Source organism: Ascaphus truei, chromosome 16, assembly GCF_040206685.1.
Source record: "Ascaphus truei isolate aAscTru1 chromosome 16, aAscTru1.hap1, whole genome shotgun sequence".
NCBI classification, from domain to species: domain Eukaryota; kingdom Metazoa; phylum Chordata; class Amphibia; order Anura; family Ascaphidae; genus Ascaphus; species Ascaphus truei.
The window spans coordinates 47,289,286-47,361,374 of NC_134498.1; the positions used below are offsets into that span (position 1 = coordinate 47,289,286).

General features: G+C 47.7%; 1 protein-coding gene across 3 annotated transcripts; it reads right to left on the reverse strand.

Annotated features, from left to right (window-relative positions):
* Positions 1-17,393: 17,393 nt before the first annotated feature.
* On the reverse strand, positions 17,394-57,352 carry CHRDL1 (chordin like 1). 3 transcript variants are annotated; one of them, XM_075573465.1, is made up of 10 exons: positions 57,135-57,349; positions 40,640-40,740; positions 34,208-34,320; positions 30,121-30,214; positions 25,954-26,021; positions 25,140-25,311; positions 23,612-23,806; positions 20,006-20,173; positions 19,562-19,651; positions 17,394-18,330 (listed from the first exon to the last, which is right to left on the reverse strand). In XM_075573465.1, the coding sequence occupies exons 2-10, from the start codon at positions 40,713-40,715 to the stop codon at positions 18,200-18,202; spliced, it is 1,107 nt and encodes a 368-aa protein (XP_075429580.1). In that variant the 5' UTR covers positions 40,716-40,740; positions 57,135-57,349; the 3' UTR covers positions 17,394-18,199. The 3 variants fall into 3 exon arrangements, with proteins under 3 accessions (XP_075429580.1, XP_075429582.1, XP_075429581.1); XM_075573467.1 differs by lacking the exon at positions 23,612-23,806 and having other exon boundaries at positions 57,135-57,352; XM_075573466.1 differs by lacking the exons at positions 34,208-34,320; positions 40,640-40,740; positions 57,135-57,349 and adding an exon at positions 31,076-31,330.
* Positions 57,353-72,089: the final 14,737 nt, after the last annotated feature.

Here is a 72,089-nt window from a genome sequence, read left to right on the forward strand (position 1 = left end):
TTGATCCTGTGTCTATTGACATCTGCATAGTGCAAGTGTCACATAGCAGTGCTCAAACAGGTTGTATAGTGTAGTGACAGAAGGCGTGAGTTGGAAAGTGACTTTATATGGCATAGAATATATCTAATAAGCGCAATCAACATATCTTAAAAATAATGCCATTCATAAAGGTAAACGATCATATAAGCCCACATCCGCCATTCAAGTACAAAAATGTCCAACAGACACGATACAAAGCTTCCGATCCTCCTGCTGGAATGATGTCACTACATCATATGCCCAACGCGTTTCCCTCCAGAACGGAGCTTCGTCAGGGGAGGATGAGTCATTGTGTCTATTGGACATTTTTGTACTTAAAATGTGCTTCTTGTTAGAGATTGGTTGCTAATAGCAACTTTTTCTCTATTTTTGAAAATACATTTCAATTCAGCACATAGGTTGCACCCAGTGCCACTCTAGGCATCAGGGCTAAAATCATATTTACAATACTCATTGCACCTAATAATTAGTGAGCGGTATATTCTCTTCTGCATATTATTTGGATAAATCATCAGAAATACAATAAAACACAAAATACAGAAATATACACACTTACTGGGGTCTGGGGTATGAGATCTAGCCTTTCCTTGTTGCAGGGTTCCCGCTTGCAAGGGCTTACCCTGATCGGAACCTTGTTCCGGACGTCCTGGACCGAGATTCAGCAGAAAACCTAGACCCGATAGTCCTGGAACTGTTTTTGGCAAGGAATCCTGACCGTGACCGCTACATTCTAACATGAGAACTTGGTCCTCACGCCTGATGTAGTCTCTGCCGGGCAGACTTTCCTGGCTTCAAAACGAAGACGGTTGTTCTGCTATTTGGAACAGAGCAACTTTGAAAAGCCGCCCTCGCGTCATCGACTCAAGCCACAAAATCGTCTGGTTCCCTGACTGGGGCTTCTCCTTACATACCCTCCGCTGAGCTATGTTCAGCATGGAGGAAGGAGGAGCGACCAATCAGAGCGTGGGAATTCCTCCCCGCCAGCCAATAGCAATAGGGGCTCGTCTCTTGGCTGACGTCAGAGGAGGAGGCGTGCCAAGCTGGCTCGAAAAGCCATGTGAGCGGGAGATAGGATTTAGCCAATGGGAGAAGCGCCTAGGAGCTGTATCTCCCCCGGCTAACTAATTGCCACCCGCTGGGCAGGCTCCACCAAGTCTGGCAGATACAAAAGATGTCCCCACAGGGTGTCCTTTGTTCTCCGGACTTGGCAATTTGCCCTTCCTTGCCCACCAAACGGTCTTCTCACTTCTGGACATCCTCTCCTCTTTGAACTACGGACTCTATACAGACATGCCGGCGTCTATGCTGATACCCTGGCTGACTGTATAGAGTCTTATAGCAAATGTCTAAAACATTATAAAGTGCACTTTAATAAAGTATACACATTGGGGAACCTTATACTTATAAGGGAAATGGATTTGGGATATTTGGGCTCGAAATACAGGAGTCTGGGGGGCACTGGGTTGCCCCGGTGTAATTCACCCCACGTACCGGCAAATCATGCCTGCTCACCGGGGAGAATTAAAGGGCTACTGGTAACTTCGGGCCCCGAACTCCTGCAAACAAAATAATTGTATTTCGACCTAAATATCCCCCCTAAAACTGACACACAAGAAATCTCTCAGCTAGGGCCAAGGGAACATGAAAACAGAAAAAAGCAGGGGTCACTTTATTTTCACCATTTATTATCCCTGGTCCCTGGCTTATGGAGCTACCAGGGACCTCACGGTTTCAGGGGTAACTAGAGGGCTTGACCTTTATTATGTAGCCTGGTTACCCCCTACCGTCACAGTACTGAGGGTATCCCCCGAGCTCCAGTAGATGTGGCCGGAGCAATCTGGCTGGGTCCCTAGTTGGGGATAAATATGACATATTTATCTGTTGTTATCAATAAAAGCGGTGGTCATTCATTTCTCCCAAACATTTATATGGGGTGGTTATTGGGAATGGGAGAGGGCTCCAGATCGAGGCATGGGTGTCATGAGGATTGAAGCATTCATTGTACACCCTGTAGCAGATGTGACCCAAATGGAGTTGGGTGTCTCTACATGGCCAGTGACGTTTCAAAGCCACTTGACCAGCTTCTCAGCTTCATTAACATTCCCCGCGGAGCGTCCTCCTGGAACACGGCTGGTGGGTCACTTTCCAGAGGTCTCCTTTAAGTCTTTATTGAAAGGTTTCTTTCACTTCCTCAGAAAATTGGACCACAGACAAAACGAACACAAGGGAATTATTATTATTGAGCTTTTTTTGGAGGAGCCTTTCAAATGCACATTAGGTCGTTTTCTTTGACTCGATTCCCTAGGGTGTCTAAAAATGCCGGGATTGGAAGTGGAAACGGAGACACAATGAAGCCTGTTACTCTCCTAGTTTGGAAGTTCTGTGTAACTGAGGAAGCTGGGTAAAAATAAATACTTAAGCCCAGGTGTGGCCAACTCCAGTCCTCAAGGGCCACCAACAGGTCCAGTTTTAAGGATATCCCTGCTTCAGCACAGGTGGCTCAGTCGAAGAAGCAGGGATATCTGAAAACCCAGATCTGCTGGTGGCCCTTGAAGACTGGAGTTGGCCAGTCAAAGATTGAGCCACTGATTGAGCCACCTGTGCTGAAGCAGGGATATCCTTCAAACCTGACCCGTGGCCCTTGAGGACTGGAGTTGGCCACTCCTGCTTTAGACATTTCCCTGTTATCCAATGATTACAAGATAAAATACTTAAGATTGTAAGCTCCTCGGGCGACTGCCTCTCCATTTGCCTTACATTGTCATTTACCATTACACTTACCCCCATTGCATGTCATTTATCTACCTTGTATTGTAATGTGGTAAAGCGCTGTGTACATGGGAGGCGCTAGAGAAATAAAATCATACATACATACAAATAGATTATGGTCTGTATTTACTAATCAGTGCTAATTGATAACGCAACCTTCATCTAAATGGGCTATAAAGGTGTCTTACTACTTAGCGGCACTAAGTAAATCCAGCCCTAAATTCACGGCCTACTTTTTAAAATCCCCTTTGCTGCTGGATGTTTCTGCGATGGTGATAAGTCCCGGTGGCACGCCCTTAAAGAATCATTTTGAGAAAAGCACAGGAAATTATAAACCCCGTGTATTTTTCTCTTTAGCACTTAGAAAATATTGGCCAAAGGTATGCAATTATTTTTAAGTGCTTAAAACCGTGGTTTTGTAACTTTACACATTTCTTGCCGAATTTGCAAGAACATCATTCTATCATATATAGCACTGTGGGAGCTGGCAGCAGGCGTTAAAATAATATTCTAATAATATTTTCTGACTTCTTGAACTTAAACATTTTTTTATTCCAGGTGTTTTGTAAAAACAGAAATATCCTGGAGGTAATTTGGCATTCAGAAAATAAGCTAATTCCCCACCTGGGATATATATAGTGTGTGTGTGTGTGTGTGTGTGTGTGTATGTGTATATATATATATATATATCAAAAATAAATACTCTATACCGTTCTGTGACTAACGAAATGCTTTTATCTGTGCGAACTTTCGGGATACATTGATCTCTTCTTCGGGCGGTGGTACAATCGATAAGGCAAGAAAGGTTTTACTTTGAAACAGTCTGGAATGTTATCTGTGGTTATCTTTTGAGAAGTGTGGATCCGCATGGAACCTCGCGGAGCGCGTCTTTCCCTTCCCCGCTTATCGCGTCTGGCGATCTCTCCAGTGACATCACAGCTCATGCACATTTTGAATGTAAGGATGAAAGTCCAGGAGATCTGCCGATCCAGCAGCCAAGCAGTCCCGGGCAATCAGTACACCCTACGCGTTTCACGAGTGATCCTACTTCATCAGGGGTACAGTAGTGTTTATGGTATAACAGTATTGATAAAAAAAATAGCAATGAACGCTCTGATACCTTATGATCCTTAACAGAAGGATCACTATATACATACACATAACACTCCCCATTAAACGCTGTGCGGGTGTATGTCAGCCCTGAGTATCAAGGCCTGTGTGATGGGGAAGACAGTTGGAGCTCTTGTTTGTGTATTATTGTAGCAGGCCTGTACTTTTGCAAAACGCGTCGGTACCCCTTTATACTGCTTCCATTGAGGATCGCCTCTGACAGTGCAAGTTCCTCCTGCTGCCCTGACTTGGATGTCCCACTGGACCTGCTCATGATGATAACTGCTCTCCCTCCAGCCAGCGTACGCTCACACAGGTGGAATGCGTAGACTGGCCCCAGGTCTCCAACAGACAGTCTTGAGATCTCTCAGGTGCCCCTTAGCTGCAATAGGAAACTACAACTCCCACGGTACAGGAGGATGTGACTTTTGATGGACAGGGCCTCAGCCAATGAGATTGGGCTAACAAAGGAGGATCTAAGAGTCCCTTGTAGGACACGCAGGGGCAGAGCTGCACAAGCCTGAAGGACTTCAGGTTTGATAGAGTGTGACCCAGTATGTGTCCCGCAGAGACGGAGCGGGCATTGACTGGAGGGAGAACATCAGATTGTGCAGGGAGGCCAAACAGATTGTGCAGGGAGGCCCAGCAGAACCCACAGGGAGGCCCAGCAGAAGCCGCAGGGAGGCCCAGCAGAACCCCCAGGGAGGCCCAGCAGAACCCGCAGGGAGGCCCAGCAGATCATCAGAGGGAAGCAGCATTGAGGAGCGAGCTCTGTCAGAGTGAAGCAGCATGGAGGAGCGAGCCCCATCGGAGGGAAGCAGCATGGAGGAGCGAGCCCCATCAGAGGGAAGCAGCATGGAGGAGCGAGCCCCATCGGAGGGAAGCAGCATGGAGGAGCGAGCCCCATCGGAGGGAAGAAGAATGGAGGAGCGAGCCCCATCGGAGGGAAGCAGCATGGAGGAGCGAGCCCCATCGGAGGGAAGCAGCATGGAGGAGCGAGCCCCATCGGAGGGAAGCAGCATGGAGGAGCGAGCCCCATCGGAGGGAAGAAGAATGGAGGAGCGAGCCCCATCGGAGGGAAGAAGAATGGAGGAGCGAGCCCCATCGGAGGGAAGCAGCATGGAGGAGCGAGCCCCATCGGAGGGAAGCAGAATGGAGGAGCGAGCCCCATCGGAGGGAAGAAGAATGGAGGAGCGAGCACCGTCGGAGGGAAGCAGCATGGAGGAGCGAGCACCGTCGGAGGGAAGCAGCATGGAGGAGCGAGCCCCATCGGAGGGAAGCAGAATGGAGGAGCGAGCACCGTCGGAGGGAAGCAGCATGGAGGAGCGAGCACCGTCGGAGGGAAGCAGCATGGAGGAGCGAGCCCTGTCGGAGGGAAGCAGCATGGAGGAGCGAGCACCGTCGGAGGGAAGCAGCATGGAGGAGCGAGCCCCATCGGAGGGAAGCAGCATGGAGGAGCGAGCACCGTCGGAGGGAAGCAGCATGGAGGAGCGAGCACCGTCGGAGGGAAGCAGCATGGAGGAGCGAGCACCGTCGGAGGGAAGCAGCATGGAGGAGCGAGCACCGTCGGAGGGAAGCAGCATGGAGGAGCGAGCCCCATCGGAGGGAAGCAGAATGGAGGAGCGAGCCCCGTCGGAGGGAAGCAGCATGGAGGAGCGAGCACCGTCGGAGGGAAGCAGCATGGAGGAGCGAGCACCGTCGGAGGGAAGCAGCATGGAGGAGCGAGCACCGTCGGAGGGAAGCAGCATGGAGGAGCGAGCACCGTCGGAGGGAAGCAGCATGGAGGAGCGAGCACCGTCGGAGGGAAGCAGCATGGAGGAGCGAGCACCGTCGGAGGGAAGCAGCATGGAGGAGCGAGCACCGTCGGAGGGAAGCAGCATGGAGGAGCGAGCACCGTCGGAGGGAAGCAGCATGGAGGAGCGAGCCCCATCGGAGGGAAGCAGAATGGAGGAGCGAGCCCCATCGGAGGGAAGCAGAATGGAGGAGCGAGCCCCATCGGAGGGAAGCAGAATGGAGGAGCGAGCACCGTCGGAGGGAAGCAGCATGGAGGAGCGAGCACCGTCGGAGGGAAGCAGCATGGAGGAGCGAGCACCGTCGGAGGGAAGCAGCATGGAGGAGCGAGCACCGTCGGAGGGAAGCAGCATGGAGGAGCGAGCCCCATCGGAGGGAAGCAGAATGGAGGAGCGAGCACCGTCGGAGGGAAGCAGAATGGAGGAGCGAGCCCCATCGGAGGGACGCAGAATGGAGGAGCGAGCCCCGTCGGAGGGAAGCAGCATGGAGGAGCGAGCACCGTCGGAGGGAACCCTCAACGCTTGCAGCTAAAAGTGGCACCAACGAGCTTTTTTGCGAAGTACAGGCCTGCTACACTTATTTGCATTAACGAGCTCCAACGGTGTCTCCGGCACCAGCACACAGGCCCGGATAACCAGGATCGGGCGGCCGCAGCCTCACACACTGAGATACACCCCCATAGTGTTTATGGGGAATATTATGTTGATGTGTTATAATATATATGTAGTGATCCTTAATTAAGGGTCAAAAGGTACCTAAGGTTTGTCTATACTTGCTATATATAAAACCAGTTATATTACAAACAGCATTGTAGTTTGTCTCCCAATGTCTGACCCACAGCTACGTGTGTCATTGAGGGCTCAGGACCCCACCTCACCAACAGGAATCAGTCTGGGGGAAAGATAAAGAGGGGTTACATCTCTATATGTCTGTATACCTATCTGTATATCTATATTCTCCAATAGCTTTTACATAACTGAGAAACATTGCTTTAAATAATATACTTTTCCGATCCTTCAATCAATCTTTTTGTTACTGTGGATCCCATTGATGTCATAGTCCCGGCCTGTAATGTAACCGTGACATGTAGCAAGATGCACACCTGTAGAGTGAAATAGCTTGGGGGTGTTAATAGTGTATCTCACATATCTTACACACATCTTACACACATCTTACACATACTGTATCTTACACACATCTTACACATATCTTACACATACTGTATCTTACACACATCTTACACATACTGTATCTTACACACATCTTACACATACTGTATCTTACACATACTGTATCTTACACACATCTTACACATACTGTATCTTACACATATCTTACACATACTGTATCTTACACATACTGTATCTTACACATACTGTATCTTACACATATCTTACACATACTGTATCTTACACATATCTTACACATACTGTATCTTACACATATCTTACACATACTGTATCTTACACATACTGTATCTTACACATATCTTACACATACTGTATCTTACACATACTGTATCTTACACACATCTTACACATACTGTATCTTACACATATCTTACACATACTGTATCTTACACATACTGTATCTTACACATACTGTATCTTACACATATCTTACACATACTGTATCTTACACATATCTTACACATACTGTATCTTACACATATCTTACACATACTGTATCTTACACATACTGTATCTTACACATATCTTACACATACTGTATCTTACACATACTGTATCTTACACATACTGTATCTTACACACATCTTACACATACTGTATCTTACACATATCTTACACATACTGTATCTTACACATATCTTACACATACTGTATCTTACACATATCTTACACATACTGTATCTTACACATACTGTATCTTACACATATCTTACACATACTGTATCTTACACATACTGTATCTTACACATACTGTATCTTACACACATCTTACACATACTGTATCTTACACACATCTTACACACATCTTACACATACTGTATCTTACACATATCTTACACATACTGTATCTTACACATACTGTATCTTACACATACTGTATCTTACACATATCTTACACATACTGTATCTTACACATACTGTATCTTACACATACTGTATCTTACACACATCTTACACATACTGTATCTTACACACATCTTACACACATCTTACACATACTGTATCTTACACACATCTTACACATACTGTATCTTACACACATCTTACACATACTGTATCTTACCCATATCTTACACATACTGTATCTTACACACATCTTACACTGCTTAGAGACAAACCTGAGCTCACTTCCAGAAACTCTGTGAGGCATTTGACTCTTTCCCCATAAGAGCTGGGACCCGCTGCACTCGGCGGTGCGGGCGGCCGCGCGAGCGTTCCCCACCAGCAGGGGAATCCTCCCTAGCCGGTCCCAGTCCCCCCTCGCTGACGGCTCACTACGCACTGTGACGCGTCAGCCGGCAGGGGATTCAAGAAAATTGTGATCCCGAGCGGTGACGAGTCACGTGGTGCGCTGATGAGCCAATCAGCGGCGGGGGCGGGAGCTGTCATCAGGCAGCTTCCTACTCAAGGTAGAGAGAGTGTGTGTGTGTGTGTTGTGGCAGAAGGGGGAGGGAGCTGCTTACCTTACAGCAACCCGCAGCAGCTCCCTCCTGCAGCCCGAGCCCGTGGAGGGAGGGAGGGGGGGGGGGGGGGAGTAGCAGGTCCCTCTTCTCAAGCCATGCCCCCCCCATCCCACTCCCGCCCCCTACAGACCGCATATAGCGGTCTGTGTCTGTCAGCGCCCCGCCTGTCTGCAGTGCAGGCGCGCTGACTGGGGGAGCGGGGCCTGAGCCTAAGAAATCGGTGACATTATCCCTATAACATTCTTATAAATCCCCCAAGTCTCACATTAACTAATTCCCTGTCTTCCGAATATTCAGTGAATGTCAGTGTGCCAGGCAGGGGAGCCCAACTTCAGTCCTCAAGGGCCACCAACTGGTCAGTTTTTCAGAAGACTGAGCCACTGATTCAGCCACCTGTGCTGAAGCAGAGACTGATTGATCCACCTGTGCTGAAGCAGGGACTGATTGAGCCATCTGCGCTGAGTCAGGGATATCCTGAAAACCTGACCTGTTGGTAGCCTTTGAGGACTGGAGTTGACTACCCCATGTGATAGGGGGTCTCATGACATTTGGGGAACTTCATGAGATTCCGACCGTATTTAGCTCTGGACACAATGGCAGGGAAGGGGTTAACATCCATTAAAAAAAAAACCCGTGCGCCACATTCTTGGCAAATGATAGGACCGGTTTAATATGAGAAGCGGCACCTTCTGGACGCCGGAGACCTTTTCATCTCTGGTATGTTTAAATTTCATTTAATGAACAGCGCCAAACCTCGTAAAAAACAGAATGAAAAAATAAGCCCTGTTTAATAGGCAAGGCTTTCGAAAGCGTGGAAATGTGGCATTTCGGAGTCTGTCCCCGTAACGGGATACAGCGCTGCTGGAACAGCGGCCATTATCACGTCCCCTGCTCACCTTGCTGTTTCACGGGGGCGCGATCCATAAAGATAAAACACATTCTCTCTGCGCCTAAGTGGAAACGCAACAACTCGATATTACTGGGTTTGCATGGGACATTAAGAGTCATATTCACAAGTGATGCTATGCTGTGAGATGTGCCCTGGCTCTGGGAGAAGACGTATATTATAGCACTGCTTAATGCCTCTTCCACAATCATTTCCTTCCATTTAAATTGGATTTTGCTCATTCTTGTTGTAAAAAAAAAAAACAAATAGTATTTCCAAGGAAATATTCTAAATACTGTATTGGTGTCAGCATTTAATAGTTGATGTTGCTCTGCTTCTAGGAAGCAAGTCTGGCCCCTGAATGCTCCAACTCAGGACCAGTGCACTCAGCTCGTCAGTCTATTTAACATTATGTTAATCCTAACCCCTATGCACTAAAGCAAATAACCTAATGTGAACCCATGTGCGGTTGTTTTCTTCTACCCGTGCACATGCAAAAGAGGTGAGAGAGAAGACGGGGAGAGAAGCACCTGCTCAAAAAGAAGCACAGGGGTGATATATGCTAATAGTGGTCATTTAAATATACTTTCCATATCCCATAGGCCTCTCCTGCAGGGCCGCCCACAGGTTTCCTGGGGTACAGGACTAGAGTTTTGACCAGGACCCCCTCCTTTACCCCTGGTCTCGGCGGCCTTGCGAGCCCTCCCCTTTCTGTATTTCTCTTCCTCCTCTCTCTTCCTCACTCTCTCCTCTCACTCTCCCCCCTCCGCTATCACTCAATTACCCCCTCTCACTCAATCCCCCCCCCTCATACTCATTTCACCCCCCTCCGCTGGCCACACACACACTACCCTCTAATACCACCCCCGCACAATAATTACCCCCCATCAATATACACATACAATACCCGAAATACAAAACACCACTACCCCCTTCAGATTATCACTACTCCACCAGATACAATTATCCTTGACCTCCGGCCGCCGGCTCTCTCCAGCCGTTGCCTGCCTCTTCCCCTAGTCGGACCTGCCTCTGTTTCCCGCTGTACATGCCGGGAGCCGAGCCAGATTTCCGAGCGCACACCACGCCCGACACTCACTGGGAAGAGGCAGGCAACAGCGGGGAGAGCCAGGCCTGAAACATTAATAAAAGGGGAGACGATATACACTTTTACCCGACTGTTCTGTTTGATTTGGGAGCATCGGACAGGGACCTGTCACCCTTATACACAGCCCGATTCATTAGCTGGTTATTATGAGGTCTTAATGACTTCCAGGCTGTAACCAGGATGGAGACCAGTAGCAGCTGAGACTCTTCTTATCCTGTTCTGCCAATACGTACATATTGGGAAACCCAATGCTCATTACAAACAGAAGAAATGCAACACATATTGTGCAGTAAGGTGAACGTCCCACGTGCAAACCCTCATGCTAAAACAGACCCCCATTTTAGGAAAGGAAGAACCCCCACTGAAAACAATGCATTTCTTATTGTGTAAACATTGTGCGGAATTCTGCATGAGACACAATTTGCTGCAATACCTTCAAACTGAGGCTTTACACCGGGTCACATGTAGGGGAACCAGATTTTCAAAAGTAGAAACTGGGAGACATTAAAAAAGGATTTATAAAACACTCTCCCTCATTATCTCTCCCTCCCCTCACCCTCCATACTCTCTCCCCCCCCCCATTCTCTCTCTCTATCCGCCCTCCCATTTCTCTCTCCCCCTCCCATTTTTTTCTCCCCCTCCCATTTTTTTCTCCCCCTCCCATTTCTTTCTCCCCCTTCCATTTCTTTCTCCCCCTCACATTTCTCTCTCCCTCTCACATAATCTCTCTTTCGCCCCCTCATTCTCTCCCCCATTCGCACTCCACCCCCCATTTTCTCTCACCCCATCACTCTCTTTCTCTCCCCCCATTCTCTATTTCTCCCCATCTCTCTCTCCCCCCAACATTCTCTATCACCCCTCCACCATTCTCTCTCTACACCCCCCAACCATTATCTCTCTCCATCCCCCCCACCATTCTCTCTCCACACCCCCATTCTCTCTATCCAACCTCTCCATCCCCCCCCCATTCTCTCCATCTCCACTCCACATCATTCTCCCCCCACCCACCCCCATTCTCTCCATCTCCCCTCCACATCATTCTGCCCCCACCCCTATTCTCTCCATTTCCCCACCCTTCTCCGCTACCTCCATCCAAACAGAGAAAGCTGAAGACCGGGGCATTTGAACGAATTTGAGAAAATTGTCAGAACACCGGAACATTTAATGAAAATCGGGACTGTCCCGGGACATCTTGTCACCCGAGTATGTATGTATGTATGTATGTATGTATGTCTTTATTTGTATAGCGCCATAAAATGTACATAGCGCTTCACAGTAGTTATACATGTCATATAAATAACAAATATAAATAACAGATCATGGGAATAAGTGCTTCAGACATACTGTAAAAGTAACATTAAGGAAGGAGTCCCTGCTCCGAGGAGCTTACAATCTAATTGGTAGGTAGGGAGAACGTACAGAGACAGTAGGAGGGAATACTAGTAAGTGCGTCTGCAGGGGGCCAAGCTTTGTGTCATGTGTCCATGATTATCCAGTGCTACTCATATGCTTCTTTAAGCAGATGTGTCTTAAGGTGGGTCTTAAAGGTGGATAGCGAGGGGGCTAGTCGGGTATTGAGGGGAAGGGCATTCCAGAGGTGTGGGGCAGAAAGTGAGAAAGGTTTAAGGCGGGAGAGAGCTTTAGATACAAAGGGGGTAGTAAGAAGACTTCCTTGAGAAGAACGCAAGAGTCGTGATGGTGCATAGCGAGAAATTAGGGCTGAGATGTAATGAGGGGCAGAAGAATGTAAAGCTTTAAAAGTGAGCAGTAGAATTGAGTGTGAGATACGCGATTTAATCGGAAGCCAGGAGAGGGATTTCAGCAGGGGAGACGGTGAGACAGATTTAGGAAAGAGTAGAGTGATTCTGGCAGCAGTGTTTAGGATAGATTGTAGGGGAGACAGGTGAGAGGTAGGAAGGCCGGACAGCAGGAGGTTGCAGTAATCGAGACGTGAGAGAATGAGGGTCTGAGTCAGAGTTTTAGCAGTTGAGTACACTGGCGACACACTTTATCGCAGTGCGGCCAGATCCGCAAGCCGGGAGATTTCCCGGCTTGCTAGTGGCCGCCCCTCGGCGTGCCGCGCGTCATAGACGCGCGGTCACGCGTCTTCGGGAGCCTGCGCCCCCTGCACGCGCGTCCAGGGCTCCCCGAGGGAGCCCTGGTGTCCCGCGATCTGCGGGACGGCGGCAGGGGGTTCCGGGGGACCCGGCGGACCCGGCAGCGGGAGGGAGAGCGCCCCGATCGGAGGGCGCTCTTCCGCTGCTTCGGCGCGCGCCCGTCACACTCGGGCGCGCGCCAGGCTACTGCTGCGGCACAGAACGGGCAAATGCTCGAATAAACTGTGCCGCAGCAGTAACAGAGGAAAGGGCGTATCTTTGTGATATTGCGGAGGAAAAAGCGACAAGTTTTAGAAACGTTTTGAATGTGAGAGGAGAATGATAGAGAGGAATCAAGTGTGACCCCTAGGCAGCGTGCTTGGGCTACTGGGTGAATGATCGTATTTCCAATAGCAATGTGGAAGGATGTAGTAGGGCCAGGTTTGGGAGGTAGTATAAGGAGCTCTGTTTTTGCCATGTTAAGTTTCAGTCGGCGGATGGCCATCCAGGATGATATTCCAGAGAGGCATTCAGAAACTTTGGTCTGTATAGCAGGTGTAAGGTCAGGGGTTGAAAGGTAAATTTGTGTGTCGTCAGCATAGAGGTGATATTTAAACCCAAAAGATGTGATTAGGTCACCTAGAGAGAGTGTGTAGAGAGAAAAGAGAAGGGGTCCCAGGACAGAACCTGGGTCATATGTGAAAGGTGATGCCCCTCTTTCCAGCACCAACGTCTCCAGTTTAGCAGCATTAGTGCCCAATGAAATAGATTGTGTGACTGTAAGGTGGGGAGAACACCTAGAAAGAAACAATAGTACCTTTAATAACAATATAGAAGCAACATATTTATATATATTTTCTGCTGAATTCCTGCATCGCAGCCGACATTACTGGAGGATATGTTTGTGCAGCCTCATACCCTGCAGGATCCTGGACGGGTCACTTCATCGTCCCATGCTCGCTCTACCTACCTGGAACTGGATTACTGTAATAGCGCTGCTTCCCTGTACTAATTTCTCTCCCCAGTCTCTGCCAAGTTGCCACCCCAGAGGTGGCTGCATGACTGCCTCTGGAGTTTAATTGCGAAGGCGTTCCATCCATGAAAGCTCTCGTCATTATTCCATCTGCTCGCACATCAAAGCCGGGGGGACGGGGGGGGGGGCTTCCTTATGTAACACCGCACTGCCCAGTCTCATTTACAGATCTGACACATGCATAGCATCGCCGGTCAGCGGTGCTGTGAAGTGGACACAACTTAGCAATGGGCAGCACCGTTCCTGGCCAAGAGCTCATTACGAGTCCCGTCCCTTGTGAACATCGCGCACGTGACATTCACAGATCGCTTCAGATGAGCAGCCCTCTTTTTGCTGCGCTCGGCTGATGCTTTCAGCCTGAAGAATCCGCGTCTGCTCAAAGGGGCCAGCTGCTACATGAAGGGATCGGGTTTAAGAACAGCTCTCATGGGCCGTGAAACCTTAATGATCGGACCGTTCCTTGCAACATTTCGGGAAACTCTGCCAGCTCTGAACCCTGTCGAGCATTTCAATAGAGGGGCCTTTGTTCCTGTTACCAGCCGGAATAATGAAGCCGAAAATGCTGCGTTGGCTGCACGCATCATTAAAGTGGGAGCTTGTAATTACACGGAAGGCGCAGGAGGGGGCGCTACTTTAACACAGGAATGTTACCACGGCCTGCCAAGCTTCTGCCCTCTATTTCAGGGGGGCTCAACTCCAGCCATCAAGACATCTCCCTCCCTCCCTCCCCCCCCCACCAACAGGTCAGGTTTTAAGGATAGCCCAACTTCAGCACAGGTGGCTCAATCAGTGGCACAGTCTTCGACTGCATCACCTGTGCTGAAGCAGGGATATCCTGAACCTGACCTGTCGGGGGGTTTTGAGGGCTGGAGTTGAGCCCCCCTGCTCTATTTCATTGGGTTTACAAATTAACAGCATTGTCAGCATGCGCTAAAATCACTAACACTGCGGGTGACGCGCGCTAGCCGATTAGTCCAGAGGTGCGCAAACTTTTCTTGCTGCGCCTCCCCTGCCTGCTCTCCTCCGTTTTTTGCGTCACCCCCCCCCCCCCCCTTACCTCGGTGCGCCGTCAAATGAAGCCGTTGGGTCGTGTCACGTGACCCGTGACGTATTTTGATGTCACGTTACCATAACAATCGTGCCATCATTTGACGCCGCGTTGCCATGGTCACGCATCCTGAAACCGTCTGAACCTCGGTAAGTAGAGGTTGCAGAGGCCTCGCGCGGTCCCCCGGCATTTCATTTAAATGCCTTGGGGAAGAATGCGGGACTTCTGCAACCGCCTGCACCCCCCCAAAAAATTCTGCGCCCCCCAGTTTGCGCCTCGCTGCTCTAGTTGATACCTTTCCTGCTGGAGTAGCCGGCAATGCGTTATCTCTCTCGATTTATCCGGAGGGCATGGGCGTAGCTATAGCCCTGGCAAAGCTTGGAGGCCCGCGCTCTTGGGAGCCCGCTCTCCCCCCTCCCCCCCTCCTGTCGGCGGCCCATCTCGCTCTTCAGATAGAGACAGGCGGGGGTAGATAGTATGCGGCGGCCCCCGGCATTAAGCAGAGGATAAGTCGGCAGAGGAATGCGCAGGTGTTACAGAGGCCGAGCGGGATGGTTGTGAGGAGCGCGCGCTAGCAACAGACACTGGAAGTAAAGACTTCCGGGTCAGTACCGCCAGAGCGCGCTCCTCCCCAGCCGTCCCGCTCTGCCTCTGTAACACCTGCGCATTCCTCTGCCGACTTATCCTCTGCTTAATGCCGGGGGCCGCCGCATACTATCTACCCCCGCCTGTCTCTATTACCACCTACATGTAGGCATGAGGAGGAGGAGGAGGGGGAGAGATGATGATGAGGGGGAGTGAGGGTGATGATAATGATGAGGGGGAAAGATGGTGATGATGAGGGGGAGTGAGGGTGATGATAATGATGAGGGGGAAAGATGGTGATGATGAGGGGGAGTGAGGGTGATGATAATGATGAGGGGGAAAGATGGTGATGATGAGGGGGAGTGAGGGTGATGATGAGGTGGAGAGATGGTGATGATGAGGGGGATAGATGGTGATGATGAGGGGGAGAGATGGTGATGGGGCTGATGATGATGAGTGGGAGAGATGGTGATGGGGCTGATGATGATGAGGGTGGTGGTGGTGGTGATGATGATGATGATGAGGAGGAGAACTGGTGAGGATGATGAGGGGGAGAGCTGATGATGAGGAGGGGGAGTGATGGGGAGGGGGAGAGATAATGATGAGGAGGGATGATGAGAGATGATGAGGAGGAGAGATGATTATGATGGGGAGGGCGAGAGATGATGAGGTGGAGGGGGAGAGATGATGATGAGGAGGAGAGATGATGATGATGATGAAAAGAGATGATGAGGGGGAGAGATAATGAGGATGAGGGGGGGAGATGATAAGGAGGGCGAGAGATGATGAGGTGGAGGGGGAGAGATGATGAGGAGGAAAGATGATGAGGGGGAGAGATAATGAGGATGCGGGGGAGAGATGAGGAGGAGGGGGAGAGATGAGGAGGAGGGGAGAGATGAGGAGGAGGGGGAGAGATGAGGAGGGGGAGAGATGAGGAGGAGGGGGAGAGATGAGGAGGAGGGGGAGAGATGAGGAGGGGGAGAGATGAGGAGGAGGGGGAGAGATGAGGAGGAGGGGAGAGATGATTATGATGGGGAGGGGGAGAGATGAGGGGGAGAGATAAGGAGGAGGGGGGAGGATTATGCTGAGGAGGGGAGAGATGATTATGATGGGGAGGGGGAGAGATAAGGAGGAGGGGGAGATAAGGAGGAGGAGGGGGAGAGGATTATGCTGAGGAGGGTAGAGATGATTATGATGGGGAGGGGGAGAGGTGATTATGATGGGAAGGGGGAGAGATGATTATGATGGGGAGGGGGAGAGATGAGGAGGAGGGATGATGAGAGGATCAGGTAGAGAGAACGACTTTTAAGATGCAAGAGATAAGGAAAACATTTATTTTCTTAGTGTACTGGGGATTTAACCTTTAAATAACTACAATTAATCAGCTATGTAACAATTAAGCAGCACAGCGAGTTCATTTGAATACGTATAGTATAATTTATCCCGTTTTGGAGTAACCAGTTAATTTAACATTTTTTACAGCTTATACGGGGGGAAGATTTGGGAATTCAGAATCAAGAAGGCTATTTACTGAAGCAGGGATATCCTTAAAGCCTGTCCTGTTTGGGGTTCTGGAGGACTGAAGTTGGGAATCACGGATCTATTGTACCAAAGCGACAGATCAGCAATTGGCAATACAGAACCAGGACTGGATCACTATCACACGGCTGACTTGGAGCATGTTGGAAGATATGAGCATACAATGGTGATTCACTCACTGTAAAAGCATTTCAATTGTCTCTTGTACCCACGGATCTCTGTTAAACCAGACGCATACGCTACCTGTTCTACTGGACATTGTTAATGTGAGGTACTGTATGTGGTATGACAGTATTAATAATATGAGCCAGGAATTAGGCAGGATTGAACGTTACGTTAACGCAGCATGGCAGGTAACACTGTAACTGATCTACGTCCTGTGAGCCATCTAAATGTGTCAACGTAAGTTTCAGAAGTTTGTCATTCGAACACAGAACTTTGCTGCCATAGCAATTAATTTTTCCATCACGTCCCCTGCAACACCCCTTTCTCCCCCCCCCCCTAATCTCTCTCCCTACCTACTCCCCCCCCCTCCCTACTCTCCCCCCACCTCTCGCCCACTTCTCAAAAATGAAAGTCAGACTCACAGAGGGTTTGGCAAAGTGGCTGCTGTCCACCAATGTGAATTGTAGTAATTCGTCGCCTTAATGCCTTTGGTGTCGGAGGAACCTGCAACATATTCATCCTCGGGTAATTACGGGGTTAAATTTGGAAATAAACCATTTCATAATCCAGCTAAACAAGCACTAGGAAGGACAGAAATCCTTTACTCTCCCAACATACTGTACAAAGTGGATTGTTTCAAGTTTAGCGACATAACTTACAAAGCTGCTTTCGTGCATGCACAAGGTGTCCACCGATCACAAACACAATATCGCACAACTTATCAATCAGGCAGGCATTGCAGCTATACACACACACACTAACACAGATCTATATAAACACACATGCATATATATATATACAGTGGTCGACAAATCACCAAAAAATCTGGTCGCCGAACAAAAAAATCTACTCGCCACCTAGTACCACACGTGTGCTGCTTGGGCCAATAGGAGCTCGCCACGATGTTAAATCCACTCGCCCGGGGCGTGCAGATGTATAGGTTTGTCGAACACTGTATATATATATATATATATATATATATATATATATATATATATATATATATATATATATATATATATATACACACACCACACACAAACTGTATTCTCTACATTTTAGGCCTTCTGTTCTTTTACTAAGTTATGCTTATTCCATTAATAATAACTTTCCAAATAAACATTTTTTTCTCATAAAGAAGAAACCTGTGTTTTTTTTTCTGAATTTTTGCCAGCGCTGAAAGGCATAAGAGGAAGCGTCTAACTTCCCGCGGACCCTACACACTGGGCTCAGCCAGCAGCTCTCCGCAGCACACAATGCTTGGGACTGCATTCTGGGTTCGGCGACGCTGTTGACTTAAGCAGAATCAGCCACCAGTCCGGCTACAAGTCCAATGTCTTTAGGCGGCATCTGGTTTTCTCTTCAGTCCGCCTGCTCTCAACAATGACTCTTTTCAGGCCTGTCCAGGTACAGAACCTTCACCAAGTCTTCTAGTTCAGTCCGGCAGACTCGCGTTTCGCACATGTGGCTGATCTGGGATTCTCCCTCGCTGAAGATTTTCCACTGGCCTGCAGACAAAAAGAAGGTGACAGTTTATTCGCACCTTTGCTGCCAGAGATGGTTCTGTGATGGAAACCAATAAGACACAGGCTCTCCTGGCAGCCGGGGCATGATACAATTGTTACAATGACCTGTTCTAAAAGCGCCAAGCAACCTGCTTCAGCACAGGTGGCTCATTCAGTGGCTCAGTCAAAATGACTGAGCTTCCTGTGCTGAAGCAGGGATATCCTTAAAACCTGACCTGTTAGTGGTCCTTAAGGACTGGAGTAGGCTACTCCTGGGCTTTCCCGGGGTACAGGACTATAGTTTTTATACACATACTATATCAGGACAGGCTGACACTGAATTTAAACCCAAGGTCCCCTGGGGCTGAACCACGCGTGACCGCGTTACCCCACCGTTAAGTCAAACCTTAAAACTCACTATAATCGCAGCCTTTGATTGTAAGCTCTCCGGAGCAGGGATTTCCTTTCCTATTGTCTGATTTTGCTTGTTGAACTTATTGTGTTATAATTCCCTGTACTGTATCTATATAACTACAGTATATACAAATATATTTTGGGACAGTACATGGAGCTTTCAAATGAACTATTCATCCCAAGGACAGTACAAAGGACTCAGGGCCATCCCTTAGGGTTGGAGGAAAGGAGATTTCACCAGCAACAAAGGAAAGGGTTTTTTTTTTTACAGTAAGGGCAGTTACAGTGTGGAATTCATTACCCATGGAGACTGTGATGGCAGATACAATAGATTTGTTCAAAAAAGGTTGGACATCTTTTTAGAAAGGAAAGGTACACAGGGATATATATACAGTACCTAATAAGTAAACCTGGGAAGAATGTTGATCCAGGGAGTAATCTGATTGCCAATTCTTGGAGTCAGGAAGGAATTTATATTTCTCCTTAATGTTAAAAATATATATATATATTTTTTTTTTAAAGCGAATGAATTGCTCGTTTAATGTCAATGTTTCGATTTTGGGTAAAACATTAAAAAAAAAAAAAAAGAAGAAAAAGCAGTCCTAATAACTCCAGCTCTCACCGCACAACCCCCACGCCTTCTGGAGGCAGCCATTTTTAAAGTGGAATCCATGAATCTCGAAGCATAAAAATGCAAATAAAGAATGCCAGAAGAATGCATGAAAAGCTGCATAACACAAAAGTAAGACGAGAACCTCCTTACCGTCCGGCACTGCCAGGGGAGCCGTCAGCGGTGTTATCGTTACACCGATATACTCACTTGGGGTGGTCCGTGTTATCTGCCTGAATTCTTGTTGCTCTTCAAATTCTTCCCTGGACATTTTCTCCGTGTAAAACTGACGCAGAACACCTACGGTAGTATGAAGGACAAAGGTTTGTTGTGTTTAGAACAGGGGGGTGGCTAACTCCAGTTCTCAAGTGCTACCAACAAGTCAAGTTTTCATGATATCCCTGCTTCAGCACAGGTGGCTCAAACAGTCCCTGCTTCAGCACAGGTGACTCAATCAAAGGCTCAGTCGAGTGAGCCTCTGATTGAGCCACCTGTGCTGAAGCAGGGACTGTTTGAGCCACCTGTGCTGAAACAGGGATATCCTGAAAACCTGACCCTTTAGGACTGGAGTTGGCCACCCCTGGTTTAGAAGAACAAGTGTTTGATTTGCGTCACGTTTAGCGGGCCCACACGTGGACCTGACACGCTTCGTACCGTTCTGACTTATCCACACGTGGATTTCCGCCAGGGGACGTCCCTCCGTCACCACGGCTATTTTCCTGACCGTCTCTCCTTCCCCCAGTAATACAGATTCATACACGGGGAAGGTCTCTTCTCCGCATACGTTACCTCGGTCTCCAGAATTAGGATCAGCGATCTCCTCTGAGGCAAGAGATACAAAAAGTGCCTTTTACACCAAGCTCTGGGTGATGATAACGTTTACAAAAGAGGAAATACAAGCAGCTTAAAAAAATAACCATACTTTTTTTGTTTTAATATATGCCGCCTTTGATAACCTTTATTGAAAACTAAATACCTAAGCTGACGATCAATTGGTTCTCCCGTGATCAAACAGCAAAATCCTGCTTCCCAGGGTTCACTAAATGGCTGCCTTTCAGATTCAAATCAATCCGTCAGTCAGTGTAACTCAGCAGCTACAATGTATTCTTGTATTACCAAGGTAACATTATCTATTGCAGATTGCAGCTCAAACTGCTGGGAATATTGGCAACAAATGATCACAAACAGGAAAGTGTAACAAAGATCTTGCACTGCTGGAGGTGTGCTAACCCAGCGGTGCGCAAACTGGGGGACGTGAGATTTTATTTTGGGGGGGGGGGGGGGGGGCGCTCGGGCGGTTGCAAAGGTCCCGAAGGGGAGACTTAAATTTTTTTTTAAATAAAAGGGATATGGCAAATTTGGAATTGTGAGAACTAAAAAGTGACCATGAGTGACCTTGATGTGTCTGAGGAAAATCCCCTTCCCATGCAGGTGTCCGATTATATTCTTCAACTTCATACACCGTTTATCAGCGGCGGAATAGCAGAAATTCATATCTTTAAGCTACTGTGCCCCAACGTCTTGCAGCAAAACTTTACATTATGAAATATCAAAAGACTTAAAGCTGCAGACCAAGCAATATCCTAGGTGTTTTTGTTTATAAATCAGTTCTGTACTGTGAGAAAATACTTGTAGCATTTTCAAAAAATAAGAATTTTTTAAAGGCATGTTTAATGTATTATAATGTAACAAGCATTTTTGTTTCTATAGCAACCACTTACAAAGTCCTCTTCTGAAGCAGGCTCTGGCACACCCCTTTTTGAGCCCTGCCCTGTCTCTAGCAGTGCACCAGTTGTATCTAGTGACTGCCTGGTCACATGATCATCCCCATAGAGCTTTGCATCATGGGTACTCTTCTGCTGCACTGCCATTTAGTGACCCCCCGAGCCAAATCTTTCGCCGATCGATCACAGGAGAACGGATTGATCGGCAACTTAGCTAATTACTAATCATTGTGTGTATTGTATTGATGCGCATATTAAAGGGGGGGGGGGGGGGGGGACGGCAGCCTGGACTGCTGCTTTAAGGGCTCCCATTACTAAGTGGTGCTACTATATAAGACACCTTGTGGTCTATTCAGTTGAATGGTGTCTTTTGCAGAAGGAACGTGTCTTAAGGAGAACCATGGCTTAGTAAAGATGCCCTAAAGTGCCTTCATTTGGGGGGTGGGGGGTTATTAGAAGTTAGAGTGGGATTTTTGGATGACTTGCGTGTGTTGTTAATAGCTCGGGCAGGATTCGGGACGTCCTGAGCTGACCTGTGGGAATGGATGTCATCCAGAGTTTGGCATTCTCACTGGCCAAGAAAAGCGGCTATTTATCCCAAAAATAGAATCAGAATTCACAGCAGTTCTAGAATGAAACGTATCCTTAACCCCTTCTCTGCCAGAGGGCTGTGCAATGCATTGTAATCGCAACATAATAATAATAACAATAATAAATAATTAATAATATGCTGCATGACCTTGTGGCCAGAGTGTGGTTAAAGTGGCAAATGACCTGCTAAAAAACAATAGAAATGGAATTTCCCTTTCTGCTGTTGTAGCATGAAGCCGTTTTTCATTTTAAGAGAAGTAATGATGAAATAAAACTATTTTTCTCACAGTAAAGATGGCCGTCGCTGTAAAATCTTTACATTAACCTGCTCTTTGACCCAGCATCCTTTGCAGGAAGCATCCACTAATTCTTAACGCTGAACGAAATGTGTACGTCTTGTCCGTGTTATAGGATTAGCTGTCTTTTGGAGTTTGGGTCTTTTGGAGTTTGGGTCTTTTGGAGTTTGACCTTTGGGCATAATCGTTCAATGGCACAAATGATAGAGAGGTGGTGGGAGTAAAAAAAAAACAGCGATGCTACTCAAAATATGTCCATATATTACTCACATACATACATACATATACATATATATAGATATATGTTCCCAGACAGTACAAATGGACTATCATAAAAAATTATATCATATGAAAAAAATTATTATTGAACAGTTGTCCACCTTCAAGGGGTTAAATTCCTGTGAGTGACAGCTAAAAAAGAATCAGACAAGCTTGTTTTAAAATAAAAAACGTTTTATGCTATGTAACCCCCCTGTGGGATTACCATGACCTTAAGGGGTTACTGGCGCCGACCCCCATAGAGTGTAATGTCTTTTTCTGATTACATGGTGCTGGGGGAAAGTCAACACACACACACGCACACACACACACAAAGAGGCACCAGAGACAGACACACACACACAGAGGAACACACACACACACACACAGAGGCACCAGAGGCACACACACACAGAGGCAACAGAGGCACACACACACAGAGGCACCAGAGGCACAAACACACACAGAGGCACCAGAGGCACACACACACACACACAGAGGCACCAGAAACAGACACACACACACACAGAGGCACACACACACAGAGGCACCAGAAACAGACACACACACACACAGAGGCACCAGAAACAGACACACACACACACACACACAGAGGCACACACACACAGAGGCACACACACACACACACACAGAGGCACCAGAGACAGCCACACAAACACACACACAGAGGCTTACACGCAAAGAGATGCACACACACAGAGACACACACACACACACACACAGACACGCACACAGACACACACACACAGAGACGCACACAGACGCACATGCACAGAGACACATACACACACAAACGCACACACACAGAGACACACACACACACACACAGACACGCACACAGACACACACACACAGAGACGCACACAGACGCACATGCACAGAGACACATACACACACAAACGCACACACACACAGACAGTTAGTATAACTATGTAAGTGCAAGTAGCTGAAACAGGTGTGTGCTGAGCACGCGCGTTCTAGGTCAAACTTCTTTGCGTTTTCTGACTGACATTGTGTTTTGAATTTTAATTAAATTCACATTTTTAATTAAAAATATCACCATCACAAATACAATATCTGTGACAAAACAGTGACCAAAGACAAAGAAGTTTCACTTAAAATGCGCGTGCTCGGCACACACGATCTTTACCTAATCAATCTGTGATAAGACTGTTTGAGGAGCCTTACATTGTATCTAAATTGTCAATGATCACTTTTTGTTACTTTGTGTCAATTAATAACAATTTGCCAGCAGTTGCCAAATAGCTAAAAATATTAAAGAAGGCGCTTAAGTGGCTGAGCGCTTTCAGTGGATCCTAGCTCTCGTTTTTGTGGGACCGCCCCGTGGACGGGTCCTTGCCGTTACTCACGTGGACACACTTTGCAGCATCTCCCGTCTGTTTTCTGAGGGTATTTGCACGGATAGTGCTCGGGGCAGCTAATTTTCTTGCACTCCTGCTTGGTGACGTTGCACGTGCACAGCACACATTCCACCACCCCAAAGGCTCTCAGGGTCGGGTGCCAGGATTCCCCGTGCGAGTACGTTTTGCCGTTAGAGACACACACTGCAGGGGCAACATGGTGAACAGAACACTGACCACACATCCATGTTTGTAGGTGGAGGTTCGTGAGCGCCACGTGGCTGGGAGTTACGGAAGGGACACGCAGGGGATGCTGGGAAGTGATAAAGTATAAAAGCAGAGAGAGGTCAAGGGTCACGTTTTAAACCTGAGAGTTTAAAGCATAGGTGGCCAACTCCAGTACTCAAGGGCCAGCAACAGGTCAGGATTTAAGGATATCCCTGCTTCAGCACAGGTGGCTCAATCAGGGGGCTCAGTCTTTGACTAAGCCACCTGTGCTGATGCAGGGAAAACCTGACCTGTTGGTAGCCTTTGAGGACTGGAGTTGACACCGCCCCTGGCTTAAAGAGTTAACGGGAGGCTCCAGTCAGCTGGACTCACGTTAGCAGGCTTCCCCAACGCGGGAGTTTGTAATAGCGATGGGCAGGTGCGCGGGTTCCAAACCCGAACCCCTTGAGCCGCGAAGTTTGTTCAGATGTCGGAGCCGAACTTCGGAACTCATTTTTACATTTGAGTTGAATTAGAAAAAAGGTTTATATAGTTTCCTCTTTTTTTTAATAAACTGGGAGAACTTTTGGATTCGTGAACGAAAAACTCAAACTTTTACACGAAAGCTTAAATATAGAAAAATGTGAAGGATTTAAAAAAAAAATGTTCTGCTTATTTTGAGTTGTTTTTTGTTTCCGTAATTTAGTACAGATCTAAAACTGTAAATACAAATAACCTTTGTGAGCACATTCACATCTCTCAGGAAGGTCCGTCACCTAGCCCTTCCCCATTATCTCTTAGCGTCCACTGCAGCCGGGGATTCTGGGTAATGACATGCAAATGAGCATAGTGTCACTCTTTACTTCTCATTCATATTAACATGGGGCCCTATGTTAATATGGATCTAAAACCAAAACCCCAGTGGAAGTTCCCAGCCTTAATTTTTAAAGTGTATAGGTGAGTATCTCCATCACACCGGAACATTCTGCATACGAATGGTAAAAAACGAGGGCAGAAGGTACGAGTTCCTGGCGTTACCCGCACATTCTGTAGGTGAGGGATCTTGGAGGGGAAGCTATTTGTCAACACACATGGTCAAACGTACAGGTGGGCAACGTTGGCTTTTTGGACACCCCTGACCTCTGCATTCCACGCCAAATGTAGCCAATAGCATCACGTTCAATTTGGCGTGAAGCGAAGCGGTTCGAGTGGTCGGATTTACAAAAGTCTAAACTCAGTGGAAACTACTTTTAAAATAAGAATGTGTGAAACTGCGAGATGTAAAGATACTGCTTTAAGCTCCGTGACGCCTCCCTGCCGCGTGACGTACCGCGCCCGTGCTTGTGGTTGCTGTTGATGACTATTTGTACGATGGTCCCTGAGGCTTGCTGAGAATCGGAGAGGACTCCCCGGTTACTTCTTGTGCTGGGGTATCTGGGCGCGTTCCCCGTCTGCCTGCTGGAGCCGGATGAATGGTCGTGAGAGCGCTGATAGGAGTGTCTCTAAAAAATCAGGATCAGCAGAAAAACACCTGTGTTATTGGCCGAAGCCCTTGCCGCGGGGTTGTAAAGGACGGGCTGAAAGGCCGCAGAGTTATTTTTTGCACAGTATTGTCAATAGTAGATCTTAAATTATTTTCTAACAGAAAGTGGGAAGTTTGGGTTTTGTAAAGAAAAAAAAAAAGATACGTTTTTTAAGCAACGGGAGAAATCTCTGGAAATAACTGATCAGGTTCTAAAAGGAAATACACGTTTCTTAATAAAATATAAATAATTAAAAAAACCCATAGAAGTTGAAGTTTACCCCCTTCAGTTCCCTATAGAGGTACGGTGTACACCAAAAAAAGTAACATCCCGGGGTCCCTTATGCCGTACACTGTATATCCTTGCCCTCCGCTAGGTTTTTTAGGGGTTGTACACGATCGGCATTCCATCGCATACTCACATTGTATACTGTAAGTACCTGAACGCTTTGTGCATATTATCTGTGAAGAACACTTTCGTAGGTTCATTAAAAGGTATCAAAATCCTCCACCAACTTACAGTTCTCGAGGGCCAGCAGGGCTAGTGAAAGTCTGCACTGTACCCGTGGTCACCCCGGGACAAAGTATCACTAGTTGGGGGTGTCAGTTATTCTATTCTTACCGCCTCTCTGTTGGCCGGCTGGCGAAAGGTGTCTGACTCATGGTGGTCCCAGGATAACACTCCGTCTCCTAAACAGAAATTAGGAGGGACAGGAAAGCTACAATGAAGCAACGTCCTAAAAGATGACCAGTAATGGGACAAGGTCAACGGATTTCCCAAGGACAGGAGCGGTTCCATGATCTGTACAAGCCAAAGAACTCAGGCTCCCAGGCCCACGTTTATGAAGTGATGCTATGCGCCTTTTGGCGCTGGAAGACGTCCATTCAAATATATTATCTTTCCGAACTTAGACTCTAAAGCCTCATCTATGTATCTATGTCTGTCTGTCTGTCTGTCCGTCGGCTGTATATGTCCGTGTGTCCGTCCGCAGTATATGTCTGTCTGTCTGTCGGCTGTATATGTCTGTCTGTCTGTCCGTCGGCTGTATATGTCTGTCTGTCTGTCCATCCGTCTGTCGGCTGTATATGTCTGTCTGTCCATCTGTCTGTCGGCTGTATATGTCTGTCTGTCTGTCCATCCGTCTGTCGGCTGTATATGTCTGTCTGTCCATCCGTCTGTCGGCTGTATATGTCTGTCTGTCTGTCTGTCCGTCGGCTCTATATGTCTGTCTGTCCGTCTGTCTGTTGGCTGTATATGTCTGTCTGTCTGTCTGTCCGTCGGCTCTATATGTCTGTCTATCCATGTCATTTTTTTCCCCATTAAGATTGTGGCTACATTTTCATCTCTACGCTGTGAGCAGTGAAGGGGTTAAGAAGTCAAAAGAACTTAGACCTGCAAATCCTCCTCCTATGGCCCATCTTTCTCAATCCCGTGAGTGCTTCAGGGCCCAGCAAAGTTCATCACAGGGTTAGCTATATTTGTAAATAATACATGAAGTAGCATTGAGGCGAATCTCACTGCGACCCTCTCTGCGTGTGAGGCTGGGGCATTGTCCTCCTGGGGTATTGTCCCGTGTTACCCTTCTGAAAAGAAGCCCCAGCTGGAGACTTCTCTGTGGCATTTCTTCTCATGAACTTGGTCTTTCAGCCCTGAGCTTGGCACGGAGACCCGCTGGGCATCACTCCGGCCGTGTCAGCACATCACATAACACCCCGCAGCAAAGTGTGCCAGGGGAACTGGAAGTTACTTATTCATCTGAGGAGGACCTGCCGGGCCAGGAAGGGGGTTTAAATAAAGACAACCGCTGGATTCACACGAACATTTTCCGGCATTTAACGGCAGAAGAGACAGGAGCCTATCGCTGGCAACCCATGAGTTTTCCAGCAACACATAATGGGGTTTATATTATACTGTATATATACAATATAATAAGGGAGGAGAAGTACAGTAGTAATGTTCAAAGCTTTTGAAGTGAGTAAACCTGGTCTGCCTGTAAATTAGATAGTAAGCTCTTTGAGGCAGGGACTAATTGATCCTGTAAAATTCTATTATCTGCACTTATACAAGAACAAATAATTATATATATATATATATATATATATATATATATATATATATATATATATATATATATATAATACTGAGTTAAGTTATGGTGAGTAAAAAAAGTGACAAAAACCCTCCACAGGAAAGCAAATATGCAAATATAACTGTATGCTCATCTGCATGTCTTAGGCAGGTCTGCAACCCCGCCTTTCCCCATTATCACCCAGCATACAGCACTTCCACTGCAGCAAGGGATTCTGGGAAATGACATGCAAATGAGCACACAGTGTCACTTTTTGCCTCAATAACCATTTTTAACATGGTTCCCTATAGGCTTAAGCTTGCTGCATGGTCACAGCTTTGAGCACAGCCAGGGTTAAGGTGCATACCCAGAAAACCACCCACAGACAGCTGTTTCGACCTTGATGGGTCTCATCAGTGTGGGGTTGATTTTACTGGGAATGAATCCCTTGCTGCAGTGGAAGTGCTGTATGCTGGGTGATAATGGGGAAAGGCGGGGTTGCAGACCTGCCTAAGACATGCAGATGAGCATACAGTTGTATTTGCATATTTGCTTTCCTGTGGAGGGTTTTTGTCACTTTTTTTACTCACCATAACTTAACTCAGTATTATGGTATATATATATATATATATATATATATATATATATATATATATATATATATATATATATATATATATATATATATATATATATATATATATATATATAGCAAATGGAAATATTACTGTATGCTCATTTGCATGTCTCATTTGCAATATATTTATATATTGTATAAAGGATAATATATGACCTGCACAGCTATGACCAAATGCAGTACTATCCTACATGGGCTCCAGTAGGAAAGGTCTGTGGCAAGCATTTGGCCCTCTAGCTTGTTGAGAGGTGGTGTCCAGGCCCAGGACCACAGAACCCCTGAGCCTTCGGGCTAAGGGGGGATGGCATTCGAACAACCAGCCCTTCGGGGCTGGGGTGCACCCGCACAACCCTCGAAAGAGGGGATATGATGTGAACTCCCTTGCGGGCCTCGGGCCAGAGGGAGGAAGAGACGGATGTCCTGAATCCTAACGGAGGAAGGCATCAATGTCCCTTGAGACCTAGGCTTTCGGGCTTAAACCTCCAGGGAAACTGGGCACCGAGGGCGGGTCTGACTTCGGTTGGACAGTCCAAGGGCAAGCTCCCTATCCACTGAAGTGGACTGGGATCCGATGAGCGAGAGGGTGTACCCTCTCGTGAGGAAAAAAATAAAAAAAAATAAAGGATAATATATATATTGTATAAAGGAATGCACATGCCACCCCCACCAAAGTTCGAGTCCATCTGGTACAGCGACCCCAAGAGGAGCAGAACTGTGTATTCTGCATCTGCCCACCCGTTGGATTTCTTGTGTAACACTAAGTACTTTGTTGGCCCGTGGCCCGCACCTCTCGCAGCTCGCTCAGGTTAGAATCGCTCAGTTGTGACTTAGTCTGATTTCTGGAAATCTCAGCCAGCCGGCACAAGGCTCCATATAAAGTCAAATGGTTTGCCACTCAGGAGAGGTCTCAGCGAGAACCTATATATAGAAACGTAGCAGCGCAGGCGAAAGACAGGGTGATTATATTTACACTATGTATTTCAATACATCTACAGAGGGTGAAAACAAAAGAACTGAAGGGTACGTCCAGAATCCTCACCCAGGAAGAGCTATCAACCTCCACAGACCGAGATCAGAGAGATTGAGGGGTTCTGGACCAAAAACTGGCGGTTTAATGGGAAAGTACTAACAGATCAGTGAGATTCTATTCAATGCTAAAAAAACAGCGAGCACGAAACAGCGGGAACGATCTCATAACAGGGAGAACGATCCCAATAACAGCGAGAGCGATCCCATAACAGCGAGAGCGATCCCATAACAGCGAGAGCGATCCCATAACAGCGAGAGCGATCGCACAACAGCGAGAGCGATCCCACAACAGCGAGAGCGATCCCATAACAGCGAGAGCGATCCCATAACAGCGAGAGCGATCCCCAAACAGCGAGAGCGATCCCATAACAGCGAGAGCGATCCCATAACAGCGAGAGCGATCCCATAACAGCGAGAGCGATCCCATAACAGCGAGAGCGATCCCCAAACAGCGAGAGCGATCCCAGAACAGCGAGAGCGATCCCATAATAGCGAGAGCGATCCCATAACAGCGAGAGCGATCCCATAACAGCGAGAGCGATCCCCAAACAGCGAGAGCGATCCCCAAACAGCGAGAGCGATCCCCAAACAGCGAGAGTGATCCCATAACAGCGAGAGCGATCCCATAACAGCGAGAGCGATCCCATAACAGCGAGAGCGATCCCATAACAGCGAGAGCGATCCTATAACAGCGAGAGCGATCCCATAACAGCGAGAGCGATCCCATAACAGCGAGAGCGATCCCATAACAGCGAGAGCGATGCCATAACAGTACCATGTCCAGTTTTGCTACAAAACAGTATCCAGAGAGAGAACCCGCCACCCCACACCTGTAAAGGGTTTGTGGAGAAGAAAATGTCAAATGTTCTTTTATTTTTCTAGTTAGGAATAGCTAAAAACTAAAACAAAAATAAAAATATGAGGCAGGTAATGGCGAAATCACTCCTTTGGAAAAAAAATAAAAGGTGAAATTTCAACTGTGCATAATAATAATGAAGGGTAACAGCACTTGATATGTGGCAGATAGAATGAATGCAGGATAGGTCTACGTTACCTGGGCAGCGTGGGCAGCACAGCTGTGGCACGTAGACTGGACTGGCACAGTGAAGACTTGGGCATCTCACTCTACTGCAAAGTACGTTTCCACCCTGCAAGGAGAGGTTACTGGGCTCCATAGGACATTAACTAAGTACCAAATGACTCCAAGTCAGTGGGTCAGACTAAGTTCTCTCTTGACCTTTTAACAAAAGGCTGTGGATTGTCTTCCCAGCACTAAAGAAGATTTTTGACCAATTAATTTGAATGGAACTGAACTCCCCAGCATTGGGACAACAGATACACAGAACATATAACATGTTGCTTTAATCCCCGATTAGAAAAAGCAGGTCTGCAGATCCCAGAATGCTTTGCGAATGACAGACAATATGACTCAACAGGCATTGTTACCCCAACTACAAAGGGGGCGCCTTTATATCCCACAAGAGGTTGGTACCACTAACTGGTGCGTTTTTACATTGGGGAATCCAGACAACTGCCAGGCGTCCAAATACACATACATAAAAAGGGTGGAATAATTATGAACTGTCCCCCCCAATAAATGCCCCCCAAGTGAGCCCATGAAAAGTCACCAACACAATCATATTAATTACTGCTAGTTCCAAAAATATTTTCTCTGGAGTAAACTGGGTAAGTACCAAAGACAAGTACGGTTGATTGCAGTCTAGATTTGCATTGTCCCACAATGCTTTGCACTCTTCCACAATGCTCTGCACTCTCCCACAATGCTTTGCACTCTCCCACAATGCTTTGCACTCTCCCACAATGCTCTGCACTCTCCCACAATGCTTTGCACTCTCCCACAATGCTCTGCAATGGGTTACTGGCTCAAATTTTTTTTCACTGTGTGTGACTGTAACAGGGCGGATCCCTTATTAGTTAGTGAGACGGGGAAACCTGCTCGCACTGAGGAGGTTAATCCTAAAGCAGAATGCCTTAATTGATCTCCTCACCTGCATCATTAGGCCTTTAAAAGCCGGCTTGACAGCGGTCTCAGGATCTTTGATTCAGGGAGGTACTCACCCTGGACGGCTGTAGAGAGCAGCTAGCACCCCATCACCCCAGCCAGGGGCCCGAAGGTAAAGTCTTGCATATTACAAACTTTGTTTTGTGGTTGGTAAAGGATAGGGTGACCACATTTGTCCCGGCAAAAACCAGGACACGTCACACAGACGCTGTCGACTCTCGCCAACTGCACATGCGCGAACGGTGTTTGCCGGTCACTGATGTGCACGCGTGATCATCGTGCATGTGCACGAGCAGCCGGGAAGTGCCGATCGTGCACGCACATTCGGTGACAGGCAGGGGGATCCTAAAACCAGGACAGTGCCAGAAAAAGTGGGGACAGAATCTGAAAAACAGAGCCTGTTCCGGCTAAACCGGGACATCTGATCACCCTATAAAGGAACCCTCCAACCCACAGATAGGGTCTAAGTTCTTGGTGTAGTCCAGGCTCCCTATAGAAGCTGGGCCTATTTTGTTTTTTGTTAAAGCCTGTTTGCTGAACCCAAGCATTATTGGTGTTGGCAGTGCTTCAGCTAATAAAAGCCTGTTTTAAACCTCTGCACATATCTCCTACAGTGACACTAAAAAAAAAAAAGGACCATTTCTAAACCTTTTGTGGCAGGGCTCCGCCTGTGCTATTTTGGAAAGATGTACTGTATATAGTACAGTATGTGTGGTCTAGGAAGTGCGAGTGTATCACTAAAATAAATACCTTGTTCTTCAAAAAGAAAGTGTAACTGAAATGGTGTGAATAAAATAGCGGTGCCTTGAAAATAAAAAAAGTAGGGGTCTCTTGCCTGCATCCATACTACCTAGTACCACCACTCTTTGACCTTTGGTCATGGACACCTCTGCTAGCCAATGGTTAAATAACGGTAGTATGTCAGTGGTTTCCAACCAGGATTCCTAAGAAGCCCTAACTGATTCCCTGCAATCTTCAGGTCATTTGAAAATTGTACCAAATACAGAAGAATTTACAATGCATCTGATCTGAGACGCGCTATTAGAGAGGGCTGGGGTTCCTTACAATGCATCTGATCTGAGACATGCTATTAGAGAGGGTTGGGGTTCCTTACAATGCATCTGATCACAGACGCGCTATTAGAGAGGGCTGGGGTTCCTTACAATGCATCTGATCTGAGACATGCTATTAGAGAGGGTTGGGGTTCCTTACAATGCATCTGATCTGAGACGCGCTATTAGAGAGGGTTGGGGTTCCTTACAATGCATCTGATCTGAGACGCGCTATAAGAGAGGGTTGGGGTTCCTTACAATGCATCTGATCTCAGACGCGCTATTAGAGAGGGTCGGAGTTCCCTAGAATTTGACAATATAATAATTGGGTTCCTTAACCAAAAAAAGCTTGGAAACCACCATCCTATGAATTGAGAGTTCTAGTTCCAATGCATTCAGTAGGATAGTTTCTGACACCATTAGTGGATTATACTTTTAGTAATGCCAATCTGCCACTGTGATGGTGAGGGGGTAACCAGGCTCACTAATAAAGGTTAAGTCCACTTGGTTGCCCCTGAGCTGTGTTTGGGGGTCCTAGAGAGTCCGCTCTTGGACCTGCCTGTTGTACATGTACTGCTATGCAATGTGTGTGACATGAATTTTTGTTTTTACCTTTCCAGGAGTGCTAGCAAGCAGAGATTTTTGGGCTATGAGTTTCAGAGTAGGTTTTGCAGATACACTTCTTCAGATTGTTGCTGTGTAGAGGGGTTCCAAAGTTATTGGACACCCCAAACATGCACCCGGGAATCAGGTCAGATTCTCCGTTGCATTTAAGCACAATGCTCCGGTCAAAATCCTACCCTGAAAATGTTCTTGCAACTCACCGCCAGGATGTCCTGCTTCAGCACAGACCAGAAAGGTAAAGATAAGGGGCGCAGGGGGCAAGGTAGCCCCAGAACAGTACGGGGGTCCCTAGTCTCAGGGGGGTGACCAGATAACCCTAACCCTGGTTTAAGGGGTTCAGAGGGGTACTCCAGTCAGGGATAAGACTGTGAGGCTTTTATTAAAATAAAGTGTAGTTTGCAGTGTAAGGGACATGGCTAGTGGGGAAACACAGTTAAGGTTTTTCACTCTATCTCTCACACCAACAGACTTAATACTTTTTAATAAAGACAGAGTATAAGATTTATTTTATTAAAGCTGGTGTGTTTTAAGATATGTTATACTTATACATTGTAACATACAGTAAGCTGTGTCCTTTTACTGCAGGACTCCACAGGGGGCTGGTGGGCTACCAGGGTGTGGTGCCACTAAGTCTCCCCTAGGTCCGTAGATCAAAGTAACACGTGCTGCCAGAAGTGTGAACAGCCATCTGTGCAGGGATGGCTGAGTTAAGTATCCAAGTCCTGGGATAGTTACAAGCCTTTCTGGCAAGTGGTCACCTCCCTAGACTGAGAGGCCTCTGGCCCTGCAGGGAGCTCTGCATGACAAGTAGGCACGATGGCGATTTTCGAGCATGCCCCTTTGCCATGCTGAAGCTCAAGTGCCAGGCGTCGCAAGACTGGCATGCATGTGAATGGCTAGCAGTAAAGTTCTCACATTGCGGGTTGGCGGTACTGCTGTGGGACTGACTTTGCAAATGTTATAAAAGAAGTTAGTAGCCAGCCAAGGAATGAGACCCCAATGAGACCTCAAGACCGATCCAAGTTGTGACTCCAAGCCAACCCAAAGAAGCCTTGTGGAGCTAGCAAGGAAACGGCTGCAGGACCTCAGAGCAGGGTATTTTCTAAGTCCCACGTTCAGCACCATTTCAAGCGGAAAGTACGGCTGGAGGCTCAAGCCGATTTGAGTTCCAGGACTTTTGGGGCTAAGTCCCGCTCATACAACGGACTTATTAAAGACTTTATTTTGGTCAAGGAAGTTTAGTTTTTCAGCCCAAACCCCCAGTAAGTGTGTTTTCTCCTGTATTATTGTAATCCACTGTGTGTATGTCTGTTTCCAAAAAATAAACACAATTTATTTTACATTTTGGTTTTGCTCTATGCTATGATCCCAGGATAAAGGTGTAAGAGCCTGGTCTCCCGTGACAGCCACTCACTATAAAAATGTTTAAAAAAAGACTTTACCTCTCGGCACAGACAGTTGACACAATATACAAGTCCATAGGGCTCCAGATAAGGGTGCCATCTTTCGCCAACGCGATACTTTCTGTCTTGGAATACACAGTATGTCTCGGAATCTAGAGGGATGACAGAGGCAGCTTTCAGGCAAAGGTTTCTCAGCACATTACGGTGGTTAAAAGAATGGTCTGGTGAGAGATCCAAGATTCTCTTCATGTGACGGAGGTCCCCTACCCAGACCAATAGGTACACAGTTAATAAACTGAATGTGTGGGATCTCTAGATGTGTCTTGGCCTTTTAATAACAGGCTCTAATGTTCTTCGTCTCCAGAGTCAGAACAAATCTAAAGGGGGCACTGTTGATGTCCATGCCTGCAGGGAATACTGCTTAAATCAGACCACAGAAGAACTAACCATTAGATCCCGAAATTGGAGGTAACCCCAAAGCTGTCAGCACCTCTGCCTGTAAAACCTACAAAGGAGCCAAACACTTCAACTGAAAGAAAACCTTTCAAAGTTTGGCAGCCAGCACCCCAGTCTAATGCCAGGGACGGGGAGGACAGAGAGACAGAGAGTGGCAAACATAAACACTGCACTCTACTTATTTTTATCATCTAACTTGAACCAGGGGGTCCCCTGAAGCTGCTCCATAGTACCCCGACATCCAGGGACCCATCGGTTCCCCCACCCCAGCCCGGGTATAATATAGGGCCACCGGACACAGAATGGAAGATTACATTGCAGCTTTCTCCTGGTCACCACACATGTTGTTAGTCCGCTCGCAAGATTTAGCGTTTTTTTGTGTGCGTCTAAACCGGCACAAAAAACGATACCTATATCTGAAAGGAATGGTGGGATCCCAGAATGTTAAGGACCACCAACCAGCTCTGAGGGAAACATCAGAACCGTGATCCAAAATACCAGTACAACACAGGAATAGAAAAATAATAACGTATTTATTAAGTCTAGCACACAAACATACAGTCCGACGTTTCAGTCCCCATGGGGACATTCGCACACATGCATGCATACATACATACATACATACATGCTTCCCTTCCAATTGTACCAGTCTGGTATTGTTAATGTAATATTGTTGTTTTATCTTTCAAAACTATTGTACTGCATAATGGAATATGTTGGTGCCATATGAATACATGACGGATAGTAATAGCAGTAATGATAACAATAAGTCTGGGAAATTGAAACATGAGCTGGGTGAGGACATATAGCTTTGGAAAATTACATATATAGATAAATCACTGAGCAAGTAGACGCGCTCCTTAAACTCCTGGAACTTAAAGGGTTAACCTCACAATGCCATTCAAGAACTCAGATAATACATTTCTAAGCTGTGTGGGTTGACGCATTATGTCACCAAATAATCTTCCATTGGAAGCGCTTTCCGTGTTACGTGTGCACTCATCCAATGACTAATTGCAGCCTTATTACATCATGTCTGCAATCAGAGGTGTTGATTATCGATCACAACACAGATCACGGAGCTCTGATTGGAAAACAGGCAGCTTCAGAGAACCTGTCTGACCCGGCAATGTGCTCATAAGGGTTCTTTATTATTACTGATGGTCCAACAAGATACAGAGAAGATTCGCCGCAAAAGGAGCCAGTGTATTTTGCGAGGATGTATTAGGATTTATTAAGGACCCTAAAACGGTCTTAGTTATGGAGAAGATTTGGGACCATTGGGGGGTGAGGAGTAGAACGTACCACCAGACATGGGAGAGTGACCCATTCTTTTCTCTGTCCCTGAAACACCCAGGAGAAGTATTTTTGTGTACGCTATAGCTGCCGACCAGAGTTAAACACCAACAATACAAGTTTGCATGAGGTTTTGGTGCACATTGAGCGTTTGGCTGCTGCTTTGCAAATCTCGTCCCACTTCTCCATCTCTAGCGTTTCACCCAACTCCTCCTACTTACACAAATGAGCATTTGTTTACAGTATCAAAATTGAGCCCTGCAAGGAAAAACACGAATATTAAACCTTTTTCGATATACCTAGAGCTAAAAAGAGATTCAAAACATGTTGTGGCAGGAGAAGTCACACCAGAGATGAAGCCAAACAAAATGTTTTAACTGAAGATAGCGAAATATCTCTGCTTCAGGTAATTTATCGTCCAGTAAAAAGCAGAAAATGATGGGACATCATTCCCAGATAGCCCATCCTTTATCCCGATGATGCCCCTAGATTTCCAAATATTCAAAGCCGTACTCTGCGTGCCTGTTTTAAATTCAAGGGTTAAAAATTAAAATGGCCATGCCCGAATTCTTGGCTTTCAAATGATGTTTATTTTTTCAAAAGATCCCACAGTGAGGGAATGTTTGACTGAGTGCAACAAGATGTCTAGGGGTCAGCCCAATTTTGCTAACCATAGAAGTGATTTTGAGCTCCGCTAACCACGTACCTGTTGTTCAACATCCATCCAACCTCTACGTCTATCTCCCAAACGTGAGTTTCACAACAATAATTGACTGAGCTGGGAGGCATGGTAGCAAGAGAGTAAATTAGGTACTGCTAGTCCTACAAACTTAATAGGTATCATTAAGGCAGATTTCATACCCCTGAGATGCTTCTCACCCCCAAATAATTCTAAAGATACACGCCAGGATATCCTTAAGATCTAAGTTAGGAATTGGGATTGGAAGTGTAAGGAAGAAATACATACATTTGGGCAGTAGTTTCATTTTAAAGGATATCATTTTCGCAATCCAAGAGATGTTATATTTGCTCGCGCCCTCAATCTTTTTAAGGATTTTAATCAGCTGGGGTTGGTTATCCTTGTAGAGCAAGGCTGGTAGTAGCGACGCCTAAGCGAGGCCGTGATTATACCAAAAGCAGCCCGTGGCGTCACGCCACAGCTATCCAATGAAAGCTAACACACCTCGCGTGCCGCACACGCCGCCTGGAACTGCAGGGTGGCAGACTGGAGAGCAGACATGAGATTTTGTTTTGAGCAGGCAACAGTCATGTCACGTGGGCGGTTCAACCAATGAGGGCGTACCACTCACGGCCACACCTCCCTGTCTCCTCTGCTTGTCTCTTGCCTGCAGTTCACATGCCGCTTGGCAGCATAGCGAGGATGACATCACCGGATTGCGCTGCCGCCCAGGCGGCTGGTATAATCGAGGCCTAAGGAAGTAAATTTACAGAAACGTTTCTTCATTTTCTTAGGTAAATTAATGTTAAGGGTCATGGATTTAGAGTAGTTGATCTTAAACTCCGGCAATTGCCCCAAAATGCTCCAGCAGCTGGAAAAAGTTTGTCAGAGAGATAAGCAGTTAAGACAAGGTCGACAGGACATCGTCCACGAAAAGAAATAATTTAAATTCTTTGCGTCCTATATGAAGACCGGATATCTCAGTATTTCCCTCTAATTAGAGTAGCCGGGAACTCAATGGAGCGAGAAAACAGTAGAGGGGCTAATGGCTATCCCTGTCTTGTGCTATTGACTATGTAGATTGAGTCAAAGAGGAGATCAGAGCAGCAGAATCTCGCTGAAGGGGCTATGATAAAGTGCCTGAATAGCTGTCAGAAATGTACCAGAAAAGCAAAACCGTAATGACAGAGAACAAATACCTCCAATCTAACCTATCAAAGGCTTTCTCCACATCCAGTGATAACAGCATAGTCTGAGTTTTGGCGACCTTAGCCCCGTGTACAAGCACAACCACCCTCCTGATGTCTCAAAGGGATTAACCCCACTTGGTCATAATGGATCAGATCAGCCAAATAAATGTTCAGACTTAGCTAAAATGTTGTCAAAAAGTTAGTTATCTGTATTCATAAGGGATATAAGGCGGAGCTAGAACAATTGGTGGGGTCTGCCCCTTTTTCCAGTATTAGGGCTATGCTGGCCATGGACATGGTAGAAGGAATTTCTGTACCATCTAAGAATTTATTAAACAAATGTGTTCTTTCTGCTCTGTTCTTTGCTTGAAAAGTAATCATCATTAGTGAAACACAAACATTTAGTACTAGCTGATATGCTAGAATTCAGTGCGCCCGGATAAATGGCCTTTTATTTTTCGATACATCTGGTGCAGTATTTTTCACCCCCGTTTCCTTCAGCTAGGATATCAAATCAATTTCTAGGGCTTCAGAGAGTTTTCACCAGCTACACTTCCTTCCAGGACCCTTCAGCTGCAGAGATGTTAACGCATGTGCTAGAACAAGAGGGTTGAAGCCCTGGACATGGATTAGATCTCCAAGCGCAGGCTGACTCATTCTCTCAAGTCCCCAGGAAGGAAATTCGGTGAAATGTGCGGTGATTCATGGACAAGTCGCCTAGGAAGAGGAGGAAGCATTAAATTTCCGGAGCCTCTGATAATCCTGCCGTTAATTCCGCTGACCTTTCCAAGTGCCATGTTTTAGTCTTAGGAGCTGTAAGTGAAACCTTTTCCCCCCAATAAAATAGCCAGGTGCTCCGTGAGTCAGTTCTATCCTCTGCACAAGCCACATAAAACTTTGTTGTGGTACCTAAAATTAGACTGTGCACTGATGCACATACTGTACTGCCAGTGCCAATCCACAAAGAAGTATATCTTTATTTGTTAGATGTCTTTTATGGGTGCAATCCATCTTTTTCATAAAGACTAATTAAAGACTCGTTCTACCCCCCCCCCCCCCCCCACCCACACCACCACCGTCCCCCCGGTTTTCTTCCCGCCTTGGAACATACATTGGGGGTTAATTATCAAAGTCTCCTGGCTCCGAAATTTGAAGCGAAAAAGAGGCAGATGTATAAAAGTATAGAAATCCCATTGAAACTTTCCTAAAAGAGAGTGGACTTACTTCTCTTTGAATCTGGCGATTTTGGCGAATCTGGCGAGCGTTGTTGACCCAGTTTTGCAGCCCCGAGACTTTGATAAATAAGCCCCATTCAATCCCAATACATATTATCGCTTTTCCTGTTTATAAACGTTTCAGGGAGATTTATATTGCTATATTATAAAAGAGAAACGCCGGCGCATGGAATAGGTTTAATGAAAGGGGACATTCACATAATAGTGATTTTTTATGTGTGTTGCAGTGCTAACCCTTTCACTGGCAGAAGGGCCAGAATCACAGCAAAACACCCCAAAAACACGCCCATGTGCGGCATCGTAGAAATAAATGGCTACCTGGGTGGCGGATTTTTTTGCGAAAAGACCTACTTAGCTCACAAAAAAATAACGTTTTGCCAGAAACTTTCTCATTTTAATTGGCTTCCTGGTACAGATTTAATATTTTTATACATTTAGTACAAATCACTGTCTATTTAAAACAAAACCTTAAAGACTGAAAAAACCCATAAGTCCCCATCCGTAAAAGGGTGCAAAACCTAAACGAGCTTTAACTCCCATTCATAGTAAAGGCGTGCTAAAGCTTAGCACCGTCTAGTGTATCTGGGCCAAAGTGTTTGGGACATTAAAATGTAAACAGAATCCCCAGTCGGAGCTGTGGTTGAACAGAACATTCTATGTGTAAATGCCGGGTCAGAATATCACGCACCGCGCCTTACTGAACATGTCACACATGGCATCGCAACTTCACAGGTGCAGCACACTCGCAGCACGGCGTCTGGACACAGCAAGTATTGCTATCGAGCCCGACTCCCGGTGCTGAGTGTCCAATGCAACTCGTATATTCATGCAGAGAAGGAACATAAAACAGCCGCGCTTAAACCTTGTGTCACTTCAACAGCACATCTGGAACAATAAGGTCCCTGAGCTCTGCTCAGTGGGTCACTCTGATAATCACACCCATGCAGGTCCGTCCCTAGTTTTGTGCCGCCCTGAGGCAAGCACCATTAAGGCCGCCCCCCCTGACCTCTACAGGCTTGAGTACAAAGAAGAAGAAGCAGGCATATGGTCTTACTCAAAAAAAGGTTTTAATATGCCATAAAGTCCAACGTTTCGGCAGTCTAACACTGCCTTTCTCAAGGTGAAGGCTTGAGACAGGGGGTCTCCGGAGCTAAACTGAATGATTTCAGCTGCGGGGATCCCTTGTTTCGTGAGATGCCGCTGTAGGGGGCGCCGGTATCTCTGCTGTTTAAAGCTTCCATGTCTTGCCCGCCAATAGGAAGCCATGACGTCATCGCTTGCGGCTTCCTATTGGCCTGCGTGACGTGGGGCATTTTAAACATGAAAGAGTCACCGGCGCCCCCTTACAGAGGTAAGTATCTCGGGAAGCAGGGGGTCTGAAATAAACGCGTCCAGCTCCGGAGACCCCCCTGCTTCAAACCTATCAGCAAATAGGGTGGCCAGGAGACATGCCACACCTAAGCGGTGCCTTACCTGAGGCATGCCTAGGGACGGGCCCGCATCCATGGGTTTTAATACTCAGAATGTGGCCGCATTGGCGCGGAAGGGGTTAGTTATGGGCTTATAACCTCTCCCCAAAAAAAGTCATCACAGGTTTGGCATATTGTCTACTTACGCTTTACTTGTTCTAATCTGCATCCATCCATCAGGAGGAGGAACAGCAGGCAAGAGAAGATGAAGCTCCTCCTCATCCTTTTGTGACGTGCGGCCCGGAAGCTGAGGGGTTAATGGGAGAGCGGTTACGAGGCCATACATATTATTCCCATCAAGGTCTCAGGACACAGACACAACCAGATGAAAACCTGGGAACTTGTTACATTGTTGCTAACAGAACAATATACATTTTGCCAACTTGCCTTAAAGCAGCAGTCCAAGCTACCATTTATTTAATTTACCCCCTTTAATATGCGCATCAATACAGTCCACACAAGGATAAGTAATTCGCTAAGTTGCTGATCGATGCATTCTCCTGTGATCGATCGGCGAAGATTCGGCTCGGGGGGTTCACTAAATGGCTGTCAGTGCAGCAGAAGAGGACCAAAGATGCAAAGTTCTGTGGGGAAGATCATGTGACCAGGTGGTCACCAGATACATGTGGTGCACTGCTAGAGAGAGGGCAGGGCTCAAAAAGGGGTGTGCCAGAGCCTATTTCAGAAGAGGAAGGTGGTGTGACTTTGTAGATGGTTGCTATAGAAACAAAAAATGCTTGTTACATTATAATACATTAAAAATGCAATTCAGAGTTGTTTTTAAAAAAATGCTACAAGTATTTTCTCATAGTACAGAACCAATTTATTTTAAAAAAAACTTACGTAGGATAATGCTTGGTCTGCAGCTTTTACACTTTCTGGCTACCATGGAGTTTATACTTCCCTCTGTATAAAAGAGAGTATCTGGTTTGTAATTTGTTTCCAAATTCACAACAGCCACAAACCAGGTTGAAGTTGATGAGGACAAAACAGATGTCCTTACATGGGCTGCTGACTCTGTGCTTATTCATGTTAGACTTGGCTGTTAACGCTGTTTAGTGCAGCTGGCTACATTTTTAGGCTTTTTCTTTAAAGGGAAGGAAAAAATGACATGATCTGTGGGCTAATTTCATGTCCACACCCAGGTTATCTGCAGTTTAAATACCGTTATGAGACTGAATTAGAGCTTTAGTAAAGCTGAGTGTCGTGAAGATACGTTCTTGATTGGGCTTTTTTTGTACTTAGATAATGAAAATGATACACAAGGTGGTTAATGATTGAGAGCTTTACCCTCATTGTAATTCACCTATAATAATATGTATTTCTCTGATCAAGGTCCGAGAGAGCAGGACAGGAGGGCAACATGTGTGGGCTTCATACAGCGTTGCTACGAGGGGCAGCCAGAACCGATAACTGCAGTTACAATGACTCCGGGAATGGGGGACCTGTGAGTCAGCTCCTGCTCTCACAATCACTGCATAGAAGGGGGGGGGGGACACGGGTGCAGCCCCCACATACACGGAAACCCATTTTATTAAACTCCCCAGGCTGCAAAAGGCATAATAATTTCACCAGATTTACTAATGGAAGATTGATTGTTTTTCCTTGATATATTTACTGCACTTTTTTTTACCACCGTTTTGCAGCTTTAATAAATAACCTACAGTACTAGGTATTTAAGTATTGTTTTTTTTTTTCATCCAGACACAAAACAAGTTATGGCGGGTAAAAAAGTGCCAATGTCTCAGACCGGTCCGTAACCCTGCCTTTCCCCATTATCTTTTAGCATACAATGCTTCCACTGCAGCCAGGGATTCTGGGTAAGGACATGCAAATGAGCACCCGCCGGGGTTGCAGCTCTGATAGAGTTCAGTAGGCAGTTCACTGCCAGTTATGGTGCGTGGTAAGAAGATATGGTACAAGTCTAACTTTGTCCCCCTTTGTGTTATACTGTTTAAGGGGAAAAGTGCCAGAGAAGGAGGAGGAAAGGGAGGTGAAAAGTATGAACGCCCAAGGTGAAGAGAAGCAGGTGGTGTAAATAAGCAAGAAGTTGCTGTCTTTTTATAACAGGATGGGGGGTGGAGGTAGAGCAGCCATTATTACACACATCAACCTGTTACAAATAAAATGATCAATATCGCGTGCGTTGGGGAAATATCACGCGCATTACCATTTGTTTGAATGGAGCTGCGTTACATCTGCATTAACTTGTGTGTTAACGGCTGTCACATCTATACAAATAGAGAAGTCAATTTAGCAACCTGGGTCGGTGAAACGTAATATTCAGTCCTGGGTTTCAAACTGGGAAGGATGATACGAAAGTCATAGAAAGCTGTCCATGGATCCATTAAGCATATTATTTATTTATACAATGTTTAACCAGGAAATAATACATTGAGTGCTACCTCTCATTTTCAAGTTCGTACTGGGCACAATCAAAAGTCTTTGCAAAATCTAGGACTATTGAACCAGTGAGTTGTCCCAGTTCCATTCCACACTGGATCTCATTGTAAACTTTTATGAGGGTAGTTACTGTGGAGTGTTTGGGGCGAAAGCCAGATTGGAGTTGGCCAAGGAAATTTGTCTTGGTGTAGTTATCGCTTGATTTGGAATGGACATATTTTTCCATGACTTTGGATAGTATTGGGAGGAGAGAGATTGGCCTGTAGTTGGAGACAGTGTTTGTCTCCACTTTTGAAGACTGGGACAACTCTGGTGGTTTTCCAGGTCTTTGGAATATGGCCTGCAGATAGAGTTGATTAGGGAGGTAAGCGGTGTGGCTGGGGCACGGAGTTGTAGGAACTTTGATTCCACTAGTTCTGGTCCACATTGGCTGTTTAGTTTTAATGTGAGGAGCGCCTGTGTAATCTCTTCTTCAAATACTGGGACAAATTTGAAATTTGTCAGCACTGTTGGGAGAGGCTGTAGGCGTTCTCCCAGGTTGAACTTCATGACTGACTGTAGTTAGGGCTGCGCTTTGATTTTAGGGAAGTAGCGCACCCCACAAAGTATTCATTGAATGTGTTTGCAATGTCACTGGGATTTATCAGAACAGCATCATCCTTTTTGATATGACTTGGTTGTTGATGGCTAGAAGGCAGGAATATATTGTTGATGAAGTTTGCTGGATTTGATGTACAGTATTTTAGTGAAGTAAAATTGGGCTTTTGTCCGTCTTGTTTGCCTTGTGGCTGTATACCACATGCACCTGTAGTTATTAAGAAGTGTTACAGTTTCTAAATGTTCTTACACAGTATACTATTGCATGGTCACTGACAATATTTGGTAGGCTACCCGAGGATTGAATTCCGTTGGGACAAGAGGATAGAATCAAATCTAGCACCAACGACTGACAGATTTTAGGTTTGTCCATGTGGGTAGGGAAATCAATTGGGTTAAATTTAGTGACTTGAATTGTGCCCAGATTTCGATGTTTTTAGGGTCAAGCCAATCGAGGTGGAAATCACCCAGAACTAACAGCTCAATTTTCACATTCCGGGAGGAAATTGTGCCAAGAAAGTGAGTGATATCAGTCAGGGATTGTGGTGAGGCTTTAGGGGGGGCGGTAGATGCCAGCAATAATGATAGGCAGAGAAGAGGGGGGCACATTTTACCAATTAGGATTTCAAAGGGGATGGACTTGGAAGACAATTTAGCAAAGTAAATTGTAATTCAATATAAAATAACACCCATCCTCCTCTCTTTGACCTATCTTTTGTAAACATGGAGTATCCCTGAATTGAGATAGATGCATCAAGTGTTTTAGGAGTTAGCCATGTTTCTGTGATAATGATGAATTTGGGTTTATGCAAAAGGCACCATGCCCTTAGTTCATCCAGTTTGGGCAGCAAGCTTTGAATATTTATATGGGATACAGCCCTTTTTAGACTTTAAGGGGCATTATCAGGGGTATGGGACTGAGTTGAAAAGGGGGTGGGGGGCCTGGGTTGAGTTCAATATCACCTGCTAAAGAGAGTAACAATAATATTAATAACTAAGCCATGGTTAGTTCAGGAAAAGACTCTAGCATCTAGGAAAATTAGCCCGGCTGTTTAACCGCTGGACATTTGGCCACCAGGACAGTTGATTGCCGCAGATCAGGGAATTCGGTGGATTCTGGGGCATTTTTGGTAATCCTAACCCTAACTCGCAAACGCCATAATTCTAGCAGCTAAACCTCTAACCCTAAGAACCCTAACTCCTAATTCTAACCTTAACCCCAAACCCTAAACCCTGAATGCCCTAAAGTCTAACCCCTACCTACAGTAAGCGGCAAAATGACAGCGATGAAACTGCGGCAAGTTGTCCTATTCTGCTACCCTGGACTAGGTCACATTCTCAGGTGATCGGGAACAGGTAACTGACGTAGGGGTAACCTTCTAAATAACGTTATATCTAACAGAATTCTCAGCAGTCCCACCTCAACCCATTATTTATTGCAATTAATTTATTGTTAGGAATGTGTAGAAAAAACTGTGCACTGGAAAAAGGTGTGTGTGTGTGTGTGTGTGTGTATGTGTGTGTGTATATATATATATATATATATATATATATAATATACTAGCTGAGAGCCCCGGCGTTGCCCGGGATGTTTGTGGTGTGGGTGTGGCATTTGGGTGGGGAGTGGTCCACACGGCCCATGTGCGGTGGTAGTGCTGCTGTGGCTGTACTGATGGTGATTGTATCGGTGTGCTGATTTGGGAGGGTTTGGTGCTGATGTGGGGGTGCGGATGTGGGTGTGCCGATGGGGGAGGTGCAAAGGTGGCGATGTGTGGGTGCTGATGGGGGCTGAGAATGGTGGGGAGCCGAGAATGCCAGTGTGCTGGGGGGCATGGGATACCGGTGTGCTGATGTGGTGGTGCTGGGATAGTGTGTGTGTGTGTATACATGTTTGTGTGTATACATTGTATGTGGGTGTGTGTGTGTATATACATGTGTGTGTATGTGTACATGTGTGTGTATACATGTGTGTGTGTGTGTATACATGTGTGTGTGTATACATGTGTGTGTATGTATACATGTGTGTATGTATATATTGTGTGTATACAACATGTTTGTGTGTGTATACACGTGTGTATACACACGTGTGTATACACATGTGTGTGTGTATACACATGCGTGTGTGTGTATACATGTGTGTGTATACACGTGTGTATACATGTGTGTGTATGTATAAATGTGTGTGTATGTGTGTGTATACACATGTGTGTGTATACATATGTGTGTGTATACATGTGTGTGTGTGTGTATACATGTGTGTGTGTATACATGTGTGTGTGTATACATGTGTGTGTGTGTGTGTGTATACATGTGTGTGTGTATACATTATGTGTATGTATACCTGTGTGTGTATACGTGTGTGAGTGTATGTCTCCATGTGTGTGTGTACGTGTACATGTGTGTGAGTATACGTGTACATGTGTGTGTGTGTACGTGTCTACGTGTACATGTGTGTGTGCACGTGTACATGTGTGTGTGTGTGTCTACGTATACATGTGTGTGTGTGTGTGTGTGTGTGTGTGTGTGTGTGTACGTGTGTGTGTGTCTACGTGTGTGTGTCTATGTGTGTGTGTGTGTCTACGTGTGTGTGTCTATGTGTGTGTGTCTACGTGTGTGTGTTTGTGTACGTGTGTGTACGTGTGTGTGTGTGTATACGTGTGTGTGTGTGTGTGTCTACGTGTGTGTGTGTGTCTACGTGTGTGTGTGTGTGTCCCTGTGTGTCCTTTGGCCCGTCACTCCGCCTCAGGCCAATGAGAGGTGTGCGGGGGCAGGCCAATGAGAGGTGTGCGGGGGCGGGCCAAGGGACCAATGAGGTGGGAAGGGGGGGGGGGAGGAGGTGGGAAGGGGGGGGGGGAGGAGGTGGGAAGGGGGGTGGAGGAGGTGGGAAGGGGGGGGGAGGAGGTGAGGACGGGGGAAGGGGGGAGGGGAAGGGGGGGGGAGGGGAAGGGGGGGAGGGGAAGGGGAGGGGAAGGGGGGGGAGGGGAAGGGGGGAGGGGGAGGGGAAGGGGGGGGAGGGGAAGGGGGGGGAGGGGGAGGGGAAGGGGGGGGAGGGGATGGGGGGGAGGGAGGAGGGGGAAGGAGGGGGAGGTGGTGGGAAGGGGGGATGGAGGTGGTGGGAAGGGGGGTTGGAGGGGGGAGGTGGTGGGGAGGAAGGGGAAGGGGGGAAGGGGGGGGAGGAGGGGGGAAGGTGGGGGGGGGAAGGTGGTGGGGAGGAGGGGGGAGGTGGTGGGAAGGGGGGGGGGAGGTGGTGGGGAGGAAGGGGGAAGGGGGGGAGGAGGGGGGAAGGGGGGGGAGGAGGGGGGAAGGGGGGGGAGGAGGGGGGAAAGGGGGGGAGGAGGGGGGAAGGGGGGAAAGGGGGGGAAGGGGGGGAGGAGGGGGGAAGGGGGGGGAGGTGGTGGGGGGGAAGGGGGGGAGGAGGGGGGAAGGGGGGGAGGAGGGGGGAAGGTGGTGGGGAGGAGGGGGGAAGGTGGTGGGAAGGGGGGGAGGTGGTGGGAGGGGAAGGGGGGGGAGGGGAAGGGGAGGGGAAGGGGAGGGGAAGGGGGGGGAGGGGAAGGGGGGGGAGGGGAAGGGGGGGGAGGGGGAGGGGAAGGGGGGGGGAGGGGATGGGGGGGAGGGGGAGGGGGGAGGGAGGAGGGGGAAGGAGGGGGAGGTGGTGGGAAGGGGGGATGGAGGTGGTGGGAAGGGGGGTTGGAGGGGGGAGGTGGTGGGGAGGAAGGGGAAGGGGGGGAGGAGGGGGGAAGGGGGGGGAGGAGGGGGGAAGGTGGGGGGGGGGGAAGGTGGTGGGGAGGAGGGGGGAGGTGGTGGGAAGGGGGGGGGGAGGTGGTGGGGAGGAAGGGGGGGAGGAGGGGAGGAGGGGGGAAAGGGGGGGAGGAGGGGGGAAGGGGGGGAGGAGGGGGAAAGGGGGGGAGGAGGGGGGAAGAGGGGGGAAGGGGGGGGAGGAGGGGGGAATGGGGGGGAGGTGGTGGGGGGGAAGGGGGGGGGAGGAGGGGGGAAGGGGGGGAGGAGGTGCGAAGGTGGTGGGGAGGAGGGGGGAAGGTGGTGGGAAGGGGGGGGAGGTGGTGGGGAGGGGGGGAGGTGGTGGGGAGGGGGGGGAAGGGGGGGAGGTGGTGGGAGGAGGGGGGAGGGGGTGGGGAGGAGGGGGGAAGGGGGGGGGTGGTGGGGAGGAGGGGGGAAGTGGTGGGAAGGGGGGAGGTGGTGGGAAGGGGGGAGGTGGTGGGAAGGGGGGGGGGTGGTGGGAAGGGGGGGAGGTGGTGGGAAGGGGGGGGAGGTGGTGCGAAGGGGGGGAGGTGGGGGGGAGGTGAAGGGGGTGGGGTGGAGGGGAGGTGAAGGGGGGGGTGGAGGGGAGGTGAAGGGGGGGGGGGGGTGGAGGAGAGGTGAAGGGGGGGTGGAGGGGAGGTGAAGGGGGTGGAGGGGAGGTGAAGGGGGGTGGAGGGGAGGTGAAGGGGGGGGGGGTGGAGGGGAGGTGAAGGGGGTGTGAAGGGGAGGTGAAGGGGGGGTGGAGGGGAGGTGAAGGGGGTGGAGGGGAGGTGAAGGGGGGGGGTGGAGGGGAGGTGAAGGGGGGGGGGGGTGGAGGGGAGGTGAGGGGGGGGGGTGGAGGAGAGGTGAAGGGGGTGGTGGAGGGGAGGTGAAGGGGGGGTGGAGGGGAGGTGAAGGGGGTGGGGGGGGGGTGGAGGGGAGGTGAAGGGGGGGGTGGAGGGGAGGTGAAGGGGGGTGAGGGGAGGTGAAGGCCGCTCACTCACCCGTCCGGCCGCTCCCTCAGCTGGTGGGAAGGGGGGGGGAGGTGGTGGGGAGGAAGGGGGAAGGGGGGGAGGAGGGGGAGGAGGGGGGAAAGGGGGGGAGGAGGGGGGAAGGGGGGGGAGGAGGGGGGAAAGGGGGGGAGGAGGGGGGAAGAGGGGGGAAGGGGGGGGAGGAGGGGGGAAGGGGGGGGAGGTGGTGGGGGGGAAGGGGGGGGGAGGAGGGGGGAAGGGGGGGAGGAGGTGCGAAGGTGGTGGGGAGGAGGGGGGAAGGTGGTGGGAAGGGGGGGGAGGTGGTGGGAGGGGGGGGAGGTGGTGGGGAGGGGGGGGAAGGGGGGGAGGTGGTGGGAGGAGGGGGGAGGGGGTGGGGAGGAGGGGGGAAGGGGGGGGGGGTGGTGGGGAGGAGGGGGGAAGTGGTGGGAAGGGGGGAGGTGGTGGGAAGGGGGGAGGTGGTGGGAAGGGGGGGGGGGTGGTGGGAAGGGGGGGAGGTGGTGGGAAGGGGGGGGAGGTGGTGCGAAGGGGGGGAGGTGGGGGGGAGGTGAAGGGGGTGGGGGTGGAGGGGAGGTGAAGGGGGGGGTGGAGGGGAGGTGAAGGGGGGGGGGGTGGAGGAGAGGTGAAGGGGGGGTGGAGGGGAGGTGAAGGCGGTGGAGGGGAGGTGAAGGGGGGGTGGAGGGGAGGTGAAGGGGGGGGGGTGGAGGGGAGGTGAAGGGGGTGTGAAGGGGAGGTGAAGGGGGGGGTGGAGGGAGGTGAAGGGGGTGGAGGGGAGGTGAAGGGGGGGGTGGAGGGGAGGTGAAGGGGGGGGGTGGAGGGGAGGTGAAGGGGGGGGGGTGGAGGGGAGGTGAAGGGGGGGGGGTGGAGGAGAGGTGAAGGGGGTGGTGGAGGGAGGTGAAGGGGGGGTGGAGGGGAGGTGAAGGGGGTGGGGGGGGGGGTGGAGGGGAGGTGAAGGGGGGGGTGGAGGGGAGGTGAAGGGGGGTGAGGGGAGGTGAAGGCCGCTCACTCACCCGTCCGGCCGCTCCCTCAGCTGTCCGGCCGCTCCCTCAGCCGTCCGGAAGGTCCCACGTGGATCTGAGGCGGGAGGCAGCTTGTTGTGGCCGCTCCCCCGCTGTGTCCCGGGCGCTCGCTCCTCCGCTGACTGTAGCGGCGCCGGGGGGGGAGGGGGTGGAGGGGAGGTGAAGGGGGGTGAGGAGAGGGTGAGGGGAGGTGAAGGGGGTGAGGGTTGGGTGAAGGGGGGTGAGGGGAGGTGAAGGCCGCTCACTCACCCGTCCGGCCGCTCCCTCAGCTGTCCGGCCGCTCCCTCAGCCGTCCGGAAGGTCCCACGTGGATCTGAGGCGGGAGGCAGCTTGTTGTGGCCGCTCCCTCGCTGTGTCCCGGGCACTCGCTCCTCCGCTGACTGTAGCGGCGCCGGGGGGGGAGGGGAGGTGAAGGGGGGTGAGGGGAGGTGAAGGGCGCTCACTCACCCGTCCGGAAGGTCCCACGTGGATCTGAGGCGGGAGGCAGCTTGTTGTGGCCGCTCCCCCGCTGTGTCCCGGGCACTCGCTCCCCCGCTGACTGCAGCGGCGCCGGGGGGAGGAGGGGGGGGCTGAAAGCGCGGGAAACACGGGGAGAGGAGGAGGTGCACGCGAGTGTGGGTGGAGGCTGATGTTCGGGGAGGAAGAGGCGGAGGCTCCGGGACCGGTGGGTATGTGAGCCCCACCCCCCGGGTTATACATGCTGCTAATGTACACCCCCCCCTACTGTGTGTGTGTGTGTCCCTGTTTGTGTGTCCCTGTGTGTGTCCCTGTGTGTGTCCCTGTGTGTGTCTCTGTGTGTGTCCCTGTGTGTGTGTGTCCCTGTGTGTCCCTGTGTGTGTGTGTGTGTGTCCCTGTGTGTTTGTGTTTGTGTCCCTGTGTCCTTTGGCCCGTCACTCCGCTTCAGGCCAATGAGAGGTGTGCGGGGGCGGGCCAAGGGACCAATCAGATTTCCCCTAGGGACACCGGACATCCAGGCAGGCAGGCAGGCATGCATGCATGCATGCATACAGTGCTTTCACTAATATAGTATAAGATACTGTATATATACTGTATATATTTATATAGCGCCATCTAGGTACACAGCACGTCACAGCAGTAATACACAGGACATAATAATATAACACATAGTGGGAAGAAGCGCTTAAGGCTGCATCCCCTCGAGCGCTAATCGGGCGGCGCTTGCGGTGGTTACTTGCATATGTAGCCATGCATAACAATGTCTACAGTCATCTCTCATGCTGGCAGCAAAACATGGTAAGTTACAGGAATGCCAGCAGTAATCATGGAGGTTTGCCCTCACACCCTGGTGAGGTGCCCTATCTATGGGTGGGAGTGGCTACATGCTCTCAGTCCCTAGTTAGTGACATCAGAAATGTGCCTGCTTCCTGCGGTATATAAGGCACTGCACTGCCTAAAGTTAGTGTGGTTGCTGCGGGTTGATGTTACAAGGTGAAGCAGCAAGTTCAAAGGTGCCCACTAGTGCAGTAACTAGTGGCACCATTCTATATCCAGCCAGAGAAGGCCAACTGGGTCCAGGGACCTGGCATAGGGGTGATCTCCCTGCGGGGAGAGGGAATCCCACTCCATTGGGAGGGCGTACCTTTTAAAGGGGATCACGGAGCAATGTGCGGCTGAGACAATGACTGTGAGGGGCAGCTGGCCCTTATCACCACGCACAATAAATATGGCTTGTTCAACGAGAACCCCATGGTGTGAGTCTGCAATTACTCTCCTGGGGCCCTCACCACCAAGAAGGAGTTCCTCATCAGGACCATCTACCTGCATACGCATAGATCCTGATGAGGTGGAGGCGCTGCACGTGATGTAAGTAGGACTCGCACCCACTACCTCAGATACCTGTCTGGCTTGACATCCCCGAATACCATCATGCGGGAGACTCAGGAGTCCTGTTGCCTACAGGTGCACCACCAGACACAGACATGTAACGGGGCTGGATAGACCAAAGGGGCCAATGTAAGATTGGGTGGGTCAGACCAGACACGAACAAGCGTTACACATATATAGATATATGTAAGTTCCCGCTCCATGCTGTGCGCGCGCTCGTGCACGGGCACATGCGCTCGGCGCTTAGATAAACAAAAAAATTATACTTTCCCACGCGCTCAACTACCCGCAATGTCTCCTCCCCCCCCGTGCGCGTAAATGCAGGACACCCGGCGCTCATGCTTGGAGCGCGCTCAGCGCCAGCGGGGACTCAGCCTTAGACATAAAAGTGACATTAGGGAAAGGAGTCCCTGCCCCGAACAGCTTACAATCTAAGTTGAATCTATTTACCAAACTCTCCTGGCTGCAAAACTGGTCAATACTGGAGCATAAAACGGCCCCAAATGTATCAAAGTGACGTCATCTCACTGCCTTCTATTTTGTCCTTGATACAGTCAATACAGTGCAGTTTTTTGCACCAGTTTTAAAAAACAAAACACTTTGCTAAACACGTCCCTCACATTCTGTAACCCAGGCAGTTGTATTTTCTGGGTTTTTATTTTAGCAATGTTATCCTTGAGAATACTTTCATGGTTAGTATTTTGCTGGGGACACCATTAAGAACGGTTGAACCAAATACTCTGTTAAATTCTAACATCATTGCCACAAAGGGGGAGCAAAACTGTGCAATGGGACCGCCTCAAAATAAAGGTATTGAGTCGTTTTATATAAAATAAAACTCTCCTCAGTCTAAATGGAATCCTATTAATTTGTGCCAAATGAATTATTAAGCATTTATCAAACTGGCTTAAGTAATGGGATAGGACACATCAAAAGAAGTAGAATTTCCACCCATCTGACCTTCTCCCAGGGATATTTTCACAAGAATACCTCTGCCCAGATGCATGTAAGCTTTCAGATGAATATTGGTCAAAGTACTGTACTGTAGTTACGTCTGCTGAAGCCCAACCAAATAATCAGCGAAATAAGGAATGAGCTGTCTTATTTGCAGAGGGTTTCAACTACAACGTACGGTATGCCTACAAGATGAAAAGGAAAGATGTGCCATTTTGGGAATTTAATGAAAATCTTGCAGGGTTTTTGTATGGTTTTTTTTCTTTTTTTTTTTTAAAGAATGCAAAATCTCTTTTTAAAATTTGTTTTTGAAATTCGGCAAAATTTCACAATTTTCTGCACTTTTAGTTTAAAAAAAGCTATATGATCAATATGAATTAGATTGTAAGCTCTTCGGGACAGAGACTCCTTTTCCTTAATGTTACTTTTATGTCTGAAGCACTTATTCCCATGATCTGTTATTTATATTATCTGTTATTTATTTGATTACCACATGTATTACTACTGTGAAGCGCTATGTACATTAATGGCGCTATATAAATAGACATTCATACATTCACATAGAGATGTGTAAAGCTTTCGCCAAAGTTCAAATTCGCTGTGAAAACGTCTTTTCCCCCCGCATTTTGAACTTTTCCCAAACTGTCCAAGTTTGAAAAAGTTAAAAAATAGCAATTTAAACAAACAACAAAATTGGTCACACATTTTTCTCTACTAACTTTGAAAATGAAATTATCTGGCGAAATGAAATAATTGCGCGACAAATTTTCAGTTTAAAAGTTTTCGCGAGAAATAAAAAAAAAAATCACAAAAACAAATTTCGGTAAGTTCCCCAATTTCTACTGTAAGGTGGCTTAAACCTCGGAGTAATGATACAGTATGCGTGTTTAACATGTTGTGCATAAATAAAAACAGTTTGTATGTATATACTGTATGCATGTACTGTATTTGTGTGTACCTGACCTGTTGGGGAGGGGGAGAGCTGAGGACTGGAGTTGAGAACCCTCTGACCCAACAAACTCATAATGTTGGAGAAAAGTTAAAGAATATTACTGACCCTTTTTTACAGCAACACGGCGCCTCTCCCATTAACGCGAGGATATAACGCACGAAATAACACCGCTCCACTGAAAACAATAGTTAGGCGTTGTGTTAATTCTTGTGGCAACTCACATTAAGGGCCTCATCCAGAGAGCAGCGCTATTAGCAATCTCGCCATTTTCCGGCGAAAATCACGCTAAAAACAGCCGAAAATGGCGAGGTAGGAAAAAAGCGCCATTTTTTTTTTCTATTTGAAAATCTCGCCGCGCGGCTGGCGAGAAACTACATCTCGCCAGTCTGAAAAATATCCAAATTCAGAAAGGCGCGCTCGCCATCTAGCGGCTGTTTTTGGCGCGATTTTCTTCAATTTTCTCCGCCAACTAAAGTTGGCAAGAAGCAGGAGCTCGCCGGCTATAGGGAAACAAAAAAAATGCGCAATTTTTTTTTCCCCTTTCAGCTGCGCGCATCTCCTCATTTACAATTTCCACATGCAGTAATGCTAAAAATAGCGGATTTCGCCCATTTCTGCATATGGAGAATAAAACTCTCCATTAAAGCTACTTTTTCTTAAACTCTCCAATTTATTCTAGCGCTGCTCTCTGCATAGGCCCCTAAGTGAGCTAATAACGCTTGCTACACCTGCAAGACAGTGGGACATACAGATAACACTGTGGGTGCAGGGCCGTATTAACAGCATTATAGGCCCCCGGCAAAGCAGTGCACTGGGCCCTGCAACATTTCTCTCGCGAACGCAGACACGCCAACTCTCCGCTACAAGTCGTCATTTTTCTCCTTCTACCGAGTTAGCGGGAGATTTGAATGTTGAGGCGGGTGATCGGAAAATGAGTGTTAAATTCTGGTCTGTGCATAGATTAGCGCGGGGGCCCCTATGCTCGTGGGGCCCCCGGGGCAACTGCCCAGCGTGCCCATGCGTTAAGACGGCACTTAAGGTGCCACCAAACTTGCATTGAAATAGCCTCAATTTACTGGGGAGGGTTAAGTCCCCTCATACAGTTATCCTGCTGCTGCTCTAATAATCTAATCATTACTTAAACAGCGATCCCCCCCCATGTAACCACATACAGACATACCCCGGTTTAAGGACACTCACTTTAAGTACACTCGCGAGTAAGTACATATCGCTCAATAGGCAAACGGCAGCTCACGCATGCGCCTGTCAGCACGTCCTGAACAGCAATACCGGCTCCCTACCTGTACCGAAGCTGTGCGCAAGCGGGGAGACTATAGAGCCTGTTACACATGCGTTATTTATAGCAGTTATGCACGTATATGACGATTGCAGTACAGTACATGCATCGATAAGTGGGAAAAAGGTAGTGCTTCACTTTAAGTACATTTTCGCTTTACATACATGCTCCGGTCCCATTGCGTACGTTAATGTGGGGTATGTCTGTACTGTACTATCTCCCATTTAGGGATCCCCTTGCCTGCACTGGCAGCATGGTAGGGATATAATGCCGCTAGTTAATGCTGTTTAAATGCGCTGTTTCTACTTTTTGATACCTTCTAAATGACCAGGATAGCAAAAGATCCCTATTAATTAGATCATAAATAATCATCACTGTTCTCTATTCTATACAGTATAAACATATGTATATCCTGTATTTATTAGCATGTATGAGTACTATGGTTATCCCTTTGCTACTCTGATATCTTTCATTTTTACGTATAAAGGCAAAAGTGGAGGGACTCACAAAAAAAATGTCCCAGATGTATCAAAGTAAAAAATCCTATTACCATTAATGTGACTTTTTCACTGATACATATGGTGCAGATTTTCTGCTATTGCCTTGATCCAGTATGCCCGGTGTGTCTGTCCGGTCCTCTCTCTGCCAGGTCCAAAGTGATACAAACTTCCCGGTCCAAAGACCTGAAAACCTTATTGAAAGTGGGAGAAAAGATCCTGTACTAAGAAAGTCCATTACAAGGGGAACAATTGTATGGTATGACACCGCATTACTTGGGGGTTATGTATCTAGGCAGAAGTGTGAGCAATTGTGAAGCAAGTAAGGCTGCGTCTCCGCTAGCGCTGAGCGGGCGGCGCTTGCTGCGGTTACTTACATATGTAGATATATGTAAGTCCCCGCTCACGCTGTGCGCGCGCGCTCGTGCATGGGCACACATGCTCACCCGCGCTGGGCACTTAGATAAACAAAAACGTATACTTTCCCGCGCGCTCAACTACCCGCAATGCCCCCCCCCCGCGCACGTGCGCATAAATGCTGGACACCAGGTGCTCATGCTTGGAGTGCTCTCCAAGCATGAGCGCGCTCAGCGCCAGCGGGGACTCAGCCTAACACTGCACAAGATCAAACAAAACATCCTATTTATTTCAATGGGTGGCATAGGGCTGTCATTTTGCCCTTGAATTGCCCCACTTTTGCCTTGATACACCAACCGACACCCCCCCCCCCGCCCCCCAAGCATCTTACATTTGGAACAGCACCAGGTCCTTTTGAAATTGAGAATGTGACACAACACTTTTATGGGGGTTACTAAAGACACTCCAAGAAAAGTGTCTGAGGCAGAGAACTTGTTTTGTTACATTTCCCAGCTGCAAAACTGGGACAGAACTAGTGAAATCTGCTAATAACCCTGCGGCTGGATATCCCTGCTTCAGCACAGGTGGCTCAGTCTTCAACTGGTCAACTGCAGTCCTTAAGGGTCCCCAACAGCTCAGGGTTTACAGATATCCCTGCTTCAGCACAGGTGGCACAGTCTTTGACTGAGCCACTGATGGAGCCACCTGTGCTGAAGCAGGGATATCCTGAAAACTTGACCTGTTGGTGGCCCTTGAGGACTTAAATTGCCCACCCCTGATCCATTCCCATATAAACACAATAAATACATGTTCCTGTTACAGGAACACACTGATCACAATTGCATTTTATAGCAAACTTAGGCAGACTCCTTACAAATGTTATTTCCATAGTCAATTAATCATCCACTCATTAAATCTTCTCCTCCAATATAGCAAACAGGAACAAAACTACTTAAACCCCCAATACTATCTGCAGTGGGTTGTGTATTTCAACAATTATACGAATTGTTACTAAGACAATGGAAGTGTTTTACCCAATATCTCATTTTCTTCATAGATTCTGAAACCACGAGAAGCAAACGCGAATATGCTGCATTTCTGGGCTTGATGGGCACTGTGGGGGTTACAGGTGTAACCAAAATGATGGCCTGGCTGCGGGACGCATACACTGCGCCAGTGGGAGAAGCGGACATGGTACTTCACCTGCTGGGGTGCAATAACGCCTGCTACATCTGTATGTATCAGTGTCCAAGCTGCAAAGCAGGAGCAAGAAACTAAAGGTATCAAAGGAAAAAATAACATTGTAACTTGTGGGTCGGTTTTTCCATTTAGCAAAGTCTCCCAACTGCGGCAAAACCCTTGCACATATTGTGCTCCAAATTTATCAGATGCACACCCCACTAGTTCCAGCAGCGACACGTTCCCTTAATAATCAGGTGCAGCATTTTTGTTCCAGTTTTGCAGCTGGAAATCTTTGATGTCCCTGTGAGTCATGTTTGTGCTGAGATGATTTCACCTGTGTTTTTGGGGTACAGCCCTCTATGTTGATACCCTCACTTATTCTCTACAAATACAGCATACTGTAACTGTTCCTGGGTAACTTTGCTCCTTGTACCCACCACAGGTCACAGATCTCACCTGCTCCCAGGTTCCAAGCAGCTTTCTCACCATATGCAGGTAAAGAGAACAGACAGGTCTTGTATGCTGCACTTGTGAACCGTCTGTTCTCTTGCCCTTTATATGTATATCTACCTAGATCTAAGCTAGCACCACCCCACCTGTACAGTTTAGTTGAGCAGGTCTTTTGACCCTTGTTTATTCCAGCTTTCCCACCAGTTTGCAGGTATATTAAAGCCCTATGTGCTGGCAGAGAATTCGCATACATTAGTAATACTTTGCATTCTCCCACAATGAAGTATCAAGGTCCATGCTGCCAGATGTGCATTCAGAATCATCAATTGGATGAAGCCCTGTAGTGCATTGCAAAGTAACTAACCTTCAGGAGTAGTGACAGTGTGTGGCGCAGGTCTGTCCCAGCAGAGTTGGTACTGTAAGTAATAATCCAGGGCACACTGTGTAGCTGCAGCCTCTCTGTAGGATTGTGCAGTCCTGTGCTTCAGACTGGAGCTCCTGGCTGCCCTTGGAAAAGTCAGTTTGCAAGCAGTGCAGTGTGTGCAGAGAGAGAGAGACAGAGAGAGAGAGACTGGAGGGCAGAGCTTGTGTCTGATGGATTGCCAGTGCATGGGCACCTGCCTCCCTCCTCCCCCCTCTGCCCCCTCTCTCCAGCCCAGCTGGATAGCTGCCACCAGCCAGGGCTTCAGATGTAGATGTTCAACCACCCAGAGAACATGGGAGGGGAAGGGGAAGCTGCTGGGCAGGACAGTGAGTGCTGTATCCTTCTGTGTTTGGTCAGAGCTTTCTGTATACAAGACTGCGCTGCACAGTTTAACACCATCTGGCAGCAAAGAGGTTAATTTATCCTGCACATTCTAAAGCAGGGGGGCTCAACTCCAGTCCTCAAGACCCCCCAAACAGGTCAAGTTTTCAGGATATCCCAGCTTCAGCAAAAGGTGGCTCAGTCAAAGATTGAGTCACCTGTGCTGAAGCAGGGACCGATTGAGCCACCTGTGCTGAAGCAGGGATATCCTGAAAACCTGACCAGTTGGGAGGGGGTGTCTTGAGGACTGGAGCTGAGCACCCCCTGTTCTGGAGGTTGCTCTGTGCTGCTTACAGTTTGTTCTGCACATTTATACATTTGTTCTGTAAGGTTGTGCTACACTTTCAAAATATATTAACCCAATGTCTGCCACAGGGGCCAGCAACTTGCTGCAAAGCCCGTTGTGTCCTGTTTAAAGGTTCTCCTTTTTCTTTTTTAAACTTTAGCACACACTTTATCGTCACATCCTCCAGTAACTTTCATTTCTAGAAAATGGATGATGTCAAATAATATTTGCAGCACCTGTTTATAAGATGTTACCTTATAACCCGGCCCAAATCTGTCACGTCACTGAAATCGCTGCAGCATAGCTAGCTCATTACCTGGAGACGCGAGGCCTCTAACACAGGGGCGGCCAACTCCAGTCCTCGAGGGACACCAACAGCTCCGGTTTTCAGGATATCCCTGCTTCAGCACAGGAGGCTCAATCAGATTCAGCCACCTGTGCTGAAGCAGGGATATCCCTAATACCTGGCCTGTTGGTGGCCCTTGAGGACATACTGTGCAGTCTATGGGATATGTTGCTGTGTTTTGCAGGCTCCTGTTTATATACGTGGATTCCTAATTATTAGTGGGGGACATCACTTGGGGAGGACACAGCTTTTTTGGAACTGCCATGGGAATAGGGAGAGTTGAGAGCCTGGCCAAGGGTCCAGCAGCCGTCTCAGAACTGGCCCCAGGCTTGGACTGGACTGTTGGGTACCAGAGTAAATCCCTGTGGGTCTTGGCATCAGATGGGTCACTAGATCCACACTAACAAAGTCTCCCAGAATGACCGGGAGACTCCTGCAGTCTTGGGTAGACACAGGAGACTGGCTGAATCTCCCATGGCCACCGGTGTGTGAGTGCGGCTGCAGGAAGAGTCAGTCTGCTCTGCGTGTATCATGTATGTATCTGAGTAAGTGTATGTATGTACTGTATATATGTATGTATGTATGTATCTGAGTCAGTGTATGTATGTACTGTATGTATGTATGTATGTATGTATGTATGTATGTATGTATGTGTGTATGTATGTATGTATGTATGTATGTATGTATGTATGTATGTATGTATCTGAGTAAGTGTATGTATGTACTGCATGTATGTATGTATGTATGTATGTATCTGAGTAAGTGTATGTATGTACTGCATGTATGTATGTATGTATGTATGTATGTATGTATGTATCTGAGTCAGTGTATGTATGTACTGCATGTATGTATGTATGTATGTATGTATGTATCTGAGTAAGTGTATGTATGTACTGCATGTATGTATGTATGTATGTATGTATGTATGTATGTATCTGAGTCAGTGTATGTATGTACTGCATGTATGTATGTATCTGAGTCAGTGTATGTATGTATGTATGTATCTGAGTCAGTGTATGTATGTACTGCATGTATGTATGTATCTGAGTAAGTGTATGTATGTATGTATGTATGTATGTATGTATGTATCTGAGTAAGTGTATGTATGTACTGCATGTATGTATGTATGTATGTATGTATGTATGTATGTATGTATCTGAGTCAGTGTATGTATGTACTGCATGTATGTATGTATCTGAGTCAGTGTATGTATGTATGTATGTATCTGAGTCAGTGTATGTATGTACTGCATGTATGTATGTATCTGAGTCAGTGTATGTATGTATGTATGTATGTATGTATCTGAGTAAGTGTATGTATGTACTGTATGTATAGGGTGACCAGATTTTCAAAATGAAAAAACGGGACACTTTAAAACATTATTTATAAAACAATGTACATCACGTCACCCCCCCCCCTCCTCGTTGCCATGACAACAAGACACTAACGTCAGGCGGTGACATGTTGCCATGACAATGTGCCATCACGTGATGCCTCGTCACCATAATGCATCCCATTGTCATGTCAACTTGATGCCGTGTGACGTCACGGAGCAGCTCGTTGTTATGGCAATGTGTATTACGTGACGTCGCACAGCCATGTTGACGGAATTTGGAGGGGAGGATACAGCCAAAGGCAAGATAAATAAATATATAATAAATAGATCTAAAAAATGTTATCTCCGGGTTAGCTTTCAATAGAAGGTGGCAACCCTGGCTGCAGTGTGTGTTTCTGAATACAGAGGTAGGCCCTGCAGTGGGTGTTTGTGTGTATAGAGGTGGGGGCTGCAGGGTGTGTTTGTGTGTATAGAGGTGGGGGCTGCAGTGTGTGTTTGTGTGTATAGAGGTGTGGGCTGCAGTGTGTGTTTGTGTGTATAGAGCAGTGATTCCCAACCTTTTTTGTTTGGAGGAACCCTTTAAGTATTTCGTTACATTTTGGGGAATGTAACCCCTATCTGGATGACATGTTCGACGGGTAAATCACAAAATAGACGTGTAAAGAAGTGGGGGTAATAAATAATAATTAACTCATACTTTTGAATAAACAATGTGTATATATTTTGTAATGATTTTGGTCGTGGTTAACTGCTGGTAGTCAATTAACAAACACCACCTGCCTGATTAGATTGCTTAGAAAAGCCTGTCTTTTGAGACAGGAAGTGAGACTCCTTAGCTCACACCTGAGCTGAACTTGGAGACAAAGCAGAGATTGTCCCTTACTCTCACAGACTGACATGGGGACAGACGTCTTGAGTCTACTGTACCAGAAGAGGCTGCTTGCAAGACGCAGAGGAAACTTCTAAACCTGAATGCTGACAAATCCTGAAGAAAAGGTAGCAACCAGGAACAGAGAAGATTTTCCCTCCAAACCACAAGGAACAGATAAGACTTTCATTTATAAGACTTTTTTATATCTGTTCATTTCATGCTATATGTTTGGGGCTGGGAGACATGCTTATCTAAAGGGAGTGGTGGATTGAATAGTATTTCACTAGAAATACTCCCAAGGGAAGAGAAGCTTTGTTTACCCCTTGTTTGGATGGTTTCCTGATGTTAAGGAAACAGGCGCAATAAAAGCCTTATTTAATTTCACTATAACCAGACTCCCTTGCATACCTCTGTGAGCGTCCGCCTACAGTATGTATGTATATATCTATGAGCGTATGTTTGTACGAGGCATGTCTGACCCCACAGATGCATAAGTGCGTACCTTGTTATAGATTTCTTGTCTGTTATCCCTCTATAGCAGGACCCTGACACCCAGTTTTGCCCTGAAGGCCTTGATACCCCAGCCTGGGTGTCTGGTTCACACATGGCATACCTGGGATCCCGTCTTGTTCTGTGTTACATGCTTACAGCATTGACCTTTGGTGGAAGATAACAGCAATGGAAAGACAATGGAAGTCAACTGGATGCTTTCCCCACTGGAAAAGCAGAAAGCAGGAGAGAGGATGGGGCCGGAATGCTCAGGAACCCAACGCTGAACGGCCGGGGGAGGTGGCAGTATCCACTTCCCAGCCCCCAGGTTACGTATAAAATAATATTACATGGCACATATGCAGCTGTGAAGGAAATAGGTTCTTGTTTTATGATGTAAAGGGTGGGTTGACATTTAGTGCCCCGTGTGATGTAGAAAGCCGGTCCCAAGGTTTCTTTGGAAGTCTGGTGGAACAAATTCACAGTTGTATCCCAGACATAATGTCCCTCACGGACTTCCTCTTACTGCTCCGTTTTCCCATGTAACCAATCCGTAGATCAGTAACCTGAGATAATGGGAGAGGCACAGCATGTAAGTCAGTAACATAGTAAGCTTGAGATTATTGAGTCCTGCCTTTGAAAGGAGATCATTTATTTTCCATCAGCTCTGTAATAAAAATGTGATCTTACATTACAGTTTGCCCCCAGTATCTGGGCCTCTCGGATATATGGGGGAGGGGAGAGAGAGGACGAGGGGGAGAGAAAATTGTTGTCTCCACTTGTTTATATATCCCCTCAAACCTCCCTCCAAATAAGTTAGGGAGACATGCCTGTGCTGAATAAGGAGCACACCTGAGGTACCCTGGGAGATATGCTAATACCTATGTATTTGATGAGGATTTATAGGGTGTGTGTACCTCTGCACATGCCCCTTACACTGTGTCTCCAGGATCCACTGAACTACACACAGGCATGGTGACCTGATAAAGATTTGGTACACATGTATATCTCTTTGCTTAAGGGGGTTGTACTTATATATATATTTTACTATTTAAAATCCATCACTGGAGCCCTCTGATAGAAGGACACATTAGCATTTGGCGAAATATAATCGTAGGTTTATTCAGTTACTACTTGTTTTTGATGCAGTCACAAGTGCCATGGACGTACTCTTCCACCAGCGAGGACTTCCATCTTAGGGTGAGATTTGCAAACAGTCCCAGCTGTATATGAAATATATATTACTAGCTGAGAGCCCCGGCGTTGCCCGGGATGTTTGTTGTGTGGGGGTGGCATTTGGGTGGGGAGTGGTCCACGCGGCCCATGGCGGTGTGCGGTGGTACTGCTGCTGTGGCTGTACTGATGGTGATTGTATCGGTGTGCTGATTTGGGAGGGTTTGTTGCTGATGTGGGGGTGCGGATGTGGGTGTGCCGATGGGGAAGGTGCCAATGTGTGGGTGCTGATGGTGTTGATGGGGGCTGGGAATGGTGGGGAGCCGAAAATGCCAGTGTGCTGGGGGGGGCATGGGATACCGGTGTGCTGATGTGGTGGTGCTGGGGATAGTGTGTGTGTGTGTGTGTGTGTATATGTGTGTGTGTGTGTGTGTGTATACATGTGTGTATACATGTTTGTGTGTGTACGTGTGTGTACGTGTGTGTACATTTGTGTGTGTATACATGTGTGTGTACATGTTTGTGTGTGTGTATACACGTGTGTGTATACGTGTGTGTGTGTACATGTGTGTGTGTACACGTGTGTGTGTGTGTGTAAATGTGTGTGTGTGTATACATGTGTGTGTGTGTGTGTATACATGTATACACACACACACACACACACACACACACACACACACACACACACACACACATGTATACACACACACACACACACGTACACACACACATGTACACACATGTACACACACACACACACGTATACATACACACACACACACACGTATACATACACATCATGTATACACACACACACACACACATGTATACACACACACACACATGTATACACACACACACACACACATGTATACACACACACACACGTATACACACACACACATGTATACACACACACACATGTATACACACACGTATACACACACACACACGTATACACACACACACACACACACACACACACACGTGTGTGTGTATATACATGATGTGTATGTATACGTGTGTGTGTGTATGTAATACGTGTGTGTGTGTGTGTGTATGTATACGTGTGTGTGTGTGTGTGTATACGTGTGTGTGTGTATGTATACGTGTGTGTGTGTGTGTATGTATACGTGTGTGTGTGTGTGTGTATGTATACGTGTGTGTGTGTGTGTGTGTATGTATACGTGTGTGTGTGTATGTGTATGTATATGTGTGCGTGTCTACGTGCGCGTGTGCGTGTGTACGTGCGCGTCTACGTGCACGTGCGTGTCTACGCGCGTGTGCGTGTCTACGCGCCTCTGCGTGTATACGTGTGTCTACGTGTGTATGTATACGTGTGTGTACACGTGTGTATATGTGTGTGTACACGTGTGTGTGTGTACACGTGTGTGTGTCTACGCGTGTGTATACGTGTGTGTACGTGTGTGTGTGTGTGTGTATACATGTGTATGTATACGTGTGTGTATACGTGTGTGTCTACGTGCACGTGTGTGTGTCTACGTGCACGTGCATGTGTCTACGTGCGTGTGCGTGTCTACATGCGTGTGCTTGTCTACGTGCGTGTGCGTCTGCGTGTCTACGTGCGTGTGCGTGTCTACATGCGTGTCTACGTGCGTGTCTACGTGCGTGTGCGTGTCTACGTGCGTGTCTACGTGCGTGTGCGTGTCTACGTGCGTGTGCGTGTCTACGTGCGTGTCTACGTGCGTGTGCGTGTCTACGTGCGTGTGCGTGTCTACGTGCGTGTGCGTGTCTACGTGCGTGTGCGTGTCTACGTGCGTGTGCGTGTATACGTGCGTCTGCGTGTATACGTGTGTCTACGTGTGTATGTATACGTGTGTATGTATACGTGTGTGTGTGTACGTGTGTGTGTGTACACGTGTGTGTGTATACGTGTATACGTGAGTGTGTACGTGTGTGTGCGTGTCTACGTGTGTGTGCGTGTCTACGTGTGTCTGCGTGTGTGTGCGTGTCTACGTGTGCCTGCGTGTTTACGTGTGCCTGCGTGTCTACGTGTGCCTGCGTGTCTACGTGTATACGTGTGTCTACGTGTGTATGTATACGTGTGTGTGTGTATACGTGTGTGTGTCTACGCGTGTGTGTCGACATGTGTGTGTATACGTGTGCCTACGTGTGTGTGTGTGTACGGTGAAGGGCCAGGGCGGGGTGAAGGGCCAGGCCGGGGGGGTGACGCGCCGGGCCGGGTGAAGCGCTGGGCCGGGTGGGGTGAAGCGCCGGGCCGGGGTGGGGTGAAGCGCCGGGCCGGGGTGGGGGGGGGGTGAAGCGCCGGGCCGGGGGGGGGGGGGTGAAAGATCCCTTCCCGTGCAGTTACTTACCTCGCACCGGGCCGCGCTCCTCCTCCTCCTCGGGTTCCTCGGCGGTCTCCGTTTCCCCCGGCGATGCGGAGCTGAGACGCTCAGGTCAGGAGGTGGTGTGGGCCGCGGCCCGTACAGCTCCCGACTGAGAGAGCGGGAGCAGCGCGCGCGGGGATGGTGAGCTGGGGGTGCGGCCTCTAGGCCTGAAGGTGAGAGCGGCGACAGCGTGCTCTGGGGGGGGGGGGGATAGGGAGCACCGGGGGAGATAGAGCACCGGGAGAGAGGGTGATGTTGAGGTCCCGCGGAGTGGTGATAGGGGGGGTTCCGTTGTTGCGGGCCAGCGGCCGGGAAGGGTCAAGGCCGGGCAGCCGTTAAGGAGGAGAGAGAGAGAGAGAGAGAGAGAGAGAGAGAGAGTCAGCCGTTAAGGAGGGTAGAGAGAGAGAGTGTGTGAGTGTGGGTGTGTTTGGCCCGCCCGTCACTCCGCCTCAGGCCTATGAGAGGTGTGCCTCCACCTCAAGCCAATGAGAGGTGTGCGGGGGCGGCCCAAGGGACCAATGAGATTTCCCCTAGGGACACCGGACAGGCAGGCAGGCAGGCAGGCAGGCATACAGTGCTTTCACTAATATAGTATAAGATACAGGGAATTTTATATATAATGTCTGTATAAGGGAACCTGATTATAAGAGAAAATACAGGGAAAATTGAATCCCTGACCCAAGGAGCTTGCACTTTAACAATGAGTGAGATGATAAGGATTGTTGGGGTGCATATAATACACACGGTGGTCTCCTCTGTGTGATCCTGCTCTCCATACTCTGTGTTACTGCCCTGCTGAACAGTGCTCACTTGAGGATACTTCCAGACAACATTTCTTAAATGTCTAAGAGGTTTCCTCAGAGCTCCTATAAAATGACATTTAATAGAATCAAGTGTTTTCCTACTAGGAACACGGGCTTGTCTGCAGAAGTCTCTGAAACGTCCAGTGAACAAAGTAAAGAGAGTGAGAAAAAACAAGCTCAGTGGAAATAACTTCTCACAGTCCAGTAAATAAGTAAATATTGTTATTATCCCCCTGGGACACCTGTGAATAGGGTTGCCAGGTGGCTTCTCCAAAAATACTGGACACATTGGTGAAAGGTGTGACATGCTCGAGGCACACACACACACACGCACACACACCCCTCACACCGCTCCATGCTGTTTCCACCTCTCATTGGTCCCACCCCAGACTCCTGGCACCTCCTCCTGATTGGCTGCATTACCCAGCAGCAGCCGATCAGGACGGAGGAAGCTGCCCAGCCCCCTAGCAACTACCCTGCTCTGCTCAGAGATATCCCACGGCACCCCAAGCCGGTCAGCTCACTATGTCCAGAGAGGTAATACCGGACACATACAATCCGGTTCAATACTGGACACCTGGTAACCCTACGGCAGTGAGAATCTAAAAATGACACCAAAAATTATTTGATCACAATGTTAATAGTAACAATTATATCAAAGTATTGGTATATAGTACTGAGAGTGTGCCCAGCCAGGTTCCTACGAGTATTTAAGGGACATGTTTAATCAAAGTTAGGGGACATGCTGGTAAACATTGTAACAGATGTTAGCCGAGATTTCACGGCATTTTATCGCTTCACTTATCCTGTTCTATTTGCTGATTGGTCTTATAAAGAGGAGAAATGTGATTACGGTATCAATGGGGTGGAAATAATAAAATTGACATTCCCCCATTCAGAGTCGCTGTTCTAAATGGAGGAACGAGGACAGACGTATTTGAAATACTTTGTTTAAAGTTAATCCATCACCAGAATTCACTGGTTCCCTGCTGGGCTCGTTTTGTGGGGTGCACGTTTCACAGGCACGGTTATACCTGGCTGTATCTTGGACAGATTACAATCTAATGTAGGTTCATGAAGCAGGGGATAAAGGGGGTTGCTCAAGGTCGCAAGAAGCAGATTAGGGGTTAACTTGGCTGTTTCAAATATCAAGGGACAGGCACAAAACAAGGACCCTAAACAACCCCCGCCCTCCAGTACTCATTCTTGGTCTGGTCCTGTGTGAATATCACACAGTCAGGGGTGGCCAACTCCAGTCCTCAAGGGCCACCAACAGGATATCCCTGCTTCAGCACAGGTGGCTCAGTCAAAAGACTGAGCCACTGATTGAACCACCTGTGCTGAAGCAGGGATATCCGTAAACCCTGATCTGTTGGTGGCCCTTGAGGACTGGCGTTAGCCCGTCAACGACTGGATCCGTGAATTGGAATCTACAAATCCGTCCACGGGCTGCGGAGTCCGTGGCATGTATCCGTGGAGTCCGCGGCATGTATTGGTAATAATAATAGAAAATCCACAAAACGCGAATCGCCCTTTTTTGAGATTGATCCGGGATCCTGCCGCGCACGTGCCGGGGGGGATCACGTGAGGCCTCTGCAACTCACTTACCGGGGTTCAGACGCGTTGCTGCGATGCGTTGCCATGGCAACGCGCATCAAATGACGCCGCGGTGTCATGTGGAGTGCCGTCACACGTCTGTCTCCATGGCAACGGGGTTACGTGACATCACCAAACCAGGTAAGGTGGGCGCGAGAGCAAGGGGGAGCAGGCCGGGCTGGGCACAGCTCCAAAAGTTTGTGCTCCCCTGGGTCAGATACCAGTTATTTTGCAACTATCTGAATGTGAAATACATGAGACGTTCCAATGAGAATTTCAACATGTGAAGTACTGACGACCTCCGCCTTACTGTTCTGCAGACTAAACATTATTACTAAGGAGATAAAAGAGGGCATGTGAGAAAGTGTTTATCTACCCAACTCATGTTGTGAGATATCACTACTCTCTCCGTTCCCCACGAAGGCCGCAGCCACGGTGCGAGCGGCTCTAACCACCAAACGCAGGGGATCTACGGGGAGAAATCGGTGCAAAAGAAAGCAATTGGGGTTTGTGCTTTAATAAATGAAATGCAACGCTTTTGCACTGATTTCTCCCCGTTTTGCAGCTGAGAGACTTTAGCAAAAAAACAACAACAACTCCTAAGGTGCTTAAGTACTAAGCGCCGAAAAATTGTTGCATGGCAATCTCTGCACTTGTGTGCACCCTTGTGCTAACCTGACGCCACAAAGTGTTTGACATCAATTCACCAAGTTCTCGAGCTTGACAAAAGAACACTAACGATGATGATAATTAGCACAGGAAATCCTTGTAGACTACGTGTTTCAATGAAACAGGGAACAAAAACGGTGCGAATTGTGCGATTCCATAACAGAGAAGATGTTTCAAGGGGGATTGGGTTGTACAAGGTCATCTAATTGGATGTAAAACCTGGCAGCTCTTCACAAAGGCTGAGAGAGCCGGACTGTTAATATCTCGCTGTGAATACCAGCGGGGATCTCCTCTGGTATGAATACACTCAGGTCTGTGATTCTGCTAAACAGTAGTGACTCAGCTGTGCCTTCTGAAGAGAACAGAGCAGCCAAGGTCACATATACAAACAGGTGACCTTCACAACTGCGGGGGTTCGGAGAAGGACGCAAAAATGACAAGGGGGTCAACCTGCATACCTTACTGATCTTACCTGTGGTGATGAGTAATAGCCGTGTGGATTGGAGTTTCCATGCGGGTAAAGTGGAGTGGGGTAAAACCCAATATAATCCATCGCTGTTCTGTCTTTATTAGGGGTCTGATTAATTAATTGCTCCAACTGGCAGTATGTATGTATGTATGTATGTATGTATGTATGTATGTGTGTGTGTGTACTGTATATGTCTTTATTTATATAGCACCGTCCATGTACACAGCGCCTCACAGCAGTAATACACGGGACATACTAATATAACACATAATTGGAATGAGCACTTCAGGCATAAAAGTAACAATAGGAAAAGGAGTCCCTGCCCCGAAGAGCTTACAATCTAAATTAGATATAAATAGATGGCTATAAGTCGATACAAATATGCTGTATAGATAGATGGATGGATGAATAGATAGATAAGGCTGGATAAAAGCAATATAAAGGCAAGTGCGATAGACATAAGTGGAAACAATGCAAGATTGTTGGCATTAGAGAGCATTACCTAAGCACAAAGAATAACCCTCCTATAATGTTGACTACCAATCAGAATTGAACATGTAAACCATTTCCTCTCAAAGGCGCTACATATATTTCAGGCTATTGATGCATCGTGGCTGGTTTCACACCCTGAGCTCCCATTAGTTGGGCTCTATTGGGCCCTTGTAACGTTCCGAGAACATCGTGGCTTTTTTTGCTCTCAATGACCAGAAAACGTGATCTGAACAGACTAGATTCTCCCCTTTTTTTCTTGCATCATTGGTGTTCAGGACGGGACCACGTGATTGCTACCCAAGTGATCACGTTCTTGCGAACCTGGAAGGCATTCTGGTGTCACTGGTCTTCCATCACCCAAAGAGTCACATGGCGGCACAAAAATAAATGAGCCAATGTGCCCTGATGATTGGGGGTCAAGGAGCCGTATACACGGAGAAAGATATATATTTATTAAATGGTTCCACAAAACAAAAATCATTCAAATACAAAAGCACGAGAGACACAGAAATGTGACGGACGTCACCCGGTGAAAGTGACAACCATGCAATGTCACATCATGGCCATCTAGAGAGAGTTAAATCAGACGTGTGCCAAGGGTGACACCTGGTGGAGAAGAACAGCCCCGGACAATGGTTCCAAAGCAGAGACCATGGGACAGGAATACAAATGAAAAGATTCGTTGTAAGAATGTAGCACTTTTATTTTTTGTAGCGATCAAAGTAACTGCTGTGTTTGGATTCCGTGTTGATCCCTGTGGGGATAAAAATCAAAATCTGTAACAAAACTGGTGCAAAAATAAACTGTGCACCGTATTTATCAAGGCACAAAATCCTGCTGCATCTTCCGGGACCTTATTCTTTTATAAATATGGGGTGGTTTTATTCTTGCTCCAGTTTTTCAGCTGGGAGACTGAAACATAAACCCCATGTGCGTCAGTACTCCAGGAATGGAATGGTGTGTACTGAAACAGAACCCATCGGGTCTAGGTATTTTGGTGCAAAACCATAGCATTTTCACTCTGCACCCATGTATCAAAGAATTTTACTCTGTGTTCCCCAGCTTGCACCTTGGGGAGAGTCAGTAGCAGGAGTTGGGGAGGAGTTACATGGGGCACAGATTATAATTAGATTTATCACATTCTGCGTCTCTCTGTCCCAGCTTGCACCTTGGGGAGAGTCAGTAGGAGGAGTTGGGGGAGTTACATGGGGTACAGATTATAATGAGATGTATCACATTCTGCGTCTCTACCCCAGCTTGCACCTTGGGGAGAGTCAGTAGGAGGAGTTGGGGGAGTTACATGGGCCACAGATTATAATGAGATGTATCACATTCTGCGTCTCTCTGTCCCAGCATGCACCTTGGGGAGAGTCAGTAGGAGGAGTTGGGGGGAGTTACATGGTGCACAGATTATAATGAGATATATCACATTCTGGGTCTCTGCCCCAGCTTGCACCTTGGGGAGAGTCAGTAGGAGGAGTTGGGGGGAGTTACATGGTGCACAGATTATAATGAGATGTATCACATTCTGCGTCTCTGCCCCAGCTTGCACCTTGGGGAGAGTCAGTAGGAGGAGTTGGGGAGGAGTTACATGGTGCACAGATTATAATGAGATGTATCACATTCTGCATCTCTCTGTCCCAGCTTGCACCTTGGGGAGAGTCAGTAGGAGGAGTTGGGGGAAGTTACATGGGGCACAGATTATAATGAGATGTATCACATTCTGTGTCTCTGTCCCAGCATGCACCTTGGGGAGAGTCAGTAGGAGGAGTTGGGGGGAGTCACATGGGGCACAGATTATGAGATGTATCACATTCTGCGTCTCTGTCCCAGCATGCACCTTGGGGAGAGTCAGTAGGAGGAGTTGGGGGGGAGTTACATGGGGCACAGATTATAATGAGATGTATCACATTCTGTATCTCTCTCTGCCATTCTTTTTTCCCTTTTATTCCCCCCCCCCAAAAAAAAATGCTACATATCAGAAGTGGCGTAAATCTGAAATTCTGCATCACTGTAAACAAAAAATGGGACCCCCCAAAAGCCTATATATTTCTTGTTGTGGAGATACAGCTTTACCCACCCTCTGCCTCTGCCCCTGTAGATCTACACTTTTGAAATGGTTACATATATATTTTTATCCTTTTTGACAATTATAATTCAAAGTTATATTTTAAATGACCATTGCTCTTGAGTGCTCTTAAGGTGAATACTGACGGATTCTGTTTGCAGCTAATGATTAAATAACATACTGCATCATATGTAGGAAACTGTTCTTATACATGCTGCAGCTCTGCTCCAAAACCCAAGGTACTACATCAAATCAAACTCTTTTCTATGTTTATACATACAGCACACGGAATTTAGAGAGGAATCTCAATACCCTGCAGCCAATCTTATATTTACAGAGTCCCAAATACAGGACCAATCCAAGATGGCTTTTAAAGCAACAGTCCAAGCTGCTGTCCCCCCGCCCCCTTAATATGTGCATCAATACAATCCACACAATGATAAGTAATTAGCTAAGTTGCCGAATGATCCGTTCTCCTGTGATCGATCGGCGATGATTCGGCTCGGGGGGTTCACTAAATGGCTGTCATTTACGACTAAAGATGCAAAGTTCTGTGGGGAAGATCATGTGACCAGGCAGTCCCTAGATACAATTGGTGCACTGCTAGAGAATGGGCAGGGTTCAAAAACGGTTGTGCCAGAGCCTGTTTCAGAAGAGGAAGGAGGTGTGACTTTGTAAATGGTTGTTATAGAAACAAAAAATGCTTGCTACATTATAATACATTAATTATGTCATTCAGAGTTGTTTAAGAAATACTACAAGTATTTTCTCATAGTAGAGAACTGAGTTATTAAAAAAAAAGACACATGTAGGATAATGTTTGGTCTGCAGCTTTAAGGATGCAAAAGCATCAGAATAATTTTAAACCACATTTAATATTGTGTTGCGCTGTGTAAATACACGTATAATATTATTTTTACATACTAAATGAGAGATGGCAAACTGAATAACTTCCAGTACAGTACACTTGAAGAAGTGTAGATTTTCATATTTGACCATTCAAAAGTGTCACAAAGTGCAATAAATACATAGACAAAGTTCATGTCATCCCTGCGCTCTGAGGCATCGACCGTGAGCATGTCTGTAACCATATATCTCTGGGAAAGTGAGCTCCCAGCTGTGCCCATCTGCACAGTGCACTGCAACGCCGACTCCAGTATGAACCCCTAACTGTGTGCTAACAACTCCACATCACTACACATCCCTCTGAGATGGTGACACATGTCTGTACCGCTGTGACAAGATCTGTGTGCCAAAAGACCTGTTTAATTCCTTGATAAAAGCATGTCTGGTTACACAGTTGTCCTTACGCCCTCTTCTCCATCTCCCTATCAGATTATGTGTGTGTGTGTGTGTGTGTATGTGTGTATGTGTGCGTCATGCAATGTGGCGCCATTTGACGACGCCCAGCCATATTGACAAGCTGCAGGGGGAGATGCCTGGAGGATGCCAGGAGACGCTGCTGCTGAAAGCGCTAACTTTAAAAAATGTATCTCCGGCCTAGCTTTCAGTAGAGGTGGCAAACCTAGGGCTCTATGCATGGGCGTCCGCAGTAAGGGGGCAAG

Coding starts and splice junctions, on each gene's coding strand:
- CHRDL1 (XM_075573465.1), bottom strand. CDS start 40,715: ATGAGGAGGAGCTTCATCTTCTCTTGCCTGCTGTTCCTCCTCCTGATG. Junction 34,321..40,639: donor CAGATTAGAACAAGTAAAGC/GTAAGTAGACAA, acceptor TCATCCCTCTAG/ATTCCGAGACATACTGTGTA. Junction 19,652..20,005: donor CGTGTGGATAAGTCAGAACG/GTACGAAGCGTG, acceptor ATACTACCGTAG/GTGTTCTGCGTCAGTTTTAC.